General features: G+C 37.3%; 1 pseudogene across 1 annotated transcript; it reads left to right on the forward strand.

The window, feature by feature from the left end:
* Window positions 1-13,510: 13,510 nt before the first annotated feature.
* Window positions 13,511-19,463, forward strand: LOC114258057 (disease resistance protein RPV1-like; annotated as a pseudogene). Its single transcript, XR_014329390.1, has 3 exons — window positions 13,511-14,301; window positions 15,181-16,276; window positions 16,523-19,463. The product of XR_014329390.1 is annotated as a disease resistance protein RPV1-like (transcript).
* The last annotated feature ends 52,626 nt before the right edge of the window (window positions 19,464-72,089 follow it).

The following is a 72,089-nucleotide window of genomic DNA, read 5'->3' on the forward strand; positions in this document are numbered from 1 at the left end:
AAGTGTAATCATATTTCAATAGCTCAAAACTTCAATAATCAACTTAAAATCATAGGTGATCTCTTTTGAGTTAGAAACCCAAACATTTCTCTACATCTATTTCAAGAAATCTCTTTCAACTTAAGATTTATGCAATAACAACGTATTACTCATCTATTTATACGAAAATATTGAATAGAAGCAAAGAAATCCCTATCTCTAGCAAGGAAAGGAAGAAACCCGGAAGACCAACCTCAACGAAAACAAGATCCACTCAGATTAATAGAAAGCCTTCATTGTGCTCATCATTTTTCTACAAGGAACTAGGGTGAGATTCTCAAGCTAAGGAGATGAAATTTAAGGTTTAATGAGCTTGGAGCTCAACAATGGCTAAAAGAGAGGGAGAGGAGAGAGAAAATTCTGGAAAGAATAAAGAAAAGTGGTCCAAAAATGACTTTTTAAAGTGCTGATCCTGAACAGACCGCTCGTGCAAAAATTTTACCGCTCGAGCGGTGAATACAATCTCTCAGAAGTTTTGTAGGTTTATAGTGAAAATACTAGGAGCCTCGCATCTTGGCTCGAGCGACCACTTGACTGCTCTTGCGGTCGCCCTAGACACAACTAGTTACACAACACAGTTCCTAAGGCACTCCTAGCACATCAACCTTATTTCCATAAGTAAATACTTTCATTTAGCCTCTATATTTCATGTACTTAAGATTATAATGTAAATAAGAAAATACCCCCCATTTGGATTCAAAGAAAAATACAAAAAAAAAAAAAAAAAAAATCAAAATCCAATTAAATGAAAAAGTGACTCCCCCGGTTTTAGTATAAAAATAAATTTTCAACTAAAATTTATAAGTTTGATGTTGAAGTAAAGTGATTAATACCTCGTAAAAAATCTCATAAAATCAAATTAGACTATTTAATGTATAAGAAACAATTACCATCAAATATTATTTTCAAAATCGTAAGTTTTGAAAAATCTAACTTTTACACTTAGAAAATTTTCAGACTAAAGTCCAATTTTTGACAGAAATCTTGGATCTCAACTCGAACCGTTACACATCAAATGAAAAACTAAAATCTAACAGGCCGCAAAGAATTAGGTGAATTTTGTGATCAATTTACCTATGAAACCAAACTTGAATATCGAAGAAACCAAAACAGCAAAGAAAAATGAATTCTATAAAAAAAAAAAAAAAGTACAAAAGGAAAAAGTAGTATTATCCTGAAGAAAAATCCTCAATCTCTTATTGGAAAAACAAGAAAAAAAAAATCTATAACCACAAAAAAAATAAATCAACCGCAAAATGTTACAAGTGTGGCAGAATTGGCCATTATGCCAGTAAATGCAGGACCAAACAAAAGATTAAATAGCTAAACCTTGATGAAAGGTTAAAACAGCAATTATACAAAATCATGTTATATTCCTCTGAATCCGAACCTCGTTCAAATAATGATGAAGAATTAGCTGAATTATGTTATGACATCGAATCATCAGAAAATGATGAGCAGCCATATTGCCCCTACTAAAATATTAATCAATGTTCTATATTTGACAATAATTATTAGAAAGCCACTGTCGAAATGAATGGTCTCAATATGGAAAGACCAAGTATCAATGTTCTCTCTGATAATCAAAAATCACTTCTGAAAGTCATTAATAAAATTCAAGATCTTGAAATAAAGCTTAAAATGTTAGAAGTTTGTTATTCTGAGGCTCAAAAAGCTAAATCTGAAAATTTATTATTAGCTAATATTTACAACATGAAGGAGCTCATGAATCATTTTGAGTCCACATCCAAATATGAAACTAGACTCGTAGGCATTACAGATTTAAAGGCATAAATCAATTTGCAAAAAATATAATTGAAAGATTTAAAATCTTCTCATCAGAAATCCCTTATAGACATTATTCAAATAAACCAACAACTCTCGACTCTAAAAGAGGAAAAGAAAGATAAACAAGAAATTAATTCTGGAATCCAACAACAATTTGAAAAGGTGAACCGTATTGTTAAATCAAGTTACCTATCAAAAATGATATATCCAAATTACTTTTGTTATTGAAAAAGAATTCATTCTTGAAAAAGCCGCTAACATGAACAGTATTTAGGAAGAATTAATTCCTACACAGTATTTTGAAAAGACCACACAATCACTCATCAATGCAAGTGGAACTAGAATGATTATCAAATATAAGTTACCTGAAGTATTAATTTGTAACCAAGGAATCTATCTTCCTACATCTTTTGTTTTTGTAAGAAATATGTCCCAGACCATCATATTGGGAACACCATTTGTTAGGTTTTGTTCTTGGCAATCCCATTTGCCAAAACTCCTTTTAGTTGTACTTGTATTTTCACTTTTATTTCAGTAAGGTTATGAGTTTTTAGATGCGAATCCAACCCGAATTGTGCCTTGCAGAGATGTTTCAGAAGTATGTGAAGTTAATTCTTTCAGGTTTGCCACTTCGTTGACTATGACGGGAATCGAGTTGCCCGGTCAGCTCACGGGGGTCCAGGGGGCAGCGCCCCCGAAGCAAAATGCAAAATTGCAGTCGAAATTGTTTGGTCGCTTGAGCGAAGGAGTCCTGGCTTGAGCGAAGATGTCTTGCTCCCAGAAGTTGCTTTTTGTCGACGAAAAACCTGAGAAGGAAGATTGTACGCTTGAGCAAAGGAAGCTTGGCTTGAGCGATGCCACTTAAGGAAAACATGCGTATTTCGTTCCTCTTCGCTCAAGCGACCGTCGCAGTCCCTGTTTTCTATAAGTACTTGTTTAAGTAAAAACTAGGGTTAAGCTTTCAGATTTTCTTCTTGGATATTAGGATTTATATCTAGGGCTATTTTGCTTGGTTTCTTTGATGTTTAATTGAGTATCCAACTCATGGTTTGAGAAGTATACATCAAAGGATTGCTTGTTTATTCTACACAAAAGAGAGAGTTGTTCTTCGGTGGATTCCGGGGAATTCGAGCCTGAAGCTTTGGTGGATTCTAGAGTGGCTCATCGTCGTGATTCGACATTAGCATTGTGGATTCAACGCTGGGCAAGATAATTCCGAGGTGAAGACGGTGGTGGAAGAGTCACATTGGGGTCTGTTCAATTCGGGCGTGCATTCGTTAGGTAATTGAGAGAATACTTGTGTAATTCCTTTATGTCTTTTTAGTAGATTGTTTTATAGCTCTTGCCCGTGGTTTTTCATCACAATTGGAGGCACTCCAATTGTGATTTTTCTACGTTAAAATCGTTGTGTCGATTTTTCTTGATTGTTTGATTGTGAGTGATATTTAGTGCTTAAAATTGATACATAATCACAAATCAATATCTAGGGAATTTCTAGATTTTTTAGCATTCTTATGTCTATTAATGCCTATAGACAAAATTGATTCAGCAGGAATCCATACTACTATCAATAATCAATCAATTGTTCTTGAATTCATAACTGAACCATTTACAAAGAAATTAGACCAGATCAAGGATCTTGTCAATTCTAAAGAAAAACAACTAAACTTTCTTCAAAAGGAAGTTTTTTTATTTAATAATTGATCAGAAATTACAATAATCTATCATTCAACAACATATTAAGAAGATTGAAAAAGAATTCCAATATGAATCTGTAATGACATTCCTAATGCATTGTGGGACAAAAAGAAACATGTAGTTTTTCTTCCGTGAACCCGATTTTGATGAACGCCATATTTCGACTAAGGCTAGACCTAGTCAAATGAAATCTAAGTATTTGGGATTATGCAGAACTGAAATTGATAGTCTTCTTTAGAAAAAGCTCATTAGACCTAGCTACTCTCCTTGGAGTTGTATAGCATTTTATGTTAATAAAAATGTAGAAAAAGAAAGAGGTGGGTTAAGATTGGTTATTAATTATAAACTTCTTAATAATGCCCTCAAATAGATAAGATATCCAATTCTGAATAAGAAAGATATTTTAGATTGACTTTAGGATGCTGTCATCTTTTCTTGACTTTAAATCTTGATATTGGCAAATCAAAAAAATGAATGATTTAAATTATTGAGATGGGATCCATAATGGGTCGCACGAGCCTAAAAAACACAGTCTAGTCCAAGATAGCCTATCACACTTATTTATTAATAGTTAATGATGTCTTAATGTAATTTGACTTCATTTGGGATGTGGATTGGTTTTTTAGCTTTTTGACATTTTGGCTATTTTAGCTTGGGATTAAAAAGTATCGTTTGAGTTAGATTTTGACTTTTTTAACTTTTGTGAGAGAAAAAATAAAATGATTATTGTTTGGATGTAGCATTTTGTCTTGTTGACTTTTTAGATTATTTTATTATTTTATGGCTATTTTAGCCTTTAAGCCCCAAAAACTTTTATGCCAAACGAGGGCTTTATTTTAAAAATAATAATAAGGAAAATAATATATAAGTTTATTTGTTTAACTCACTTTTTATATTTAATAATGTGTAAGTGAGATGATTGATTGATGATTATAGAAGACATAAAAAATATTACTTTAAATATTCTAATTAATTGTTATATTTTTAAATTTAAGAAATACCTCTAATTTTTAAATTTAAATAATAATGTTGTAATAGAGTTAGTTGATTTGACTTCGACTTTGAAATTTTTTTTAATAGTTTTTTCTAGTTTTGTTTGTTTTGGTCAGTGACTCAGTGTGAATGCAGCTATTATGCTTGTGTATTCCCACTCTCTCTTCATTTGATAGGGGGAATGAAATTCATAAATTTATATTGAATAATTAGATAATATGAGAAATATAATAAATTATAATTTATAAAAGGAAAATTTATTGAAAAGTCCTATTTTGCGAACTGTTATACTATTTGGTCCTGTGTTTTAAATGGTTGATTGATAAATCCTTTTTAGGTGGAATGTGTGGCTACAAAGTCGTTTTTCAAATGTGGGTGTGGGTTGCTTATAGACGGATATAGCCTCAGTAGTTTAGTAGGAAAGTTTGTTTTTTTTGATAATAGGTGATCACACATTTTGGACAGTGAGGAGTGCATTTCTGTTTACATTCTCTTCGTTAACGACGTGGGCGAGTAGTCTTTTGCAGACGATGTAAAAAGAGACGGCCGTTTTGTTGGGAGTTTTTGTTGCTATTTGTGGATTATTATGTGAACATAAACCCCAGATTTATGCGTGGAAAAACATGGTTGCAATGGTGGGTTGTTTACAAGGTGGGCGTTGACGCCAATTTATGTTCACACACCAACACTTACTCTGTGTGCGTGTTTGTACCTTTTATCATTAGTGTTTTTTTTTAAAAAAAAAAAATGTATTTCTCTTATGCAGATGGATTCCTTTTTCATGCTATTGTATTGTTATCATTCAGTCAATGTCGCATATGAACTGCAACCGCCATATAACTTCTCCAACTTTGTCATTTTTTTTGTAATATGTGACATGTATGGTGTGATATTTCAATGTGACATGTATTAATGTGACACTTCAATGATGGGCACTCCAAAAAAAATTAAAAATTATGTAGTGTACTTTTTCAAATGTGACAACGTGGTAGGTATGATGTGACACTACAAAATTTGTACTCATTCTTAGTGTATTTTTTTTCCAAATGTAACAACGTGATAGATATAATGTGACACTTCAAAAAAAAATTGCTTAGTATATTTTTTTCAGATATGACAATGTGGCGAGTATGATGTAGCACTCTAAAAAAAATTAAAAACTCCTTAATGTACTTTTCCTAAACGTGACATGTGACACTCCAACGTGGCAGATCCAATTTGATTAAATTAATGCATGTCTTCACATCACGTGCGAAAAAACAATTAGTAAAGAATTCATGTTCCACACTGCGCGTGTTAAAAATAACCGAACTTTAAAAAGTTATTAGAGCACTTTTCGAACAACGTGGCACACAAACACCCCACCACCCAGTATGCTCTTGTGCGAATCAGGTTGGAACGACCTACTTTACAAATGGGTACAATTGCATGTGTTGAGTCCAAAGGAATAAGGGCAAACGGATCACACAATCACATCATGACCACACATATACCAACTTCGCATACGTTTCAAATTACTAAAAGACTATTAGTACACTTTTTCCAACAACGTGAAACACACACACACCGTTATTTTCATAATTAAGTTAACAACTATAGACAATGCTTTGCCTAATGACAAATTGGTAAACAACCAGCCAGAAGGATTATCTGATTTACAAGAAAACATTTGGGATCATATAATTTAAAAGACCAAAATATGAAATTTATTGGTCGATTCCCCTTTATAAAAAATATTGTCGCGTAACATCCGGGAGCAATTAATAATTTCTCCTTTAATTTCCTACCTGAACTTCTTTCATTATGATTCGACCACCGACCCTGCTTTTGCCTAATCTCACTTTTTGACTATTTTTGTCGCGTAACATCCGGGAGCAATTGATAATTTTTCCTTTAATTTCCTACCTGCACTTCTTTCATTATGATTCGACCACCAACGCTGCTTATGCCGAATCTCACTTTTTGACTATTTTTTAAGGTAAATTATAAATATATTTTTTAAGATTTAATTAAAATATAATTTTTTTATAATTTTAAAATTATATTTCACTTTTTGAAATTTTTAATTTTATAACAAATCATAAATTTTATTAATAAATCATTAAATCAATTAATTATTTTTAATAATATTAAAAATATATTTCAATTAATAATTTAAGTAATTTCATTATTATATAAGAAAGCAATTATAAATTTTATTTTTTAGTTAATTCTGTTAAGTAAAAAATTCTACAGTAATAAGAAGGTATTTATAATTTTTCAAATTATAGAGGGTAATCTGTACTTTAAGTGAATCTCAGGAAGTGTATTTGTAATTTACTCATTTTTTTTATTATCAAACTTATGCTTTTTCAAAATTTATATTTTATATTGAAATAATTTTAAACTTATTTCTGAAATATATTTTCAAAACATGATGACGGCTTTTTTAATAAAATAATTGAAGTCGAAAATACAATTTTAAATTTTAAATTATATATTTAAAATACGAATTTACAAAATAATAAATATATATAAAATAACTTCAAAATAACTTTAAGTAACAAAATTATATAATACACACCTTAAAAAAAGACATGTATCATCAGACGGTCACTTATAATTTTTGTGATTTTTAATTATAACAAATAATTTTTTTTTGTTGCTCAATATATATATATATATTGTGTGTGTGGTGTTTGTTATGACTTTATTTGGACTCAATACGGTGTTATTTATGATCTATTGTGATTGTTATGCCTCAAGTGATGTTTTTTTTTTTTTTTTTTTTTGTGGGAAAAATAGAGTTATTATTGATGAAAGAACATAAAGTACAATTTGATCAGTTTATTGGTTATGACTTATTTTGGTGTTGATTATGACTTAGTTATAACTCATTGTGATATTGGTTATCAGTTATTGTGGTTATTATTTTAATTATGACAAAAAATAATATTTAGTTATATCTTAAATTGTATTTAGTTATGACTCATTATATATATATATATATATATTGAGTTATAACTAAAAATAATTTAATTATAATATTTATCGTATCAATATTACAAATTGTCATAATGTATATACACACCAAAAAAAAGAGTGTATTATAAAAGGAAAATACTCTGGTGTACAATGCATATCGTATGTGACCCTATTATAAAATTACGTAAGTTAAATACAAATTCGAGTAAGTTCGTGAAAATTTAAGACTTATGCAAATTTATGTTCGATTTACACATTTTTGTGAAATCATAAGTTCTTGAAAACTTAGGTAATTTTTTGATAGGATTGCATACGGTGTGCACACTGGAGAATTTTCCATTACAAAATGACATTTTTAAGTTTAGAACTATGTAAAATATACTGAATTTGGTAAATAAAAATTAAAATCCCCACTTTCTTAGTATCAGTCTAACCTTGCCCAGAGTAATGCTAAAATGGGAAAACCTTTATGGGTTGTATCCAAAGACATGGAAAGAGATGTTTTTATGTTAGCAATAAAAGCCCAAGCTTATGGAATTGTTGATCTTGTAGCAGTTCAATGAAAATAGCATGGACATGGATTTCGCGCAATGCAAATCCGTGATTTGAGATTTTATCTTCTTGCTGAGTATAATATTCTATTAAGTAGAAGTAATTCATAATCATTCGGTTAGGATCGATCTAAACCAACCCATTATGTATACGATTCAACATGCCAACTATTAAACAACTTATTAGAAATATAAGGCAGCCAATCAGAAATGTCAGGAAATTCTCCACTTGGGGGATGCCCTTAGCGTCGAGGAACATGTACTAGGGTGTATGTGCGACTCGTATACATAGAACGAGCAAAGACCTCTCAGAAGGAGTGGGGTTGGGTAGCCCTACCTCTCATGAAAGGTTTGTCACATTCTATAAATAATTTCGGTATATATACACTTATTATTTTTATTTTTGATTACTCCCACCTTCCTAGCAGCTTCTTCAAAGCCCAAAATGTCAACAATCAATTATGGTAGCATTTACTCCTTAAAATGTTCATCCACTCACTTTGAAGCTTCCATGATAAATCATATATTAACAGGTTGTAGCACTTGTACCCCTTTTAAAACTTTTGGGAAGTGTATTTGAATCATTGGTGTTGTTTGGGAAGAGCTTTTTTGGGCTCTTTTGGCTCTTTGAGCCACAAAAGACAGAATAGGCTATTTGAGCCACAATAGACAAAACATCACATCCAACCCATAATCATTACACTCTTCTCTCACAAAAAAAATCAAAAAAGCCAAAAAGCCAAAAAGCCCTTCCCAAACCAAGCTTTTGAGCCCAGGCTCAAATAGCCAAAAAAGCCAAAAAGCCAAAAAGCCAACCCACTTCCCAAATGGAGGCTACTATGTTTCGGGAATCTTTGGTATTGTTGTATCTTGGTTTTGGATGAGTGAAAATTGATTTAAACTTATTAGGATTGCTCGTTCACTCTTGTTTACGTTGAAAAGTTGTTTGGAAGCTTGAAATTCTATTCTAGGGTCGACACCAGCCTTCCTAGGGTCGACCCTTACTTGTTGGTGAAGTTCTGGAAGTGTTGCTGGAAGATAGGGTAGACACTAGACTAGGAAAGGGTAGACCCTCTTATGTCTGTGTGTTAGTTACTAGAAGATAGGATAGACACCAGACTAGGAGAGGGTCGACCCTCTTATGTCTGTGTGTTAGTTGCTGGAAGATAGGGTAGACACTAGATTGAGAGAGGGTCGACCCTTTTATGTCTGTGTGTTGGTTGCTGGAAGATAGGGTTGACCCCTCCTGTCTAAGGGTCGACCCCTGCGTGTTTTTTTTTCCAGATTTTTGAGGTCCAAATGGGCCCAATAGAGGGGGTTTTGGGGCTTATTATTTTTTTTGACCTTAGGGCTTTTCCTCAATATTATAAATAGGCCCAAGCCATTCCTTCTCTAAGGATTTTCTGTCCTTTTTTCTCTCAACCCATGATTTCTCTCCTCTTTCTCTAAAACTTAACTTTTCGCACTTAGATCTTCAGATCCACTCACCTAGAGCCATCTTTTCACCTTGGTCCTTTGGGGAAAGGTTGTAGATCTTGTCAAGGGCTTTCTATTGATCCAAGTGGTTTGTGGTTTTGTCGCAGGTGATTTTTGGGTTGTTTTCTCTTCGCTTCAAGATGTAGGGATTTCTTTGCTCCTTTCCAATATTTCATCTATGGATAGATATGTGGTAGTTTTTATTGCATAAAAACCATATTCATTATGGATTTTCTTGAAAGCCATGAAAAGGGGATCTAGGGTTTGATATTTGTGAATGGTGTTGTTAAATTGTTTGTTGTTGAGTAATTTGAGAGATGATTTACCATGTTTATGAAGAAAGGGAGGAAGGCCCTAATTTGATATTATTGATATAATGGGTTTAAAAAGGAGGGAGTTGAATAATCTTTATATTTTGCTTATATGGGTTGGATAATTGTATTTATATCAAAAGAAAATAAAAAGAAGAGAAACCACGGTGTTGGTATTGTTTTAGACTAATCACGTGAAGTTGAGTTGAGTTATGGTTTTGATACCAATGGGATTGGTTTTGTAAAATAAAGAGAATATGGATTAGGTTTTGGTTTTGGTATTGTAAAATGACGAGAATGAATTCTTAGAGAATGGTTGGAGTTGTGTGGATTGGAAAAATAAAGAAAAGTGGTCTTCTTGAAAGAAAATGAAATCATAACCCTTTGTAAACGAATAATGAACTTGAGGTTGGATCTTGGAACCTTCAAATAATATCATTGTTATTGGACTGAAAGTCATGCGAGAATTGAATTTTTGTTTTCTTTTCGTATTAGATGCAGAAAAGGATAGATATGAATGTAAGTGATGGGATTGGATATTTGAAATCTCTCACCTATGAAAATATGGATAGTTTATCCATATGGAGATTGTATATATTTTTAGAACTATATGTTTTGAGCTATCGGTGGAGGATAGCTATGACCATTGTAGAAATTGCATATGGACTAGGTGAATTGAAATTAATCACTTGTGCTTGTCATTGAATATGACTATAACTATATACATTGGATATGCATGGCTATTTGGGAGTGGAAAGGGGATGTACTCCATATGTGATTATGTGTTCATATATGTTGTGTATGTATTACACTTGTGTTGTGTATGTATTACACTTATGTTGTTATGCATCCTAGTATGTTGAAATGGTTGGGAATGTGCTTGCGCTTCGAATGAGAAGTACCATTACCTTCCAGCTAGTGCCTGGAGAATTGGTTGCGCTTCGAATGAGAGGTACCAGTACCTTCTAGCTAGCGCTTGGAGAATTGGTCGCGCTTCGAATGAGAGATACTAGTACCTTCCAGCTAGCGCTTGGATAACTTGGCAGAGGTACTATTACCTTCTAGCCGGCGTCTGGTAAATTGGGGTTTTGTTATGGAAAGATGTATCCTTGAATTGACATTTTGCTATGAAAAGGTATATCATTGGCTTACCGTGCTTAAGGCAGGTGGAGTAGAATTTATTTATCATTATTGTCTTAGTGTATTTGGGTATATCATGGGTTATGATGGTTATTGTTTTGGAAGGCCGTATTGCCTCAATTATTGAAGCAGATAGCTATTGATTGCTGCTTGTTTTCCTTTTGTATTAAAGGCATATTTGTATAGTTATGAATGTGTTGAAAACGGATTTAAGTATTGTGTTAAGATTATGAAAAATGTGATAGACTTTGAACACTTGTGAACATGTTTTGAAAAGGCAAATCAGATGTAAGTATGGAAAGTGAGAGAAAACGTAATGGGCTTGGTGAAATTGTTTTCTTCTGAAATTTGTTATAATCATATGATTTTTGGAAAAAAGATAACAAGAAGAAAGAAAAGTGAATTGCTTATATTACTGAATGAAATGAACAATTTTGAGAAAAGTTCTTATATACGTGTATTTCTGTATAAACCGTCACATTATTTATACAGTATGAGACTAAGCATTCATGATAATAGCTATCTGTAAGTTGCTATTGTTTAGGATCATGTTGAGATCCCTACTGGACTTTATGTTTATCCCACGTTGCTAATCATTTTTCAGGTAAACGTCGAGATGGGTTTCAAGATCGAGGATCTTCCTTATATGTTGGCCACGGGGCCTTTTATTTGTGGGCAGAATGCCATTGATGTAAAAGGGTTAAATCCTTTCTTTTACTTTAAAGATGTAAGCCTGTGGACAATTTATTTAGTTATGTACATGTTGCATTTTCGGATGAGAGAATCTTTATTTATTTTTATAAATGATGTAAAGAGTTTCCGCATGTTAGCTCTGAAATTGAATAAACTCAATGAATTTGGTAAAGAATTTCGAGTAATAAAATATGGGGCGTGAGAGGTAAATTATGGTAGCATTTCTTCACCTTATTTTATTTTTTGTTATTTTTTTACTTAGTTCTTCCTTTTAGATATATGGTTAGACATAGGCCCATTTTAAGAACATGGGTTAAAAGTCAAAAATTAATTTTTAATTTATTTTAAATCACATTACTTGTCACATAAAACAGTAAAAAAAAATTTAAAAAAATAAAAAATTAACTTTTAACTATTTTCTCAAATCATTCCATAGATACATCTTTTATAAAATATCTATGATGCCTTGCAGATAGCTTTCATCCCATTTGTCCTTATTCCCTGCGGAGCTTGTTAGAGCCTAACAGGCCTCCTCTTCCAATTCCCCATGTAGTTGTCATGTGTTCTTGGGTTTCCAGAGGTGAAGGCACTCGCAGTCGAAATTTATTTTCAAAATTTAAGTAATTTTTTTACTTATTTCTCATTTCCATATTATATTAAAGTATATTTTCAAAACATGGTAAGCTTGCTTGTTTTCATTTTTCAAAAAAATTTACTTTTTTATTTTCCGTATTTTTTTTATTTTTACTGAATTTTTTTAATATTTTAAGCAATTTTTCTTTACTTTTTAGACACACCTAACATAAATACATCTAAAAAATAAAAAACTTGTAAAAAAAAATCTTTTAAAAATTTACTAAATACCAAAAATACAAAAAAAATAAAAATAAGAATTCAGTACATTTTTTATATTTTTATGTATTTATTAATTTTTTAAAATATTTTTTCACAAATTTTTTACTTTTAGATACATCTAATTAAGGTGCATCTAAAAAAGTAAAAAAAAATGTTTAAAATTTAAAAAATATTCACTAAAAATAAAAGAATACGAAAACAAAAAAACTCAATTTTCAAAAAACTTAATCTAGAAAACTCAAACCAAACACACTGATTACAATTAATCTTTTTTTTAAATAAAGTAATTGAAGTTGAAAACAGAATTTAAAATTTAGAATTATATTTTTAAAATATCATTTTACAAAATAACATATAAATATATATATATATAAATTCAAAATAACTTTAAGTTAAAAAATTCCGTATTACACATTTCAAAAAAGAGGTGTACTATATGTCCACTTACAATTATTCCAAGCTAAAATATATATATACATCCACTTACAAGTTTTGTAGTCTTTGGTTTTGATCAATTGTTTTCTATATATATATTGAATTTTTATGAAATAAATTTTTCTTTGCCACTAAAAATAAAATTGTGGTGTTTATTATGACTAGTTGCGGCGTTAGTTATAATTTAGTTACTATTGTTGTTATTTTAGTTATGATTGAAGATGTTTTGGTTATGGCTCAATTGGTGTTGTGACCCATTTTGGTGGTAGGGTGGTTATAACCTATTGGAATTGTTATTATGTTTCAAATTACGTTTGATTATGTTCCATTGTATTTTTTTAATTATAACTAAAAATATCATAAATTATCATAACTTATATGTGATATATACCCAAAAACAAGAAAAAGAAAAGTGTATTATAAAATGGACCCTTTCAAGTTTTAAAATTATGTTAAATATACTGAATTTGGTAAAAAAATAAAAATAAAAATAAAAATAAAAATCCCCACTTTCTCAGCATTTTTGTCCAACCTTGCTCATCCCACCACTTTTCTCACACATTTGTAACCCCAACTTCCAAGCAGCTTCTTCCATGCCGAAAATGTCCGCACACAGGTGTCCTTAAAATGCCCATTCACACTCGCTTTGAAGCTTCCAGGATAAATCATAAATCAACGGGTAAATTATGGTAGCATTTCCTTACCTTTTTAGATATATGGTTATATATGTATAGTCACATCTCTTATAAAACATATATGATGCCTTGACATATAGCATTAATCCCATCTCATAGCACTTCTGTCGTTAATTCTTTGTGGAGCTTTAATCCAATGGAGATTGTTGGAGCCTAAGATGCCTCTTCTTCGGATTCTCCATGTAGTTATCATGTGTTCTTGAGTTTCAGAGGTGTAGACACTCGCAAGACGTTCACTGACCACCTCTACACAGCTTTAAATCATAGTGGATTTCGCACCTTTAGAGATGATGACGAGATTGAAAGAGGAGAAAATATGAAGTTTGAATTGCAGAAAGCAATTCAAGAGTCGAGGATGTCAATAGTTGTCTTCTCAAAAAACTATGCTTCTTCGAGCTGGTGTCTTGATGAACTTGTGATGATCCTCAAACGTAGAAGGACTACTGGGCATGTAGTGCTACCTGTCTTCTATCATGTGGATCCATCCCATGTGAGGAAGCAAATGGAAAGTTTCGAAGAAGCATTCACGAGGCACGAAGAGAGATTCCATACAGAAGGAGCTGGAAAAAAAGATGAACGGAAGGGCAAGATACAAGAATGGAGAGCAGCACTCAGAGAAGCTGCAGATTTAGCAGGGATGGATTTACAAAATCAAGCTGACGGGTAATTTTCTCTTTTAGCTAAGCATTACTTGCATCGCCCTTTTTTGGGATTTTGTAGTTAAAAGTATTTTTCTTATGAGGGCCTTTTAGATTAAAAATTATTTGATCAAAATTTGGGATGAATTTTTATTTATTTATTTTAAATTCCAAGAGTTTGACATCTTTTAATTTTTAAAATATAACCTCAAATGTAGAAGTTAAATTGTCCTTGAAGGAACATCCAGTTGGTTTCTTTTCAAATCGGTGCAGGTTCACAGGAAGTTCTTCATAATACCCAAATAAAACTTGGATTTATTAACTATGATTTTTTGAGATGGTTCTCCCTTTCAAGCTATTTGAAAAGATCACATGAAGTTGTTCATTTTCAATCATAAAAATTTGGGTTAATCACACCAAGATAGACCCCATTAACTAATAGCTTGCATTACTTTACTTTATTTATGAACTTATATATATTGATTCCTTCAATTATAAAAACCGTACAAAGATGAAAGTGATATGCTTTTAGTAGTTGAGGTGATAAATCATATATATTTACCAATAATTGAGGGGTCTTGGTATTATTAGTCCTAAAATTTCACTGAAAAAAATTAGACTATTCTTAAAAAATTTAATAACTTATAAGCTTACTATATTCTCATAAAATGCAAAACAGGGAAAACAATTTATATTAGAAAAAATAGTATTGATCCAAAACGATGATTGTAAAAGTCCCCCCATCCCCCCTCCCTTTTTTTTTCATCTAGGATTCGTCTAATTGTTTCAAAAAAGACAATAAATAACATAGTCATCTTCTTCATTATTGCATGAGAATTTATAATTAATTTCAAGTCATTGCATTCTTACTGTGCTTTATTTTAAATCTTGATCTTGTCTTTAGACTCGAGTCAAAATTTATCCACAAAATTGTAGAAGTTGTTTCAGACATACTAAGACGCACAATCTTGGCGAATTCCCCCTACTTGATCGGAATACATTCTCGAGCAACAAATATTGGGCTTTGGTTACGAGATGGGTCTAGTGATGTTGGTATAGTCGCAATTTGTGGGATAGGTGGAATAGGAAAGACAACCATTGCCAAATTTCTATATAATTCGAACTTCTCAAAGTTCAAAGAAAGCAGCTTTCTTGCAAATGTAAGCGAAACTCTAAAACAGCCAAATGGTTTACTTCAATTACAAAGACAACTTCTTTCAGATATTTTACAGGGAAGAAAGAAAAAGTTGTATAATGTTGAAGAAGGAATTGTTAAAATTAAAGATGCATTACATTGCAAAAGAGTTCTTATAATTCTTGATGATGTGGATACAATAGACCAACTAGATGCAATACTTGGAATGCGAGATTGGCTTTTTCAAGGTAGTAAAATCATCATAACCACTAAACATGAGCGGTTGCTAAGGGCTCATGAAAGTTTGCCACATTCACAAGGTTGAAAATTTGGTGAGTCCTTAGAGCTCTTTAGTTGGCATGCCTTTGGACAAAACCGTCCCATTGATGGTTTCATAGAGGTCTCAGAAAGGGTGATACAATACTGTGGAGGGCTTCCATTAGCTATAAAAATTTTGGGTTCTTCGCTGTCAGGGAAAAGCTTAAATGTCTGGAAAAGTCAATTGGAGAAATTGAAAGCGATTCCTAATTATCAAGTCATTGAAAAACTCAAAATAAGCTATGACTCTTTACAAGATGACCACGACAAAAATTTATTCCTCCATGTTGCTTGTTTCTTTGTTGGGATGGATGAAGATTGGGTAGTTACAACTCTAGATGGATGTGATTTTTACACAACAGTTGGGATTCAAAATCTCATTGATAGATGTCTGTTAATGATTAATACATGCAAAAAGTTGGTGATGCATCAATTGATTCAAGAAATGGGAAAAGAAATTGTTCGTCAAGAATCACTTAAGGAGCCAGGAGAACGTAGCAGACTTTGGAATCATAAGGATTCCTTCAATGTCTTGAGAGAAAATATTGTAAGAATTAATCCTTCTCCTCATTTATATTTGTATGTATTTCTATAGTTATCAAAAAATGATCCAAACTTAGAAACTTCATACCCAAAAAAAAAAAAAAAAAATCATTTACATTGGTGGTTTTTTTTTTTTAAATGAAAGTTACATAATTTTGTATGAGAATTTTGTATATATATATATATATATATTTTGGGGTATAACATTACTCTTCTTGATCAATGTCATCTCCCTCTTATTCTTTATTAGGGGACAGGAAAAATTGAAGGCCTTATACTTGATATGAACTTTTTGGAAGATAAATATGACAAGACAGTCATTGGTGTCAATAAAAAACGTCATTTTAAAGAATTCCCCAGCACATCTTTGATGTCAAATGTAGGAAATTCATTTAAAAGACGTCGTTTTGGCATCTTCTCCTGGCAGACAGTAGGCATTGCTCTACGAAATTCATATAAGATAGCTTTGGAAGTTGATGCATTTGCAAGGATGCACAAACTAAAACTTTTGCAACTCAAAAATTTACAAGTCAATGGAAGCTTTGAAAATTTTCCGAAAGGATTACGATGGTTGTGTCGGCATGGATTCTCTTTCAACTCTATATGTGATGATTTCCCTTTGGATAACTTGGTTGTTCTGGAGATGCCGTATAGCAACTTGCAAAAGGTTTGGGAAGGAACCAAGGTATGTTACTCATTTGTTTGTTTTCATTTCAATTTTGTTTGAGAATTAAAAGAAACAATAGCCAGCATTTTTTTCTATTACAGTTTCTCGAGTCATTAAAAATCCTTGATCTTAGTTATTCCCATTGCCTTTCCGAAACTCCTGATTTCTTGGAAGTACCCAATCTTGAGCGACTAATACTTGAAAATTGTGCAAGGCTGGTAGAGGTTCATGAATCTATTGGACACCTTCAGAGACTTGTTTTATTAAATTTGAAAAATTGCAAAAATCTAAGGAAGTTTCCAAGAAGCATTGTTATGCTAAAATTTTTGGAAACTCTTGACATCTCAGGTTGCTCAAATATTAAGGAATTGCCAATAGAGATGGGGACTATGGATTCTTTAACAAAGTTTAATGCAAATGGAACTGTCGTAAGTCCATTACTCTCTACCACTAAGGAGGTCAAACCATGGTATTCATTCATCTGGCCTTCTCTATTGAAGCCAAGAAAGAGTGTAGAAATTTCATGGGCCCTTTTTCCACGATCTTTGGTACACTTAAGTCTTGAGGATTGCAATTTATCGGAGGATGCTTTTCCAAAGGATCTTAGCAACCTATCCTCATTGCAGATATTAAATCTAAGCAATAATCCAATTTGTTCCCTCCTGAATTGCATCGGAGGTCTTACTGGACTTCAGATCCTTGTATTGAAAGAGTGTAAAAGGCTTCAATCACTTATAGTGGAGCAGAATTTGAAAGTATTGTCGGTCATTGAATGTACATTGTTGGAGAAAGTTGCATTTCAATCATTTTCATCATCAACCATAGAATTCGAGAACCTTCGTGATGCATATATAAAGTTGCAGAATTTGCAAGAGTTTTACAACTCAAAATGTAGATCTTATTCAGCTCCATTAGCGATGCAATATAATGACTCATGGGAGAATCAATTTGTTATGATGGAGCATTGCAGACCATTACTATTCTTTGATATGTGCGACAATATAGTCGAGGTCGTGGGCGCATTTAAGTTAGAACCCATAGGGAATATTGATGTGGAGATAATGAATAATTTGGGCTTGCCCAATTTTGGATCCATGGGAAGCCCAACTGTTATGCTTTCAAAGATGTACTTAGAGAATCAAAAGAAGCTTCCCCTACAAGTCTCTCTCTCTCTCTCTCTCTCTCTCTCTCTCAAAATAAATAAAAATAAAAATAATAAAAAATTGTAAGGTTAAATTATGGTTTCTTTGGTACAGGGATGTCATGAAGAACACATGTTTTACGCTTATCTTCCGAAAAGCAAGATTCCAACTTGGTTTAATATTAAAAATACAGGATCTTCAATATCTTTTAAAGTGCCATCGCATTTCAGAATTCAAGCCTTGAGTGTGTGTTCTATTTATGCACTTTCCAATAATTCAGAATATCTTGACCATGATTGTGACGCACATACTATTATCAATAATACAACCAATAGTCTGATTTGGAGCCATTCCCCAAATGTCATTGGCATTCCAGAAGCTGATGAGGATATGATGTGGTTAAGTTATTGGAAGTTTGAAAATCAGTTGAAAGGTGGGGATGAACTGAATATTTCAGTGGTTGGAAATGAAGATTTTCAAGTGAAGGAGGTTGGAGTCCATCTTGTACAAGGAGGAAGAAGAGAAGAGTAGCCAATCAACTAGTGGAGTAGCATCCCAATTACAATTCTCTCTCTATGGAAATGTCGTTCCTGGAAATGCTTCTACAGTACATCCGGTGAGCAAAAAAGTCTTCTGCCTCGGATGTCATAAGCCACATTGTTGGATTTGTGACAATCTATAACCTCAACCTTTGTGCACTAACTCGGTAATTGGTTGCTTCGGGACTAGTGAGAGATTGGGTAGGCAATAATTCTTGCTCTTTCTCCTTATAATTATGTTATGTTGTGTGATGATAATATGTTATATGCTGGATATTCTTCATGATGCTAAGGATTTTGAATAACTACTATGAATTTTAGTTCTTTTCTCTGCTTTTGTTGAAGCCATTATTGATTTATTTTTTCTACTTTGGAATTTCTAATATGTTCTTGTAAAATCACCTAGGGGTACCTGTGCGCGTTAAACAGTTTGGACTCTCGAGATCTCTGCGATCTAGTCTCACAAATGAAATGTGAAACATAGATGAGAGTCAAAATTTGGAACCTTTTATTAAAAATCCATTTTATTACAATTTTGTCAAAAATGGATTACGTCATCAGATTTCAAAGTCGCCACCTAATATTTTGGAAAATTAGGAAACTCATGACTCGTGCCAAGGCCACTGTTCGTCATAACCAAAGATGCTTGGTTCAGAATCTTAGGTATGAGAGAAGAAGGTCAATAAGAGCACCCCCGCTCACCCAATCAAAGATCGGCCTTTACTAAACCATGATATGAGTTTTACTTGCTTCATATGTTCATATTTCGATTTATTTAATAGATCCTAAAAAGTTACTATGTGAAGCATACAAGTATAGACTATGTCATTCATCTTGGAACAATTTGAGTTCATGTGTTTTTTGAAAGAGTTTTGAAGATGCATAACTCAAAAAAATTGAATTTACAACATGAAAATCAATATCATTCCAAATTAAGCGACACAACCTTCGTCCATTAGCATTCATGGAGATATACCACATAAGCAAATAGCCACATGGTAGGATGCTAAACATAATAAGAAAATTATGTACAAGCGGGATGCTAAAGCATAACAATTTATATATTTATCGACGTCCCGTGAACAGTTACAAAACAAAGTTAGTAAAATATGCATAATCCTATATACAAAATCCTAATGCAATACAAACACAAGAATGCTTTTAAAGATCCAGTTTCTAAAACATGACATGTGAAACACTGCAAAACATGCGATAGCGCACAAAATCAGGTAATAATTAATTAAAGCTCAAATATGCAAATTTAGCCAGATCTAGGCATGAATCATGCATATAAAAGCATGGATATGCATGGCATGCAAGATATATACATATGTACAGTTAGGGAAATTGATTAAAGAATGCGATAGATAAGAAGTGGGGATGGATAATTATTACAACACTTTACATATTACAAATCCGAGGGAGATGAATAAATATTACAACACAATATAAAAATCCTCACAAACACTCAAAATAAAATAAACATAAAAAAATAACAGCCTCAAGCGCCCCAAAGACCATTAGAGGTTGTTCTTTTCAACGTCGGAAGGCTGTTGGTTTTGCCTAGAGGTCGCAGGCACGGTCATGAAGGTCGTGGGTGCGATGATGTACTTTTTGGTGGCTACCCGGCCAACTAACGGGCCGGGTAGCCCGGTGGGCTTGGCCAAACTCTGTTTTTTTTTGGATTTTCCACAACAATAACAGAACTAAAGCAATATATATGGGAGTCTCAACTCACCACTTTCAATTAGATTACAAAAATGTATAACATAACAAGAAATCAAAGCAAAAGAGCAAAATAAGTAAGAAATGTAAGAAAATGAGAAGTTTCTGAAATTCACCTTCCAAGGAAAGGATGAACTCTTTAGTTCACAAACTCCCTTTTGATCACCCTCACGTGTAGGAAGTGTGTTCTCAAATCCCCAATTCGAAATTATGGAGTTTATGGTATGGAAAGTGGCTAACTCTCTAGTTTTTCTCACTTTCAATCAGTAAACACCCTTCCTTATGATCAAGGCAATTGATCTTTGGCTATATCAAAATTTTTGGAGTGGTTTTGGTGTATAGAAATGAGGAATTTCAATAGCTATGGAAGCTTGGAAGTGTTTCGGCTCAAGATTGCAATTTAGACAATTTTTTCTCTTTTGCTCTCTTTTCTCTCTTACTCTCTTGAATGATGTTCTTCTTCTCTCATTCCATCCTCTCCCTGTTTAATATACAATCTGAATGTATAAGCCATGAAGGAATAAAAAAGTCAAGGAATGGGGGACAAGGTGGAAGACAAAGGTGTTGGGGATGACAAGGATGATAATGATGATCAAGACTTTGTTACTTTTGATTCATCCGTTATGACAAGGCCAAAACCTCTTTTGATAATAGAGGGTAAGTGGACATAATGGAGGATGAGTGGGTGCACTTGAATGGATCATACAATGAGTCAATGAGGTGTCCCAACCGAACCAAAACTAAAAAAAAAAGGGTCTGCTACTGTCGCGGGCCGGGTCAATAAAATATGCTCTTAAGCCCAATTTCAAACGACCATATCTCTCTTATCCGGACTCGGTTTAGGTGATTCTTGAGTCTAAATTGAAGCATCAGAAGTCTACTTTCCAATGGTGGTGGCCTAACATCTAAATTCCAAGTTTACAAATATATATGCCTAATTTAGTAAAGGTTGTTCATTTATTTCTTAACGATTTGATGCTCATCCTTTTCCTAAACTAGTTTTCTTCCATCTCCTCCTATTTCCTTCAACTCCAAACCTATAAAGAAGATGTTTTTAAATATTTTTCAAAGAGTTCACCTCCCTTCCATTTATCTCCACTTTGTACTTACTCGATTTACTGAAAAGTGCAATAGTTTAATCGAAATGGGAGCCTCGGAACATCATAGAAACATTTGGAAAAATATTTTGAAAAGAGGGTTTTAAGGTCTAAAATAGTTTGGCCAAAATGGGTGTAAGATTTTTGAGAAAAAACCAAATTCCATTTTTCTTATTGAGAATTTTGTGAGAAACACCTTTTTGTTATTCATCATAAGGCGGTCAAAAGAAAGCGCCCAAGTCTTAGAGCTGGTTAAAATGGGGTGTCTACAGTTTCCCTCTTTGATAGAGCTCGGAGTCATTTCATGACGTGAGTGAATGTCAAAGCTCGAAGACAGCCCTTTTGACAAGGCCGTAAGATTCGAGCAAACAAACAAGATGCAACGCAAGTGGTTGAACCTGAAGGTTGCCTACACATCCCATTGGAAAGAATCAAACCAGCGTAGTTCAGGGACAGAATGCAAATGACATGCTTGGCTTACAATTTGAAAGTTGGACTCACACACTTTGCGTAGCCGGTTGTTTTGAAAATTCATGATTATGTAATAGGATTCAATGTTGTGGCGTGATGACAAAGATATGAAGCTAGTAATATATGAGACAAGCCTTGTGCAAATGATATAAAGCATAACAGAGGGTATAATGCATATAAATGTGCCACAACACAAATAATAAAGAGAGTGCATTGCATACAAGTGTGCCATATCATTGCATTAAATGTGCCACAACTCAGTTGATCGAAGAAAGGTGAACTCAAAATCCAAACACATCTCACGTGAGAGGAGAAATAGTGAACCTAAGATCCAAATGCATTTCACGCGAGAGAAGAAAATAATGAACTTGAGGAGGTATAGTTGTGTAACCAATAGCTGTTCCTAGTGGTATTTCATACGAAAAGGGAGAATGTTTTAACTGGATAAATATCAAATCCTAACATGTTTCACGTGAAATGTGAAAATGTGGTGTAACCAACAAGCATATCTAATCGTATCTCATACGGAAAGGGGAAGGTTTTAACTAGGTAAACATCTAATTCTAACACGTTTCACATGAAAAGTGAAAATGTGGTGTAACCAACAAACATACCTAATTGTATCTCATACGGAAAGAGAGAAGGTTTTAAGCAGGTAAACATCAAATCCTAAAATGTTTCACGTGAAAGGTGAAAATTTAGTGTAACCAACAAGCATACATAACTGTATCTCATATGGAAAAGGGGAAGGTTTTAACGAGGTAAACATCAAATCCTAACACATTTCACGTGAAAGGTGAAAATATGGTGTAACCAACAAACATACCTAACCGTATTTCATACAGAAATGGGGAAGGTTTTAACCAGGTAGACATCAAACCCTAACACGTTTCTCATGAAATGTGAAAATGTGGTGTAACCAACAAGCGTACCTAACTATATCTCATAAGGAAAGGGGAAAGGTTTTAACAAGGTAAAATCAAATCCTAACACGTTTTATGTGAAAGGTGAAATGTGGTGTAACCAACAAGCAAAGGTGAAAATCCTAACACGTTTCATGTGAAATGAGCAAAGGTGATGTAACCAACAAGCATACCTAATCGTATCTCATACGGAGAGGGGGAAGGTTTTAACCAAGTAAACATCAAATCCTAACACGTTTCATGTGAAAGGTGAAAATGTGGTGTAACCATTAAGCAAAGGTGTAAATCCTAACAGGTTTCTGTAACACGGCCGCGAGGGACCCCGCTACAGTTCGGACTCGATTTGTGTCACGGTTCTTTAATCTGAACCAAAGAGTCCAAATCCGGCAAATCGTTTTGAGAAAACAGATTTTTAGAAAAGAAGTGCCAAACATGGACTGCTTTGCCAGATACAGAGTCGCCACCTAAATATTTTTTATGGGGGAATTTAGGAAACCCTGACTCGGTGCCAAAGGCCACGTGTCCGTCATCACCAAAGTTGCCTCGGCTCGGGAACTTGGGTACGATTGGGGAAGGTCACTTCGTGAGCACCCCCGCTCGCCCGATCAAAGATCGGCCTCTACTAACCATGATATCAAGTTTTGAAAACATTGTGTGTTCTTATTCCGGTTATTAGCCTAGATTACTATGTGATGCGCACAGCATACAAGTATAGACTGGATCGCCTAAATTGGAACAAAACATTTCATGTTGTTTGTTTGAAAATGGTTTGATGGTGCTACTCGCAAGTAGGCTAAGACGTGAATTTGCCACCCTCGGGTGGGCTTAGAAAAGATGGTTTTGCCACTATCTAGTGGGCTTAAAACAAACATTTGATGAATTGTTCCAATTCAGATAACCCAACCTTCACCCACAGGCATTTAGGCAGTTATATCATATAAGCAATTAGCCTCATAGTAAGCATGCTATCATGGCAGTCACTCACACACATGCAAGGATGCTAAAGCATAAAAGCTCACCTAGTACTCCAAGCCAAAACAGAAACTAGTTAGTAATCATACTAGTACTCCAAGCCAAAACAGAAACTAGTTAGTAATCATATGCATGATCCTAGTTCATGTTAAAAATGGCTAATGCAACACATGCAAAGATGCAATCTAAACGGGCTCGGCTATCCTAAAGATGGCATGTGAGATGCTGTAACTAACAGGTACTCGACTTGGAATTGAAATACAAGTGCAGTTAGCATGATGTGCCGAGCCCGGTGCATGTAAGACAAATGTATGGATGCACGCATGCTATCATACTGTTATGCTAATTTAAATATGCCCTAGTCTACCATCATAAGCAGGTAAGTAAAAGGGAGAAAGAAGTGGAGATTGGAAGACATGCACACACGCACCGACACTTATTACAAATGCGCCCTCACTCGGAGGGACTGAATAAATATTACAGTCCGAATAAATAACTAATTACTTAATTAATTATTACAGAATTCCTATTTAATTAACAAATTAAATGCAAAGGGAAGGCGGCCACGGCCCCCGCCTCGGGATGCGCGAATGATGCATGCTTGACCCATATCGCCCGGAAACTCGCTGCCATAGCACTGTTGCCTCTATTTACACTGCCTAGCTCCTCTGAAAACTGCACAAGTCTCATGATATGTTCTTTGCACACTGTGGAACACCACCGGCTGGGAGGGATGGCCATCGGCCTCGGAGGATGACCACCGGCCACAGATGAAGTTATCGGTCATTGATAAATTGCCGGTCGACACTGTATTTAGCCGACCGGCCAAAGCTTCCTGCAGAACCTGCAATTGGCAGCAGCAGAGGGCAAGCAGTGTATGGCATGAAATTTTTAGGCAAATATATGCATGGACACACTTCCTATCATGTAATGGACTGAAGGGAGCATGGCCCTTGACCCTTGGGCCACCTATCACGCATTTCGATGCATGATGGCCAAAGAGTCAAGTATGCATTTCAATGTCAAATGCAATGCACACAAAACATACAAGGGACCCAACCTCAATCATGGTTGATCAAGAGGCGAGGCAATGCACAACAATGCACATGCGACCTAAGCATGCAAGCAAACATACAAGCATGCAATGCAACTATATGGCACACACAATGCTAACAACATAACATGCACAACGCATTGAAACATGGCATACACAATGCAAGATGGACTTATACCAATGTGAGTGGACCTCAGCCGCACTCACATCAGTGGCCATGAGATGAAAATGAGACACTCGAAATGCGTGCACATATGCACGCAAACCGAGGACCGAACCTAAGGCACGAATGCCACTCTACCAAAGCATGGCAAGGCATGGAATGTGATATGCAAACATGCAAATTCCAGTGGAAAAAAGTGATGCAAAACAGCCCCGAATCATGGCAAAATGATACCCGATGCATGGAACGAGTCCCGAAACATGAATTTTGGCGCATGAAATGGCCTATAGCTATGCAATGCATGCATAATTTGAACATGAAGTATGAAGACAGAAGCTAGGAAGCCCAAAAACAAGCATGTTTACAGTTTAAAGAATGGCCAAACATGGAACACAAATGAGGCTAGATTAGCATACAAAAATGGGGCCAAGAGAGGGGTAATGAAGCAACTCACAAATGCTGGCCCCAAACAGAGAAGGGGCCTTCTACAATATTGAAGAGGGACCAAAAATATAATGTTTTACAGTTGATGGCCAAGCCCAAAACAGTATACAAGTATGCTCAAAATACTATGCAAGATAATGGCATCAAGAGAGCTATAACATGAAGTATAAAAAGGATGTCCCAAACAGCCATAGACCCTCAATGAAACATGAAGAGGGGGTCAAAATAGGTCCATTTTCAGTTCGGACCAAAGTCCAAAAACAGAGACACAATAGGCTAATAAATCATGCAAAAATGGGGACCAAAGAGGGGTATAATGACAAGTGGCACATGGAGGTCCCAAACAATGATGAGCCCTTCTTCAATGTTGAAGAAAGGCTCAAAATAAGCCTATCTACAGTTTACATCATGCTCCAAAACAGATCATACATAGGCCAAAAATACTATGCAAGATTATGGCATACAAAGGGGTAATGAAGCAAGTGCAAGATGGGAGTCCCAAACGACAAAAGTCCCTTAATGAAACATGAAATAGAGCTAAAAAAAACACTACTTTCAGTTATGGCCGGAGCTCAGATATACAAGAAAGAGAGGCTAAGAAATGTTGCAAAAAATGAGCTAGAAAGAGGGAAATGGTAACTCACCCTTGTAGACCAATGTTTAGCAACTTCTTGGACCAAATTTGCTTCCTCCTAGCCTCTGAGAAGACCTCCAAGCTGCTGGAAATGGAAGTGGTGGTGTGGTGCTAGGTGATGGTGTGTAAAAATGGTTAAGAACTTAAGGGGTTTTGAGGTTTAGAGTAGAGAGAGAGAGAGAGATTTAATGTGAGAGGCTTATACCAAAATCTATCACCCTTAAACCAGAGCTGGAGCTGCTGGTTTTATAAGCAAAGAGGTGGAAAAAAAAGAGGGGGAAAAATTGGGGGGGGGGGGGAAACAATTCAAGTTTCCCCCAAAAAAGGCCAAAAAGTGGGATAGAAAGGCAAGTGGTAGCTTCTGGACTTAAATGGTCGAGAGCCCTTCAACAAAGTTGAAGAAGGGCTCAAAACAAGACACTTTGTAGTTTATTACCAAGTCCGAAACAGCTCACAAGTAAGCCTAAAATACCGTGCAAAAATAGACCTAAAAGAGCGTTAAAGAAGTAAGTGATAGGAGGAGATCTCAAACAGCAAAAGGTCCTTAATCAAACATGAAAAGGACCTCAAAATATGACTATCTCAAGTTCGGGTCAGAGCCCAAAAATGCAGAATGAAGGTTCGGGAGCCAAAACACGCAGTTCAGGGCCCCGAAAGTGGGCTGTTAGGCACCGGGAGTGGTGTACGACCACGAAGTTGGTTTCTGGAGCCTCAGTGTCCCTCAAAAGGGAGAAAATAAGATGCATGCCAAAAACCGAGGCAAACGGAGGTGGTTGAGCGGTCCCGAACCGAGGCACACGGCCAACGGCTCCGAAAATCGAGAAACCGGACTCCAAACAGGCGAAATGGCTTACGACCACAAAACGTAGCCTACGGCCACTGAGAGATGGTCTATGAGACCTCTCCCTCCCTTCGGGAAGAGAAACAGAGAAAATCGAGCCTAGTTCGTAAACCGAGGCAAGACACGAAAGAGCCCGGAAGTTTGGAGGTAAGGCTCGCAGTCGAGACTCTGAAACTTCTGAGTGAGCACAATATGCAACATCACCAAGTGCTCAATCGGTGACGTCTGAGTCTTAAGGTCGGTCAAAAATGGGGTGTCTACAGTTTCACGTAAAAAGAGCAAACGTGGTGTAACCAACAGGCGTACCTACCCATATCTTATACGGAGATAGGGAAGGTTTTAATCAATAAAACATCAAATCCTAATACGTTTTACGTGAAAGGTGAAATGTGGTGTAACCAACAGACAAAGATGAAAATCCTAATATGTTTCACGTGAAAGGAGCAAAGGTGGTGTAACCAACGGGCGTACCTAACTGTATCTCAGACGGAGAGGGAAAAGTTTTAACAGAGTAAACATCAAATCCTAACACATTTCACGTGAAAGGTGAAAATGTGGTGTAACCAACAAGAAAATGTGAAAGTCCTAACATGTTTCACGTGAAAGGAGTGAAGGCGGTGTAACAAACTGGCGCACCTACTCATATCTGATATGGAGAAGGGAAAGGTTTTAACCAAGTAAATATCAAATCCTAACACGTTTCACGTGAAAGGTGAAAATGTGGTGTAACCAATAAGTATACCTAACCATATCTCATATGGAAAGATGGAAGGTTTTAACCAGATAAAAGTCAAATCCTAACACGTTTCATGTGAAAGGAGCAAAGGTGGTATAACCAACAAGCGTACCTAACCGTGTCTCGTACGGAGAGGGGGAAGGTTTTAACTAGGTAAACGTCAAATCCTAATACGTTTCACTTGAAAGGAGCAAATGTGGCATAACCAACAGGCATACCTAACCGTATCTCATACGGAAAGGGAGAAGGTTTTAACCTGGTAAACGTTAAATCTTAACACGTTTCACATGAAAGGAGCAAAGATGGTGCAACCAATAGGCGTACCTTATCGTATCTCATACGGAAAGGGGGGAGGTTTTATCCGAAAAACGTCAAATCCAAACACGTTCCACGTGAAAGGAGAAAAGGTGGTGTAACCAACAAGCGTACGTAACCGTATCTCATACGGAGAGGTGAAAGGTTTTATCCGAAAAAAAGTCAAATCCAAACACGTTTCACATGAAAAGACCAAAGGTGGTGTAACCAAGTGGTGTACCTAACTGTATCTCATACGGAGAGGGGGGAAGGTTTTATCTGGGAAAACGTCAAATCCAAACACGTTTCACGTGAAAGGAGCAAAGGTGGTGTAACCAACAGGTGTACCTAACTGTATCTCATACAGAGAGAGATGGGGGGAGAGGGAAAGTTTTAACCATGCAAACGCCAAATCCTAACACGTTTCACATGAAAGGAGCAAAGGTGGTGTAACCAACAGGCGTACCTAACTGTATCTCATACGGAGAGGGCGAAGGTTTTAATCGGGTAAACGATGTACAAAGGCATTAGTATACACAACAAAAGTATACATATACATCAATATACATACACATATAAAGTATATACAAGTAGATACATATACATACAAAATATAAACATCTATATACATGTCTCTATTCCCTCTCCTATTTTTGTCTCTCTCTCTTCTTTCATCTACTTTGAGCACCATGTTTGGCGTGCTATTTCAACAAATACGTCACCTGACCGACTGAGCTAGACCCTCGATTTTTTCAACGATTGCCTCGGCACCTCACCCCCTTGTCTTCATCTCCTTCCTCATTTTCTGCTTAAACCAAAGCCTGTAAGAGAGGCAGAGCAAAAAGCTGCAAATTCTCTCTGCCACCACTCTACAATGCCTTTCTTTTGCATTACTTTCCTCTAACATAGCCTCTTCTCGCGATTCTCTCACTTTCTTTCCAGACCTCAACGAGTCCACGATAGAGATAGCTGGTTCTGACTCCCTTGAACCTCAACTGCACATCCCTCCTCCTTCCCCTGTTTTTAGTTTTCTAGTGATATCAGTTGAGCAAATAATGACAACACAGTCTGAGATCGAGGCTAACTTGTATACGCTGAGGTCATGTGTGGAGACTGTGACTGCGATCTCTAACTTGTCCAGTTGATTGCAGAACAGAACGTTTGAAGTGTATCAACTGTCAGCGCAACTCTTCCTGCTTCAGCGTATGTATAAAGATGCTTGACAAGAGATTAGCACACTGAAGAAGGAGAATAAAGAGATGAAACAACATGCCACCTCTATGGCCCGATTAGGAGTACCTTCGCACTCTGCATTTGATGGCCAGCGGGGAATAATCTCCTTCGGAGGCTTTGTGAATACAGAGATAGAGTCCTCTAGGGCTTCGAAAAAATGAAGATGAAGTGAGATTATAGGTGAAGTCGATTGACGAAGTTGTGTGTAAATGATACCGGTTGTAATCTTCGCCGTTGAGCTGTTGCCGGAAAATTGAGAAAATGCCATTCTTTCCGTTTTTTAAAAATTTTTGTTTTTGTTTTTGTTTTTGCTTAGGAAGGAGCACCAATCCTTCAAAATTTTCTTTTTTTTTGTTTCAAAATTTCTTCCTCTTTTTGTAATGCTGTAATCGAGGGAGGTTCACCCTGGAATATAAATAAAAAAAATTCATTTTTGCACATCAAGGCGTGAATGGCTTTGCACTTGAGTTTGAAAATAGTTTATTGAATTTGAATTTGAGAATGATTGAATTTGAATGAATTTCTGAATTGGACATTGACTAACCAAAAATCAAAGAAAGACTCAATCGAAGAAGAACAGAGCACAAAAAAAAAAAAAAAAAAAAAAAATTCCAAACAGACCTATTTACACTCACTGGAATAAAAGGGACTCAAAACAAAACTCTAAAAGATAAGCCATTGAGCTTTACGCAAATTCTGTAGTTTTCCCATTTTGGGTTCATAAATTGGCCTATCGGCAGATTGAGTGACCGGCCGGTTGACATAAACATGAAACACACCTTGAGTCAACTGAAATCTAGATGGTCGACTGAATGGTTAGCCGGCCAGCTGAAATACGAACATAGGACTTGAGAGTGCGGGGAGAAGATGAAATTCCTGGCTCGACTATGCCCCTAGTTCATTGCTTTGACATTTTTTTTTAACTAAAAAGATTTTGACCAACATGAGAGTTAGATTAACATGTTTGTTCAACTTTGTGTTTTGAAATCATGTAAGCTAAGCTGTGAGCACTGAAAATGTTCCTTTTTTGAGTCCAAGAATGGTCCAATTTTGCGAAAATGGAATAATTTTTTAGAAAATAAGTCGACTTTATTAAAAAAAAAAACTAAAAATTGTTTTCGAACATGGGATTAACCCTTGAGATGCACAAACTCAAATTAGATAACCCGGGCAAGATCTGTCTTACAACTAAATCGGAATAGGACAACCGAATTAAACGGAGATGAGCTAATTGAATATGGATAGGATAGCCAAGTTGAATAAGGATACACCAATCAAACATGGATGAGACAAGCAAGTTGAAAATGGTTAGGGCCGAACTTCGCGATGAAGCTGCGTACGTATCCCAAAGATAGGAATCAGGCCTTACGTAGTTCACGGGTAAGGCTCACTCCAGTATTTTGACTTTCCTTTTGTGATAACCTTGTCCTATGCTATGTTAATTAATCATGATTATGTTTGTAATTATGTTCTTGATTTGAATTTGGGTGTTAATTGCATGATTATATGTGATTTTGGCTTTGTATCTGTTCACCGTAGAAAGATTTGTTCAACTTACTGTTATAAACTGAAAATTGAAGGCCTTATTGGCCACAGAAACCAAAATTGACTACACCATTGTGATTAACGTAATTTTCAGAGTCTACAGTGAAATTTAATTGAAAACTGATTCGGAGCAAATTAATTAGTTTAAATGGAATTAATTAAGCACCATTGATTAGTTCTAATTAAGTGTGATTAGTAAAAGCCTATATAAATGAGCTAAGTATGCTTAAGCTCATATTTTTGTGCTCAAATTAGATTCTACATTCTAGAGAGAGAGAGAGAGAGTGAACCGAATTTAGAGAGAGAAAGGAGCCATTTTTGAAGATTTTGCAAGAGAACTCAAATTTTGGAAGGCTAGGCTGTAGGACTAGCTAAAATTGTGAAGATTGAAGCTCCTAGGTGAGTAATTGAGCATAAATTCATGAGTTTGAGTTTGTATTTTTGTGAATTCAAAGTTAAAAGGTAATCAAGAACAAGAATTAAGTTGAATTTGATGAATTTGAAGTTTGTATGTACATGCATGCAAAGAATTGTCATGAGTTTGCATATTTGAGTACAAACATGCATTTTATGATGAATTAAAGACTATTTGGCACATGCAAGCATGAATTATCATGATATGAATCTCAATTTTAAGGAGTTATGTCATCAAGGAAAGAATTGAAAGATGATCTCTGAAGTGATGAAGGATTTGGCACCAATTGCATATCCAAGCATGATAATGTTGAGTTTCATGAAGTTGGTCATCATTTGTATTATTTAAGTTGAAAATGAAGCTTATATTTCGCATGCATGTATAATTCAAAATGATATGGAAATTAATTTGCATGAGTTTTGAAATTACAAAAGAGTTTGTGATGATTTGAAATGTGGATAATGATTTTTGGACAATTGGTCTTAATTTATCCAAGTTCTTATGATACACAATGTTTTTCTATGATTTGGCATTGATTTGCAAACTTTGGAACCTTTGAAATATGTTTTTGAGTTTCAAATTGAATTTTGGAAAACCCAGAATTCGTCGTGTCCGCTCGATAGGGAAAATTGCCGTTCGAGCGTAAAATGTTAGCTTCCAGAAGTTTTGCAGACGTTGATATCCGCTCGAGCGCCTAGTCACATGTTTTGACTCTCAGCTCGAGTGTCCAAAGTTACGCTCGAGCGCAAAAATGAGGCAACCAATACTTTTGCAGACCAAAGGGTTCCGCTCGAGCTGCCAAAGCTGTGCTCGAGCGGAGAGCCCTGTTTCAGAAATTTTGAAAGGTTGTTTTAAGATTGGTTTTCCCTTCTCTTTCATTTCTAAGCACTCTTAGACATACATTGAGCATTGTAAATGACCAAAAAGGATAAGAAAGAGGCCTAAGAGGAATATATATATATATATATATTAAGAACGGATTGAATCGCTTGTGACCCATTATGTTTATGACATATGTAGGGTCAAGCGCAAGGGAAAATCATCCAACAAATCACTATGAGTAATATCTTAGTAAAGATATGTTCTAGTACGTTATTTTACAAACGTTACTTCTGTATGAGCCTTATGGATTTGTATGTTGAATTATGGATGAATATTCCCAATGACAGTCTTTTGCATAAGAGCAATTGAATACAGATATGATCATGATCAAGGGTACGAGACACACATGGATACGAATATGGAAATGAATTGGGCCTAAGGCCGTTTGATTGCAATGATGGGCCAAAGGCCGTTTGACATAAATGATTAGGCCAAAGGCTATTTGATATGAATGATGGGCCAAAGGCCGTTTGAATATTATGATTGGGTCAAAGGCCGTTTGATATGAATGATGGCCCAAAGGCCGTTTGACATAAATGATTAGGCTAAAGGCCGTTTGTATATTATAATTGGGCCAAAGGCCGTTTGATGTGAATGATTGGGGCGAAGGCCATTTTACACGAATGAATTGGACCCAAGGCCGCTCGATGTATTAGATGGAAACATAATTGGGCTTATGGCCGTTTGATATGTTTGCTACAAGTTTCATTCATGCAACTCCTTTATTTTGATATTATTCACTGGGCTATCGCTCACTCACATTTACGTGTATGTAGGTGAGCAAAGAGATGTCCAAACCCAGCCTCAGTGAAAGATATGAGAGGAAGTTAAGTTGTGGAGTAAGTCCGAATGTCTCACGCATGAGACGTTATTTTCTTTTGTTCACTATTTTGTTACCCTGGTGAATATATGGATCATCATGTACATAAGCTTTTTGTTTGGTTGACTACATGTTTGAAAGTTCCTGGACATATAAGATGTTATTTTTGTCTACATGTGTGTGTTATTATAGATTGTTAATGGAGTGTTTTGCTTTACCATGTAAGCATAGCTCATTGGACAAAATTTTTAAGTCTGTTTCCATTTTGGCCCCTCATTCTATTGAAAATATGTTTGATCAGGTTTGAGGCCATAGGTAATCCCTTGATTACTGGCCGGTTATGACTTTAATCCATAGGGACGGGTTCAGGTTATGACACCTTTTGTGCTCTAACTTTTGCCAAAGCCCCCCTTTTGGGTTTTCAACCTTGCGAGCTTTTTTTTTTCTTCTTTTTTTTTGCTCTAACTTTTGCTTGGATCACCCTTCCAGATTTTTGACCAACCGAGCCTCTCAAGGATTGTACCTTGTAGTTTGTCCATGTTGATTGGTTGTGAGATCTGTAAACCATCTAAATCCATTAGAATAGATGTTCTTCCTAACCAGATAGTCTTGATGATGTAGGGTAGGGACCCATCCAATTGAGTTTGAATCTGTCCCTAGTGTGGTGGATAGGAACTTGAATGTCCTTTAGCAATAAATCTCCTTCTCTCACATTCCGGGATTTGACTTTCTGGGCAGTCTTCATTAGAAAACAATCCAGTTTTAAATCTTCGATCACATCCGACCTTATTACCCCTAGTTCAAGGGTTACTTCCAATCTGGCTATGCAAGCCTCACACATTTGTTGATCATTGAATATTCTGAATCACGGTTTGAAAGCTAAGGGGTCGAGCCTCAGGTTGAGAGGGATCTTATACTATACAATCTCAGGATCAATTCCAAATATGTCTTTGTTGGACTACAAAAGAATATTTTTTGAAATCTTTTAATAAAGCAACTAATCGTTCGTGCTCCTCTAAAGACAACATGGAACCAATTTGGACCAAGCTAGGGTCCTTCTTAATACCCACATTAACAGAAATGATCTCATCCATTAAGGGCTTAACACACCTCTCTTCCTCTCAGTTGATCAAATTTTGTAAATCCTGATAAATTCCTTCCTTTTTTGTTATCACAGTTTTTGAAATAGTTTTGAAAATTTTTGATCAATGCAATGAACTAAAGGCAAAGAGAAGTAGGCATAATCCGTGACACTTTTATTCACGAAAAACTCCGACTTAATGATGACAACAAATTCAAAAGAAAACAACAAAGAAGACCTAGACATGATAGAGATGTCTAGGTTAGCACTACTGCAATCAACAGATTTAGACTTGCTAGAATGACTCGAGATCCCAAATCTACAGACTGGGTGGAGTCAAACTCAAACTCAAACTCAACACTCAATTCTGAAAATAAAATGAAATCATTCTCAAATTGCTAAAATAGTGCGTGTTATCCACCATGTCTAGAACGAAATACGTGCAATCAGCAAGTGGTTCATCCCCTGATCACAGAGCTTGTCGCATTAGCCCCCAAGTTTAATGACCCATCATCGGTAATTTTGTGGGTTTTTTTTTGGGGGGGTGATGACCTTGGGTCCTTGGGGTGAGGCGGAGTTTATGGCTTTACTGTTGATGAGATCTTGAATCATATGGTGTAAGTGAAAACAACGATCAGTCTCATGACTATGTTGTTGGTAAAAGGCACAGTATTTATTGGGGTCAGGTCTGGCTAGTAGAATATTAGGGAGAGGTCAGGGATAAAGGAGCTTGAGGTGCCCTTTTTCTACGAGGATTTCCATGGCACGAGTTGAGGACATGTGGAGTGGAAAAAGCGTTTATTTGGGGGTCGGGTTGACTCGACTATTTGTGGGCCAGTATTGCCAAAGGGATCGACAATGGTGACAGTGGTGGCAATGACTGTGTTGATTTTTTAGGAGTTGGCATTAGCAAGTGGATGTGGATCGGGATGAATCACCAAAGGTGGTTGATAGTGGACATCGTAGATTGATGTTGCAATTTAGCGAGAGCATCACTGTGAGTGACAACCCTATTGGCAATAGCATGTATGCTTCTTTGGAGGGATAAAAACATGTTTGCTATATTCTCTCAAATTTGAGTCATCACTAATTCTAAGGAGTTGATTGGGGATGATCTAGCTGGCGAAGGAAGGGTACTTTGAACAATCTATAGGTGTGAGTCTTATAGAACTTGGGGGATAATAGACCACTCTGAAGCTATAGTGCTACAACCACCTTGAAAAAACAAAAATAGGACCTCCAATTAGAATTCTGGCAGCACTTCGATCCAATTTGCACAACTGACCATTGTATACGTCATCGAAAAACTAAACTCAATCTCACAAACTAAAATGCCTGAACCACCCGGTCGAATTTGAGAACCCCATATCCCATACATTGCACATAGTAAGAAAAAGAACAAACACCCCTATGGGGGCTAGGGTTGCCCTGTCTTAGCTTTGAAATGAACTAGGGTTTCACTATTCAAACAAGCGGTATCATGCAACTTAGAAATGAGAGAGTATCCTGTCCTATTTTTGGAAGGCACTATAGCTCACTATATGTATAAGGTCAGCTCTACTCTAGAGATTGAAGTCAATGTGACGTCACTAAAGAGTCCTTTGAGCAATAACCAATGAAGACCACAGGAAGTCAGAAGAGTCAATATAGCCTCTCTTCGAAGTCTGAGAACCTTAGATAGTGGAGCTATCTTTTTGACAGATCTCAAGAGGTTATAACACAAGGCCTCTAAAGTAACATAGAGATAGGTATAGTGTCACAAAAAGCTTGCCTGTGCTCTCAACAGTATCTGGCCAACAAAGGGACTTTAAGTGCACAAATGTGTAAACACCCCGTTTTTTACCGTCTTTAAGACTAGGGCGCCTCAAGTTGAACTCTTGATGATGAAATAATAAGCTGTGCAATCGTTCAATTTCTTTAGCAAGAGGCTTCGGTTTTGAGCTTCTAATCCCAACCTTACATCCCATTTTTACCAAAACTATTTTAAACCTTAAAACCCTCTTTTCAAAATATTTTTTCAAATGCTTCTACGATGTTACGAGGCTCGCATTTTGATTAAAATATTACACTTTTTGGTAAATTGAGTAAGGACAAAGTGGAAATAAATGGAAGAGAGGTGAACTCTTTGAAAAATATTTTAAAACATCTTATTTATAGGTTTGGAGTTGAACGAAATAGGATGGGTTAGAAGAAAACTAATTAGGGAAAAGGTTGAGCATCAAATCGTTAAGAAAGAAATGAGCAGCCTTCACTAAATTAGGTATATCTCTTTGTAAACTTAGAATTTATATGTGAGGCCACCACCATTGGAAAGTAGACTTTTGGGGCTTTAATTTAGATTCAAGAATCACCTGAACCTGAGTTCGGATGAGGGAGATAAGCCCGTTTGAAGTCGGGTTTGAAAATAAATTTTTTTCGCAAGTAGCTAGCCAGCCAATTAAATGATCAGCCAGCTAGTTAATGAGAAATCCGGCCATTTAGAGTGGTCGGTTGGCCCTGTGTCCTGGCATTCCAATTTTAGTGGTCGGTCGTCCCTCTATATGACCGGCCGAGTAGGTTTCTCGGTTGGCAGATATTTTGCTGCCAGCTGTTCCCCCATGTGCATGCACTACACCAGCTGGCTCAATACAAATATTTCTGAGATAGCAACCTATTTTTCTATATAAACTTGACCATCCCTTATGGTTTTAGGTTGGAAAATTTTGTGAAGAGCCCAAATCTTGCTAAGAACTCTCTCTCTATCTTGTAATATACATACACTATACATACACTTCCTAAACCAAAAATGTAAGGCTCTTTGCTCAGGTTCTTGAGCCAAAATTTCAGCTCTTGAGAGTGAACATCTTGTGGTTTGTGAACAAAAGAGTGTCTTCTCTTCAAAGATATAACTCTTGCCACCTTTTTCCTACTCTTCTCTCATCTTTTTCTTGTTGTTTTTACTCAGCTTTGGACTATTTTTGTGGGCTGAAGCTTGTGGGTTAAAAGCTACCAAAGGTGGAGGGGTTAGCCACCCCTCCTTAGGCTTGCTTACTAGCTTCAATTCTCTTCCATTTTGATTACTCTTTTTAGCCTTTTCAAACCATTTTCAGCACTATTTTTGGTGTTTTTGGGACTGTTTTAACTGTTTAGATAGCTTATGCTTTGAATATCATGCTCATATTGTTGTAAGTCCTCGTAGGTTTGGTGGTTTAGGCCTTAGACACCAACCTATTTGAGTTGATAGTTTTTATTTCATAGTTTTCATACATGTACTCACACTTGCAATAATTATCTTTGCAACCTCCCTCCTTTCTTGGTTTTTTTTTTTTTATTTTATTATTATTATTTTTTTTTAAGAGTTGTTTTAAACAATTGATTGTTGTTCAAGGCATGAAAAAGAGACTTTCCATGCTTAATGGTTTAATCTCTTCGGAGGTTCATTACCAAGGCATTACATCTCTCTCATGCTAAGAACAACTTCTTGTTTGACACTTCTCTTAATTAGTGGACATAACTATCACTTTGGACAAAATGACTAAAGAATGGAAAGGTAATAAAATGAGGCTAATAAAATTGGAGTAAAAGAAGTCAACAAGATAATAAAATCAAGTCGGGTTTAATCAGACGTTAATTGAACCTATTGCGTCTTGACTCATTGCATACTCTCTAGTGATGTTAAATGGTTCAAGAAACAATGTCCACCACTTTCTTTAAGGTAACTTCATGATAAGAAAAGGGTGTCGTTAGTCTTTTATTTCTGGTTATTGATCCTTTGTCCTATTGATTCATAGACCATCACGCAACAACTTTGTGACGATTGATGGTTTGTGAATCGATTCTACCCTTCCTTTGATCAGTTTCATGATAGAGAGAGACAGAGAGGACAAACATCCCTTGGAAAACTCTATTTTTGCTCTATTTCCATTTTGTTGCAGCAAGGCAGCCCTCAAAAAAAAGTGGACGGGCCACCCTTGTATCCGGCCGACCACTTTCCATGGCCGGCCGGCAACCTCTTATTGCATAGGCAGTGGTATTTTTCTTGCAGAATAGAGTAGAGGTTGGGGTGAAAGCAGATTAATTGTTTGACTGCAAAACAGAACAGTTCTGGCAACAAAACGAAGGAGTTTCTGAGAGGATGTTCTCGGTTGTACGCGTGGTTCTTCGGCTCCCGTTGTAATTAATTAGCGTAAATAGCTCTTAGATTAATTAGTGTGTTGTAATTAATTAGTTAAATTACTTTGAATTTGTAATAGCTAGTTAATTTAGTTAATTAATTTGGTGTTGTATTAATTAGTTAATTAGGGCATTCATTCGGACCCTCTTGTGCGAGGGCCAATTTGTAACACTTGTAAATATTGTGTATGTTTTCCAACCCCCATTCTTTCTTCCTTTTACTTACTTGCTTATAATGGTAGCATTATGTTTTACATTTTCCATGTCATTACCATGCTTAATTATCCATTTTTCATGGCATTTGGTTCGGTGCATCATTCTAACTTTATGGTTGTTCCTTAGTTATTTGAATACGCCCCTCACTACATGTTATCAAATTGATTCATATGCCAGGTTAACAACCGAACCTTATAGTCGCATTTTGTATGTGTTCCATTAGGCACTTGCATATTAGAGCACACATGTTTCTAACTATTTTACTTCTTTTGGCTTGCCTCTGTTGAGTACTAGGTGAGCATTCATTACTTTAGCACATTGCATGTGTGTTAGTGTTACCATATCAAGCATGTTTACCATGAGGCTAAGTGCTTAGTTGATATACCTGTTTGAATGCTGGTGGATGAAGGCTATTTCGCTTAAGTTGGATGTTTTGATTAAATGCATATACGAGCTCGCTTTTTCAAGAGGCACGTATTCAAAACTCTTTTCAAAACAAACATAAAATCAAAAAGTTTCAAATTTTGAGAATTAGTCTATATTTTTGTGCATCACATAGTAAAGATAGAATAATAAATCAGAACAAGAGCATCTACTGTACATAAGAATCACATCATGATTAGTAGAGGACGATCTTTGATCAGGTGAGTGGGGTGCTCAATTCATGACCTTCCCCTCTTATACCTAAGTTCTCAAGCCGAGACACTTTGATTATGACGAACAAGTGGCATTTGGCACGAGTCATGGGTTTCTGTAGACGTGCCCTGAGAACTCCCCGGGCTCCACGCCTGTGAGGGCGCAAAATCTGTTTTGTTCTCTAGCTACTACAAGTTCGGACTCAATGTCACGGTTCTTAATCTGATCTCACAAAGTGCAATGTAAGATTGATAAATCACCAAAGAGTCCAAATCTGGCAAATCGTTTTGAAAAATTAATTTTTATAAAGAAGTGCCAAACATGGACTGCTTTGCCAGATACAGAGTTGCCACCAAAATATTTTATTTTGGGAGAATTTAGGAAATCCTGACTCGTGCCTAAGGCCACGTGTCCGTCATCACCAAAGTTGCCTTGGCTCGGGAACTTGGGTACGAGAAGGGAAGGTCATGCAATGAGCACCCCCGCTCGCCCGATCAAAGATCGGCCTTTACTAAGCATGATATGCTGTTTTTGAAAACACATGTGTTCTTATTCCGGTTATTAACCTAGAATTACTATGTGATGCGCACAACATACAAGTATAGACTAGATCGCCTAAGTTGGAACAAAACATTGCATGTTCGTTTGTTTGAAAACGGTTTGAAGTTTGCTACTCGCAAGTAGGCTAAATTGCGGATTTCAATGAATTGTTCCAATTCAAGCAATTCAACCTTCACCCACAGGCATTCAAGCAGTTAGCCTCATGGCAAGCATGCTTTCATGGCAACATTAACACACATGCAGTATGTTAAAGCGTAAACACTCACAGTGTACTCCGAGCCAAAACAGAGAACTAGTTAGAAATCATGCATGATCCTAGCTCATGTTAAGATGGCCAATGCAACACATGCGAGAATGCAATTAAAATAGGATCGGCTATTCTAATAATCTCATGTGAAATGCAACTTGATAACATGCTATTGAACACGTGTTCAAGTAAATGTATTGAAATACAATGCAGTTAGTATGATACGCCGAGCCCGGTGCATGCAATACAGATGAATGATGAACGCATGCGAAGCATAAATATGTTAATTGAAATATGCCCTAAGACTAACCATCGTAATCGGTTACATAAAACGGAGAAAGAAATGGGGGTTGGAAGACATGCATCACGCACACGCACGCTTATTACAACAGTTGGCCCTCTCGATGGAGGGTCCGAATAAGAAGCTAACTAGCTAATCTAAGCTAATTAAACTAATTATTACAAAATAGAATTAATTAACTAACCCTAGTTAACTAACTATGCTATTACAACACAAATTGAATAGTTAAGTGTATTAACTAATTAGGTACAAAACCAAAGCATAAACTAGCTAAGCAAATTAGCTAAGTAAAGCAGTAAATCAAGGTCCTCAGAGGGAGAAGAGTATGCATGCCCGGTTGTTTCGCTCGGAAATCCATCGTGATGCCCCAACTTGCCTCTGTTTGCAATTGTTCTCAGAACTTTGCACCAAGCTCCAGAAAGCTTCTAACACACCTTCAGGATCTGTGGGAGGGTGGCTGGCCACCTAGGCGTGTTGCCAGCCACTGGCCGACCACTTTCCATTGTTGCAGACCAGAAAAGTGGTCGGTCAGCTAGTTTTTCTGGTTGGCCGACCAGTTGTTGCTGCACTTCTCCAGTTTGCTGCAACAGAGAGCAAGAAAGGGCATGTCAATGTATTTGCAAGATATGTGTGCACAACCACCCTCCATATCATTTCATGAACTCAAGGGAGTGTGGTTCTCGACCCTCGGGCCACCAATCACGCATCTCAATGCATGATGGCCGAGAAGCCAAATTGCACAATTCAATGTAAAATGAATGCACACATAAACACATAAAGCTTAGAACTCTATCATGTATGATCAAGAGCGTCGACGACTGAGAATTGAGGTATGTTTTATCACTTTAAGTATGAAACGTCGCTCGTTCCTTGTGTTTGGACTAATTCCAAACAAAATGCAACAAGGAACATGGCATACACAATGCAATGCAACATCAAGCATGCAAACATGCAATGCGACTCAAGCATGCAAACATGCAATACAATAAAACAAGCATGCAAACAGCATGCGAGGGACAAGCATGCAAACATGCAATGCAATATAACATAGCATACTCAATGCTAATGGCATGCATACTCAATGCAATGAATAACATGGCATAAACAATGCAAACAATAACATGGCATACTCAATGCAATGTAACAACATGGCATAACATGCTCGATGGACTTAAACCGAATGTGAACAAACCTCAGCCATGCCCAAAACAGTGGCCATTATGATGAAACTAATGCATGAAGATCAAGACAAGCATGCTCAATGCAAAGGCCCATCAACTAGGCCTAAGGACACAACTCTCAAGCATGATGAAGAAGCGATAAACATGGAAGTGTGACAACACCAAAGGCTCTGAAATCAAGTGTGAAATGATGCCAAATCATTCAAACAACACAAGTAAAGCATGCAAGAGGGTCTAAGGCACAAAGCCATTAAAGGGACTACACAAGGGACATGCAATACATGGTACAAAGGCATGAACCAACCGTGGACATAGCTCAAGTAGGTCAAAACAAAGACCAAAATGTGTTGAGATGAGGGCTCAAGTGTCTTGGCATGCAAGCATACAAGCTAGGCCCAAACAAGGCAACAATGCACAACTCCTAAACCACAATTAAAGAGTGATAGGCATGAGAATATGACAATGTTACATGCTCTGAAATCAAGTATTAAATGATGCCAAATCATCCAAATAGCTCAAAGATAACATGCATGAGGCCTCAAAACACAAGGCTAGCAAGGCCAATTGCACTACAACTGTGCAAAACATGAAGCATATGGCAAGGGCAACCCAAAATAGTCCTAGAACATGTCAAAATGAATCTAAAACATGTATGGAAGGAAGCCAAAACAAGCTAGCATGAGGGGCATAAGGCATGAAATATGCGAGGCCAAAAGGGAGGGTTACACTACACCTACCAAGACCAAGCATGAGATGACTTAACCAACAAAAATTAGAGTTATATCATGGCAAAATAACTGCCAAAACACACTGAAATGATAGCTCGCAAGCTTAGGCATGAAGGCATACGCAATGGTTAATGTTTAAGGCATAAATGACCAACCCTCCAACGCATTGAATAAGTGACAAATGTGAATGCATGAACATGAAACATGAACTGAAATCACATAACAAATGATGCCAAATCATTCAAATAGGTCAAACAATGCATGCTAGTGGACTTGATACACAAAGCTAACGAGTTAGAATGCACTATAGCTATACAAAGCATGGCATGCATGACCAAAACTACACAAACCAGAGCTTAAGCATGCTAAAACATGGACAAAAGCTTCTTGAAGTTAAGCCAAAAGCATGCTAGAATGACATGTTAAAGCATGACACACATTAGGCTAGTGAAGGGAATTGCACTACAAGTGCATGGAGCATGCATGGGGCCATCAAACCAAACCAAAACAGAGGTATGACATGGCAAAATATCACCAAAAATATGCTGAAATGGAGTCAACATAAGCTAGAAAGACATGCTACTTCATGAAGCATACAAGACTAGTTTATGAAATTTACACTACAAGTGTATAAGGCATGCAAGGGCCAACCAAACCAACCCAAAACAGATCTAAGGCATGTTAAAACAACACCCAAATCCTACTGAGATGGCCCTAAAACAAGCTAGAAAGACATGCTCAAACATGAGGCACACAAAGCTAGTTTGTAAGATTTACACTACAAGTGTATTATGCATGCAAGGGATGATCAAGACAACCAAAAATAGTGGTATGCCATCTCAAAATAACCCCAAATACATGCTAAGAAAAAGCCAACACAAGCTTAATAAACATGTTTAAACATGAGGCATATATGGCAATTATATGTGACACAAGGAGAGGGGATGACCCTCTCCTATTTGGGACCCCAAAACCACCTTTCCACCACTAAAAATCCTTTGGATTTCAGTGGTAGAAAGGTCATGCAAGGGCTAGAACAAGAGCCAAAAGGGATGGCTCAAAATAAGGCCTAACAAGGCCTAAGAGGGGGTAGACCACCCCCAACAAAAAAGTGACCTTAACTAAACAATTTAAGCATGCAAAAACAGAACTTTTTGTAGTTAAGAGTTAAGCTTAAATCAGCATGCAAATAGGTCCAAAATCTTAAGCAAAATCAAGGGATTTAAGGGTTAGAAGCTCACCCTTGATGAACACCTTCAAAACCACAACTCCAGCAAGTTTTCCAAGCTCAAACCAATCCAACAAAACCAAAACCAGCTCCTAAGCACCTCAGAAACAATAGGATGGTGTTTGAGAGTGTGTTTGTGTGTTAAAGTATGATAAAACTACACTTTAAGGCACAAAAATGAAGAGCAAGAGCAAGAATGATACAAAGGTGTGTATATATAGCTCAAGGCACAAAATCTGAGCCTAGAGGAGGGAGGAGGAGGTTCTCTCTTATAGAGAACCAATGCTCAAGCTTGTTGGACAAGCTTAGGGTTCAAGGCCATCCCTTCATACCTGTGACAGCTAGATGAAAATATCTCCAAAAAGGTGACAAAAAGTAGCCGACCACTTGAAGTGGTCGGCCGACCACCACAAGTGGTCTCCCAAGATGAAAACTGGTCGGCCATGGTGCGAGAGGGTCTAGAGCATGAAAACAATCTAGTGGTGTGGTGGCCGACCAGAAAAGGTGGCCCAAAGACCAAGAAAATCAGTTGGCCAACCAGAAAACGGGCTGGTGGGGAGGAAAGTGGTCTCCAAGGGGAAAAACTGTTCTCCCACCCTTGTACCACTTCCAAACAAGGAAAACAAGGTTTGTACCAAAAACAAACCAGAACGGATGCAAGACGAAAGTTCGGGAGGCAAAACGCGCAGCCGAAAGCCTCGAAAACTAGTCTACGGGCATCAAAAGTGGTCTACGACCCCAAAAGTGGTCTCCCGGACCACAGTGTCCCTCTAGGCAGAGGCAACAAGGTGTGGTTCAAAAACCACGCCAAACGGAGAACGTTAAGCAGTCCCGAGTCAAGGCGCGCGGCCGAAGGCTCAAAAAATCGAAAACTAGTCTCCAAGCGAGAAAAGTGGTCTACGACCAGAAAGAGGTGGTCTACAAGACCTCTCCCTCCCTTCAGGGAAGAGAAACAAGGTTTGGTCCACAAACCGAGCCAAAACACAAAGAGTTCAGAGGCCCGGAGGCAAGGCTTTCAACCAAAACTCCAAAACCTCAAAACGAGCACGACATGCACAATTACCGAGCGCTCAATCGATGACGTCTGAGTCTTAAGGTCGGTCAAAAATGGGGTGCCTACAGTTTCCTAAATTCCTCAAAAATATTTAGGTGGCGACTCTAAAATTTGGTAATGTAGTCCACTTTTGGCATTTTTTTTATTACAAATCGATTTTTCAAAAGATTCGCCGAATTTGGACTCTTTTGTGTTTTCACTGTTTCACATTGCACTTATAAAATCAAATTCAGAACCACGAGAGTCCAAACTGTAGGGTTATCGTATTCGAGGAGATTAAACCCCTTCGAGGAGCACAAAAAGCAAGCTACACAATGTAATGCAATGAACATATAATTGAAAATAAAAGTCATATCATCGAGTTCAAGTCAAGGTTTCATAAAATCCCCAGCAAAGTCTCTATAAACTATAACATCACCTAAGGGGTACCTGTGTGCGTTAAACAGTTCAGACTCCCGAGATTTCTGCGATCTAGTCTCACGAATGAAATACATAGATGAGAGTCCAAATTTGGAAACTTTTATTGAAAATCCATTCTATTGCAATTTTTTTCAAAAATAGACTGCGTTATCAAATTTCAGAGTCGCCACCTAATATTTTGGAAAATTAGGAAACCCATGACTCGTGCCAAGGCCACTGTTCATCGTAACTAAAGATGCTTGGCTCGGAACCTTAGGTATGAGAGATGAAGCTCAATAATGAGCACCCCTGCTCACCTCGATCAAAGATTAGCCTCTACTAAACCATGATATGAGTTTTATTTTCTTTATATGTTCATATTCTGATTTATTTAATAAATCCTAAAAATTTACTATGTGAATCATACAAGTGTAGACTATATCATTCATTTTAGAACAATTTGAGTTCATGTATTTTTTGAAAGAGTTTTGAAGATGCATAACTCAAATAAATTGAGTTTACAAACATGAAAATCAATATCATTCCAAATTAAGCGACACAACCTCCATCCACGACCATTCATAGAGATAAATCACATAAGCAAATAGCCACATGGTAGGATGCTAAACATAATAGAAAAAATTATGTACAAGTGTGATGCTAAAGCATAACAACTTACATATTTATCGACGTCCCGCGAATAGTTACAAAACAAAGTTAGTAAAATATGGATGATCTTATATACAAAATCCTAATGCAATACATACACAGGAATGCTTCTGAAGATCCAATTTCTAAAACACGACATGTGAAACATTGCAAAACATGCGATAGCGCACAAAATCATGTAATAATCAATTAAAGCATAAAGATGCAAATTTAGTCGGATCTTGGCATGAATCATGTATGTAAAAGCATGGATATGCATGGCATGCAAGATATATACATATATACAGTTAGGGAAAGCGATTAAAGAGTGGGATAGATAAGAAGTGGGGATGGGGAATTATTACAACACTTTAAATATTACAAATTCGAGGGAGATGAATAAATATTACTACACAATATAAAAATCCTCACAAACACTCAAAATAAAATAAACATAAAAAAATAACAGCTTCAAGCGCCTCAAAGACCATCGGAGGTTGATCTTCTCAACGTCGAAAGGCTGTTCGGTTTTGCCTAGAGGTCGCGGGCACGGTCATGAAGGTTGCGGGGTGCGATGGTGTTCTTTTAGGTGGCTACCTGGCTAATTAACGAGCCAGGCTGCCCGATAGGCTCAGCCAAACTCTATTTTCTTAGATTTCCACAACAAAAATAGAACTAAAAACAATATATATGGGAGTCTTAATGCACCACTTTCAATTAGATTACAACAATATATAACATAACAAGAAATCAAAGCAAAAGAGCAAATAAGTAAGAAATGCAAGAAAATGAGAAGTTTGTGAAATTCACTTTCCAAGGAAAGGATGAACTCCTTTATTCACAAACTCCCTCTTGATCTCCCTCACGTGTAGCAAGTGTGTTCTCAAATCCTCAATTCAAAATTATGGAGTTTATGGTATGGAAAGTGGCTAACTCTCTAGTTTTTCTCACTTTCAATCAGTAAACACTCTTCCTTACGATCAAGGAAATTGATCTTTGGCTATATCAGAATTTTTGAAGTGGTTTTGGTGTATGGAAATGAAGGATTTCAGTATCTATGGAAGCTTGGAAGTGTTTTGGCTCAAGGTTGCAATTTAGACAATTTTTCCTCTTTTGCTCTCTTCTCTCTAGCTCTCTAGAATGATGTTCTTCTTCTCTCATTCCATCCTCTCCCTCTTTAATATATAATCTGAACGTGTAAGCCATGAAGGAATAAACAAGTTGAGGAATGGGGGACAAGGTGGAAGACAAAGGTGATGGGGATGACAAGGATGATAATGATGATTAAGACTTTGTTGCTTTTGATTCATCTTTTATGACAAGGCCATAGCCACTTTTGATAATAGAGGGTGAGTGGAGATAATGAAGGATGAGTGGATGAACTTGAATGGATCATAAAATGAGTCAATGGGGTGTCCCAACCGAACCAAAACCAAAAAAAAAAAAAAAGGTCTACTGTTGTCTTAGGCCGGGTTAACAAAATCTGCTCTTAAGCCCGACTTTATGTAACACCCTCAAAATATGATATCAATAAACCATTCATAAGATCTATGAACAAAATGAAAAGGTTATACTTTCATTCATTAGAGTTTATATTACACAAGATATTACATGCATTACACTTTCATAAATGTTCATTCTGAAACTACAACATGTAACACTAATTGATAACAACAAAATAAATGCCCTACGGGCTTACATCTTTTCAAGATATCTCTTGGCTACAGCTAAAGAGTCTTGAGCTCTATACATATAAAGCTCTCGGCTTGAATAAACATTTAACACAAAAAGAAATAACAAATGGAGCTTTCAGCCCCTAATCCCCCCAAGCTATGTCCTTGGAGGTGGCATGTCACCTGTACCTGAAAATGGTTTCCCAAGTAGGGTGAACCAAAGCCTAGTAGAGATATACTAACACAATATATGAGATTTAACTAAGATATAAGCATCAGATAAATGTTCAATACTTAAAACCAACTGACATCTTTTTCATGACCAACCAATAACGACATCAATATCTAAAACCATTTCCATTCATTCATTCAAATCAACCCATAGATATAATCCCTTGTTATCTAAACAATCCCAAATTAGACTATAACTCATTCGTCAATACTTTAATAGTAACCATTATTCAAACACTTCAATTTTCTAGCCATTTTACGAAATTCACATCCGATTGAATCGGCACCCATATATATATAAGATTTCGAGACATTCACCAGGGACACTCCGACCAACTTAATTTTTAATAAAGTCCATCCCCTATCTCATCCCAAACAATGGAGTACATCTCCTATCTCTTCCTAAACAATGATACATATATAATGTATTTAAAAGCGTTGTCATATACAATAACTAACCAAATCACATATTCAATGGTTTAATCAAACCTTCATATTCAATGACATAATTTAAATGATTAGTTTCAATTCACCTAATCCTCACGTAGTTTCTATAACAATCATAACTATCCTCCACCGATAGCCTAAAACAGATATTTCTAAACAGATATACAATCTATCAAACAGATAATTTGTCAAATTTCTATAGGTGAGTGATTTAACAAATCCAACTATACCACTCATTTATACACCCTTCCAATTTCATATTTCCCATATCAATTTCATTATTTATACAAAATAATTATTTAACACAAATTAGGGCAATTTTCCCTTTATTCCAAATATCAAACCCAAGGCCAAATTTCATCATTTCAACCCATGCAACCTCCTATTCAATACTCCAAATATGTATTCATGGAACCCAATATGGAAATCCCTTTTTTATATTTTGGACCCAAACCCTAACTTCACCCAAATTTTCCCAAATTCCGCAATTTATATAAAATGACAAATACCTAGGTTAAAACCCATATTAAAGAGTAGAATATCTCTACCTCAAGTGTAGAAGCTTAAAGAGGAAGAAGGAGAATCTCGAAAATGCACAAAATCAAGCTTTACTCGGATAGAATGGAACCCACAAGATGCTCCACCTTTTTCTCAAAGGAAGTAGAGTAGAAACTCTTAGATTCTAAGGGATTAGTAGAGAGAAGTTGGATTTTTAGAGAAAGAGGGAGCCGGATTAGGGTTTTTAGTAAAAAAGAAATCAAAAAGTGAAGTAAAATGAACTAGCTGCGAACTGATATAGGCGACCTTCGCTCGAGCACAAGAAGCCTCGCACGAGCGTAGAATGCATAGCTTCAGAAGTTTTATAGAAGCACACGGTCGCTTGAGCACAAGAAGCCTCACTCGAGTGAAGAACTTCATCTTCCTAGAAATTCTGTGTCTAGGAAAGAAACCTGAGAACCGTCAAAACTCGCTCGAGTGCAAGAAACCTCGCTCTAGCAAAAAAGCCAATGACACAAGGCTCGCTCGAGCACAAGAAACCTCGCTCGAGCGAAGAAGCCAAAATCTGGGTAACAGTCTAGACCAACAAACAACCAACCTGTGCCAAACATGCCCAACATATTCCAAAGCTCAAATTCAAAGAGTTAAAGGAGGAAAACAAGACATTGTAGCTCACCTTTTTCGCGCCCCCTTTCGGAAGGTTCGAAAGAAAGCCCTACAGTTTGAACTCCAGCGGTTCTAAATTTAATCTCATATGTGCAATGTGAAATTGATAATTACTAAAGAGTCTAAATTCGGCAAATCTTTTTGAAAAATCGATTTTAAATCAAATAATGCCAAAATTGGACTGCTTTGCTAGATATAGAGTCGCCACCTAAATATTTTATTTTTGGAGAAATTTAGGAAACCCTGACTCGTGCTAAAGGCCACGTGTCCGCCATCACCAAAGTTACTTCGGCTTGGGAACTTGGGTGCGAAAGGGGGAGGTCCTGAAATGAGCATCCCCGCTCGCCCGATCAAAGATTAGCCTCTACTAATCATGATATATTTTTTTATAAACATTATGTGTTCTTATTCAGATTATTAGCTAACATTACTATGTGACACACACAAGTGGATGTTATACCTGACAGGGTTCTTCACCGCATCCTCCAACTTGGCGTACCAAGTGGATGTTATACCCGACAGGGTTCTTCCATACATAGAGAGTTTCTGAGACCCATTAGTTTCAAGATGTCCAAGAAAAGCCGGATGTGTACAATAGGATCTCCAGACCCGTCGAAACGGTCAATGTGTGGCATTTTGAATATGTCTGGGAGCCGTACGGTAGCCTCGGTTTACCCATCCTCAATGTTAGGAATGGAATGTGCCTCTTTGAATTGCTTCTCAAGGTTAGTAATTTTTACTAAGGTCGGCTCGAAATCATTTGTGTTAAGAGGACAAAGCTCCTCATTAGGCTGCACTAAGGGTCTGAAAACTTGAGCTTGAGCCAACCCTTCTCGGGGATCCGGACCTTGCAAATCTTTAGTTGGCGGAGGTCGATCAAAGTTCGGCTGGGGCCCCGAGACTGGATGTGTGGTAGGTGCCCCAGATGGGCATTGCATTTCAGCATTACTCTCATTCTGCATAGCGATTCCCTAGTTTAATGCTGCTATCATGGCCACAACTTCTTCCGGACTTTGTGCCATCACGGGTCTGCTGAGTTGAACAAAGGTGATCTAACTGGTGGTTGTCGGATCAGTTGAACCAGTGAGCCCTGTTTGGCCCTCTTTTGCCTCGTCACTGGCGAATGAAGCACTAGTTGTTCTTGATCTGAATTTCTGACCTGACAAAGTCTATCCACACAAGTCCAGTGTACCCGGGGGATATTAGAACCTTCTGAAGCTATGGTTCTAGGACTGCCTTGCAAAAGAAAAAACAGATAGCATCTCAGCCCAATTTCACTAGAACAGATATGAGCATAGCTAAATAGCTGCTCTCTACTAAATTTTGCCCCCAAAACAGATACCAACTTGGCAACTGATATGCACATCCCTGTAAAGTTGCACTGTAAAGCACATGCCAGTTAAGTGATACCCAAAACACCCTTATGATGGGGGCAGGATTACCCTATCCTAATTTCATCAGGAACTAAGGATAACTATTCAAACAATGTGGTTTCACCACAATCCTACATTCGGGTAAGCATCCTGTCCTAGTTTGGAACAGTCTCTATGGCTCTCGATATGAAACTAGGCCGATTGGTCAAAAAGGGTACCTCAACAAGACTACCTAATATACCTCTCACACCTAACACTGAGAAGTGAAAAGAGGATCAAACGGTACAGCGGTAGTCCAGATCCAAGGATTGTGTTCCCATCGTGGCAGAGCCCGCAACCGGTCAGCCTTTTGGCAAGCTTTTCCAAGCAAGCCTCCGGTAAACCGCTCAGGAATAGCAGAGGGTAAACACTGTGACTTAGGCACACTAATGCAAATGCAATGCAAAGAAACACATAAGTATAAATAAAACAATATATCATGAGTTTGAGTCAAGTTCTCTAAATCCCCAATCGAGTCGCCAGAAACTGTAGCTTGCCTTTTTCGCGCCCCCCTTTCAAAAGGTTCGAAAGAAAGCCATACAGTTCAGACTCCCGCGGTTCTGAATCTAATCTCACAAGTGCAATGTGAAATTGATAATCACCAAAGAGTCCAAATCTAGCAAATCTTTTTGAAAAATCGATTTTAAATCAAATAATGCCAAAATTGGATTGCTTTGACAGATACAGAGTCGCCACCTAAATATTTTATTTTTAGGGAAATTTAGGAAACCCTAGCTCATGCCAAAGGCCACGTGTCTATCATCACTAAAGTTGCCTCGGCTCGGGAACTTGGGTACGAAAGGGGCAGGTCTTGAAATGAGCACTCCCGCTCGCCCGATCAAAGATCGGCCTCTACTAATCATGATATGTTTTTTTATAAACATTATGTGTTCTTATTCAAATTATTAGCTAACATTACTATGTGACGCACACAAGCAAGTATAGACTAAAAGTGCAAGAATTGGAACAATTCAACTCATATTTGTTTGCGAAAATGGTTTGAATTTGCCACCCTCAAGTGGGCTTAAAGATGCGGATTTGCCACCAACACAGTGGGCTTAAAACATGATTTGTCACAACAAAGTGGGCTTAAAATGCACATTTGTTAAATCGTTCCAATTCAAACAACAAGCCTTCATCCATAGGCATTCATGCAGTTTAACAGTTAAGCACATAGCCTCATGGCAAGCATGCGATCATGGCAACATGGCAATCACACTCATGCAAGCATGCTAAAGCGTAAAAGCTTACCGAGTACTCCAAGCCAAAACAAAAACTAGTTAGAAAAATGCATGGTCCTAACTATACAAAATGCCTAATGCAACACATGCAATAATGCAATTAATAGGATTGGTTACTAATAGGGCATATGCAACACTTTGATAGTATGCTTTGAAATGCATTTTCAAAGAAGTATTGAAATTGACAATGCAGTTTGGATGATGCGCCGAGCCTCGGTGCATGCAAGACAAATGAATGGATGCAAACATGCAAGCATAAGGTATGCTAATTGAAAATGATCCCTAATCTAACTATCGAAAGCGATTAAATAAAGGGGGAAAAAACGTGTGTAGACACCCCATTTTGACCGCCCTTAAGACTTGGGCGTTACTGATGGTTTACTTAGTGTTGAAAGTTGTGCAGTGCAAAGGTTCGGTTTCTTTAGCAAGGAGAGAGTCAAATCCAAACCTTATACCCCATCTTTGGACCAAAACTATTTTGACCAAAGATTTTAGACCTTAAAATCCTCTCTTTCAAAATATTTTTGAAACAATGATTCTACGATATTCCGACACTCGCATTTTGTTAAATGTTGTGCTTTTCGATAAACCGAGCGAGGACAAAGTGGAAATGAATGAAAGAGAGATGAAATCTTTGAAAAATCTTTCAAAACACCTTGTTTAGGGATTTGGAGTTGAAGAAAAGAGGAAAGAAGAGAAGAAAACTAGTTGAGGAGAAGTTCGGCATAAATCCCGGTGGAATCGAAACTGAGCGGCTTCACCAAAATAGGAAAAAGTTTTCGTACAGTTGTAATTTTGATGCAAGGCTGCCACCATTGGAAAGCTTACTTCTGGGGATTCAATTTAGACACAAGAATGACCTGAAAAGGAGTCCAGATGAAGGAGTTATGACCATTTGAAGTTGGACCTGGAAAGTAGAATTTTGCCTGCCAACCAGAAAAACTGGCTAGCCGACCAGAAAAGTGGTCTGCAGGTACCAAACTTAGATTTTTTGAAGGTCTTTTCCCTCTAGCTGTTGTGCATTGCTCCAGATATTTCCAAACTTGGATATTTCGAACCGAAGCTCTATTCTTGCTATATATGAGCCATATCACTCATTTTGCAAGGGGAAGAACATTTTGAGCAATTGTGGGAGCTTCTCACACTAAAACCTCTCTCTCTCTCTCTACAAATTTCAGAGCTAAAGTTTAGCTTTTCTCTCTAGTTTGCTCTCCCTGTTGCCATTGTATGCATGCAAGAGATATACTTGGAGATATACATCTCTTTTGCCTAAGCATCCTTGATCAAACTTGTTTACCATTGGGCTGAGATTCCTTGGAGCCTCCTTTGAGTTCTAGAAGTTGGTTTTAGCTCAGTATTTTGGCTATTTTGCAGCTGTGCTTCAAGGGTAAGCATCTTCCTCTTTTAAACTCATTTTTGTACACTATCTTGGCCAACTTTGCATGCTTGTTTTGCTACCCTTTTAAACTATTTTTGGCTTGGTTTTGAACTAAAAAAAACTCTTTTTTTCAGTCCTCAAAGTGGTGGTTTAAGCCTTGTTTGGCTAGGGTGTGTTCCTTCCCTTTTGCTCCTTGGCTTGTAAAGCCTCTTGAGCCATCTTTCACCACCTTTCAGACCAACTTTTTTTGGCCTTTAAACCACTAAATTCTAGAGGAATTTCAGTGGTGAAAAGGGGGTTTTGAGGTCCCAAATGGGTGGGGGTTGCCCCCCCTCCTCTTCTCATGTTTATTTGTGTTGATGGCCCATCAAAAGAGCATGTATTTCTATCTTCTTGAGGCTTTGTTTGAGCACTTTTTTGTGACTTTTTAGACCTTCCATGACTCTATTTTGGGCTTTCTTGGTCACCTCTTGTATGCTTCTTATACTTGTAGTGTAAACCTACTTGTAGCCTTGCAAAGTAGCATGTCTTTCTAGCATGTATTGGCTCTATTTCAGCAGGTTTTTGGCCATCATTTGACATGTCATAACTCTAATTTGGGTTGGTTTGGTTGCCTCTTGCATGCTCCTTGCACTTGTAGTGCAATTTTGGTTCAATAGCCTAGCATATCTGTTGTTTTAGCCTATTGATCTAGCATGTGTATGCTCTACTCTAGCACATTTTTGGCTTTGATTTAACATGCTTGAGGTCTGATTTAATTGGTTTTGGTCATGCATGTTTGGTTTTGCATAGCTATAGTGCATTTGGCTTTGCTAGCCTTGCACTATGGGACCCTAGCATGTCATATTTGAGCCTTTTGCATGGCATGGCATCATTTGGTAGGTAATTTCAGACCAAAAACTTCCAGCATGCTCTGATGTTTATCACTCTTTCATTGTGTTTAAGAGTTATGCCCTTATGTCTTGTTTGTGAGCTAATTCGGGAGCCTATCTTTCTTGCTATCTTTGTTGTGAGTATAGCGTGCTACCATTTTGACCTGCCTTAGGTTTTTTTTGAGTGCTTTAGGTCATTTGAGCATTGCTTGGTATGGTTGTAGTGTAAAGCCCTTGACTAGCTTTGTATTTCAAGTCTTTTGGCATGCTTTATTTGAGCTATTTGCATGATATGGCTTCACTTTGCATTTAATTTTAGAGCATGTTTCATTGTCATACACTCACATCTTTCACTCTTTCAATGCTTTGGAGGGTTGGTGCTTTATGCCTCAAGTATGAGCCAATGTGTATGCCATCATGCCATAGCTTTTTGGGCTACCATATCAGTGTGTTTTTGGTCTTGTCTTGCCATGATACAACTTTGATTTTTGTTGGTGAAGTCATCTCATGCTTGGTTTTGGTAGGTGTAGTATAACCCTCCTTATTGGCCTTGCATGCGTCATGCTTTAGCCCTTCATGCTAGCTTGTTTTGGCTATACTCCATGCACGTTTTAGCATTGTTTTGACATGCCTTAGGACTGTTTTGGGTGTTCTTGGCCTTTTAGGGCTTGTATTGCATAGCTATAGTGCAAGTGCCTATGCTAGTTTCAAGCTTTGAGCCTCCTAGCATGCTTCATTTGTGACATGTGCATGATTTGGCATCATCTACCAATGTTATTTCAGAGCATATAACATTGCCATGTTTCCACTTTTTCACTCTTTGAATGCTTTCAAGGGTTGTGCACTATTGCCTTGTTTGGGGACCAATGCGTATGCATGCTTGTCTAGACTTGTGAACTCCCATCTCAGCATGTTTTGGTCTTTGTTTTGACCTAATTGAGCTCTGTCCATGGTTGGTTCAATCATTTGTACCATGCATTGCATGCCTCTTGTGTAGTCCCCTTTAGTAGCCTTGTGCCTTTGACGTCCTAGCATACCATACTTGTGTTGTTTGAATGGTTTGGCATCATTTCATACATGGTTCAGAGCTTGTAGTGTTGTCACACTTCTATATTTGTCACTCCTTGCTCATGTTTGAGAGTCATGCTCTTATGCTTAATTGGCTCACCAATGCATGTGCATGCATCATCTTGCCTTTCATACCATCCTTTCATAGCATTATGGCCACTATTTTGGCATGATTGAGGTCTATCCATATTCGGTTTAAGTCCATTGAGCATGTTGTTTGAATGTCGTTGTTTGCATTGTGTTTGCATGTGCATGCATTGCATTGAGTTTGCATGCCATTAGCTTTGTTAAGTTGATCATGTTTCAGTGCATTGTGTTTGGGTAGGGTGTTAGTCCAAACATGAGAAAGGAGGGATGTTTCATACTTGAAGTGATGAAACGTGCCTCATTTCTCGGCCGCCGACGCTCTTGATTACGCATGATAAAGTTTAAGGCCCTTATGTGTTATTTGTGTATTCATTTACATTGAATTGTGCAATCTTGGCTTCTCGGCCATCGTGCATTGTGATCCTCGGTTGGTGGCCCGAGAGACGAGAACCGCACTCCCTTGAGCTTAAGAAATGATAGGGAGGGTCGATGTGCACACATACCTTGCAAATACATTGCCGTGCCCCTTCTTGTTCTCTGTTGCAGCAAACCAGAGTTGTGCAAAATTTTCTGGTCGGCAGACCAGAAAAAGTAGCTGGCCAACCACTTTTTCTGGTCTGCAGCAAATGTAAGTGGTCGGCAGGTGGTTGGCAACATCAATAAGTGGTCAGCCATGCTCCTGGAGGTTCCCATGATGGAGTAGAAGCTACCTGGAAGGTTGTGCGGTGATCTGAAAACAAATGCAAACAGAGACAAGTTGGGGCATCGTAATGGATTTCCGAACGAGGCGACCAAGCATGCATGCACTTGTTGCCCTGAGGACCTCTTCTTACTGCTTTACTTAGCTGCTTTGCTTAGTTAGCTATTTGGTTCTGTACTTAAGTAGTTAATGCGCTTAGCTAATTAGCTTGTTTTGTAATAATTAGTTTAATTAGCTTAGATTAGCTAGTTAGCTTATTATTCGGACCCTCCGTCGAGAGGGCATAACTGTTGTAATAAGCGTGCGTATGTGTGATGCATGTCTTCCAACCCCCATTTCTTTCTCCCTTTTACTTATCAGCTTTTGATGGTTAGTTTTAGGGCATATTTCAATTAGCATACTTATGCTTCGCATGCGTGCATCATTCATCTGTCTTGCATGCACTGGGCCCGGCGCATCATACTAACTACATTGTATTTCAATTCTAATTTGAATACATGTTATCAAGTGCTGCATTCATATGCCATTCTAGATAGTCGAGCCTATTTTAGTTGTATTTTACATGTGTTGCATTAGGCATTTTAAACATAGCTAGGATAATGCATCGATTACTAACTAGCTTCTTTTTTGGCTCGGAGTACACTGTAAGTGTTTACGCTTTAGCATCCTTGCATGTGTGTAAATAATTGCCATGATTAGCATGCTTGCCATGAGGCTATTTGCTTAATTGCTATAACTGCATGAATGCCTGTGGATGAAGGCTTCATTGCTTGAATTGGAACAATTCATCAAAATGCGAGTTTTAAGCCCACTTGAGGGTGGCAAATCCGCGACTTAGCCTACTTGCGAGTAGCACTTTCAAACCATTTTCAAACAAACAAACATGAGATGTTTTGTTCCAATTTGAGTGATTTAGTCTATACTTGTATGCTATGCGCATCACATAGTAAGCTAGCTAATAAACCGGAATTAGAACACATGTGTTTTCAAAAACAACATATCATGTTAGTAAAGGCCGATCTTTGATCGGGCGAGCGGGGGTGCTCATTTCAGGACCTTCCCCTCTCGTACCCAAGTTCTCGAGCTGAGGCAATTTTGGTGATGATGGACATGTGGCCTTAGGCACGAGTCATGGTTTCCTAAATTTTCCAAAACAAAATATTTAGGTGGCGACTCTGAAATCTGGCAAAGCAGCCCATGTTTGGCGCTTTTTGATTAAAATCGATTTTCCAAAACGATTTGCTGGATTTAGACTCTTTGGTGGTTTATCAGTCTTACATTGAACTTTGTGAGATTAGATTTAGAACCATGATAGGAGTCCGAACTGTAGTAGCTAAGAACACAATTCGCGCCCTCTCCGAAAGGGGGGCGCGCGGAGCGAGTTTGGGCGGTCTACAACGTGGGGTTGGAAAACATGCACACACACACGCACACTTATTACAATATTATGCCCTCACGAAGGAGGGTCCAAATGAACTAGCTAGCTAAACTGATTAAGCTAACTATTACAACACAATATTTAACTAACTATTCTAAGCTAATTAAATATTACAAACCGAATTAATTAATTAAACACTTAACTTATTAAATACAAAGCAATTAAACTAATTAATTAGCTACTACTAACTAATTAAGCAAAGCAAGTAAATGGCCTCGAGGGGTGAGGGATGCATGCATGCTCGGCTTCTCCGCCCGAAAATGCCACCGCCTTTCCATTGCAGCCTCTATTTGCACATGTTTGATCATTGAAAATTGTGCCAACTCCCAGAACACTTCTGATCCCTTTCAGGAGCATATAGAGAAACTTTTTTCATTGATGGTCGGTCGGCTACCATTGGTGGCCGGTCAGCTACTGCTGGTAGCCGGTCGGCCACCCCTGTCCCAAACTTTTTTTTTTTTTTTTTTTTCTGCAACAGAGGCAAAAAAGTGTATTCTCAAGAAGTGTGTGTACTGTTACCCTCCTTATAATTACACAAGTTCAAAGGAGTGTAATTCTTGGCCCTCAAACCATCAACCAAGCATTTTCCATGCATGATGGCTAAGGAACCAAGTTTGTACAAGCTTAATGAGTGCAAAACAAGACTCAACAAAACCATTGCCCTGTCATGCATGATCAAGGGTAATGGTGACCAAGGAAAGTGGCACGTTTCATCGCTTTAAGTATGAAACGTCCCATTTTCCTCGTGTTCGAATTAACGTCCAATCCGAACACATGCAATGCAACACTAAAGATGATTTATCTTGCCTTTTTTACTTGTTCATTTTTGTTTACACATTTTAGCTTACCAATCTATTCTTTAATCAATTAAGTCCAAAAGTGAGTGTCCTCTAACGGAAGAGGTGTCAACCAAGTGATGATTTAAGGCAAGAGTGAGGTCATGCGTTTGATTAGTAGAAACCCTCAAAAGAGGATTGAAACCATTAAGCACGAACCTCGATCTTAAGTTAAACCACCCTCAAAGCAAATGAAAAAGTGAAGAAGTGAGGGAGGTTGTAGATATTTAGGTGCTGGAATTAGGCATGAAAAAGCATTAAAACATGCAACCAAGACACACAAATGATGCTCAAAGCCTAAAAACACTAAGCTAGTGCAGGAATTAACACTATAACTATGAAAAATGAGACTCAACTAACCCAAACAGCCCAAAACAGAGCTAAAACAATCCAAAATATAGCTCAAAACATTCTGAAATTAAGCTAACACAAGCTAGAATAATAGGCTAAAACATAAAGCATGCTAGACTAGTAAGCAAGACACAAGGAGGGAAGGCTAACCCCTCCAATTTTGGACTTCAAAACATGTTTTTACCACTGAAAAACCTCTGAAATTCAGTGGTTAAAAGGCCAAAAAAGTTGATTTGAAAGTGTTGAAAGATGGCACAAAAGCTTAACAAACCAAGGAACAAAAGGGTGAACCACCCCTAACTCAAAAGGAGCCTCAATCCACCACACTAGAAAAAACAGAGTTTTTGGAGTTCAAAATCAACTTAAAAACAGTATGTAAAGATGGCAAAACAAGTATTTAAATAAAGCTCAAAACACAAGTGTTCTTTCTCTTGAAGACAAGATGTAATTTAGGCACCAAAATTAAGCCAAATCAAGCCAAAATCCTCTTCTAGAGCTCAAAGAGGGCCTTAAGGTTTGATAGGTAAACTAGAAGTGTATCTCTACTTGCATGCACAAAAGGACAAGAGAGAGAGAAATCTAGAGAGAGAGAGGATTGTAGAGAGAGGATTTGTAGAGAGAGAGGCTCCCCAAACTTTCCAACCTTGAAAACAATAGACAATGGCCTCTATATATAGAAAAATATGGCTTCAGGTCGAAAATATCAATACAGGACAACTGGCACATTGTGAAAATAGCTAGAAGAAAATATCTGCAAAATCTGAGCTTTCCTTGCACCAGTGGCTGACCGGCCACACCCGTGGCTGACAGGCCACTGCCAGTGGCCAACAACAAAAATCTGCTCTCCAGGTTCAACTTCAAATGGGCATATCTCCTTCATCTGGACTCCTATGCAAGTCATTCTTGAGCCTAAATTGAAGCCCCGTAAGTCGTCTTTCCAATGGTGGCTGCCTCACATCAAAATTCGAAGTGTGCTAAGAGATATGCTTATTTTAGTGAAGACTGCTTAGTTTTGGTCCTAACGAATGGATGCCTAACTGCTCCTCAATTAGTTTTCTTCCCTCCTCTCCTCTTTTCTTCAACTGCAAACCTCTAAACAAGATGTTTTGAAGATTTTTTCAAAGAGTTCACATTTCTTTCATTTATTTCCACTTTGTCCTTGCTCGGTTTACCAAAAAACGCAACATTTAACGAAATGCGAGCTTCGAAACATTGTAGAAACTTTTTTTCAAAAATATTTTGAAAGAGAGAGTTTTTAAGGTGTAAAAATCATCTTGGTCAAAATTGTTTTGGTCCAAAATGGGGTGTAAAGTTGGGATTTGAGGCTCTCCTTACCGAAGAAATTGAACTTTTGCACAATACAGCTTTCACCACCAAGCAAGCAATCAGTGGCGCCCAAGTCTTAAGGGCGGTCAAAAATGAAGTGTCTACAGACGTGGACACAATATACAACCACGGAACCCGAGTCCGAAACATGATAAAGGTCGGGTCAAATACCGGGATCGCTATAACTTCCCCCCTTAAAGAATTTCATCCCCGAAATTTTTGTACAAGTTTCAAAATAATGATTATCTAATTTTCAAAATGATTACAACTCAATTCTCATCATCATGACCCATCCACCAGTCATTCAATCTCTTCACAAGAGAATAAAACCACAACATATGCCTTAACATATATTATTAATATGCATCTTTTGAAATTTAACCACTTTCAAGACGTACATCGCATATTTCTAAAACATATTTAATGTTTATGATAAATTTGCATTTTCAAAACTGAAACAACATATACAATGTCTAAATCAACTTGCGTTTCCAAAACATATTCAACATATACGATGCTCTCATAATTCAAAACATATACAACGTTCTCATTGTTCATAAGCAAAACTATAATCTCAACATACACTCAAACATCAACAAATAAGTCTAGATATTTCTCTCAGACTTCCAATTCGCGCTCCCAAGTTGCTTCCTCAACCCCGTGATGTTTCCACAATATTTTGACCATGGAAATTGTCTTGTCTCTCAAGACTTGGTCCGTCTATCCAAGAGTCTCTCTGGTCTCTCCTCATATGAGGCATCCTCGTCTACCTCTAAGTCAGTCCAATCCAATACATGCGATGGATCTGGCTCACACTTCCGAAACATACTAATGTGAAACACATCATGCACTCCAGAAAATCGTGGCGGTAATGCCAAACGATAGGTGACCTCCCCAATCCATTTGAGGATCTCAAAACGGCCAATAAGCTGAGGGGATAACATTTCACTCTTTCCAAATCTCATCAAACCTCATCTAGGTGATATTTCAAAAAGACATGATCACCCACCTCAAAAGACAAGGGTCTCCTCCTACGGTCGGCATAACTCTTATGGCAACTTTAGGCTGTAATCAATCTCTTACGGATAAGTGCAACTTTCTCCATCGTTTCCCGCACCAACTCTAGGCCCAACAAAGGTGCATCACCTACCTTGGCCCAACACATAGGCGATCTACACGGCCGGCTATACAAGGCCTCAAATGGTGTCATACCGATACTCGATTGAAAAATGTTATTATAGGCAAACTCCACTAAGGGCAGGTGCCTCTCCCACGACCCTTTAAAGTCAAGGACACAACCTCAAAGCATATCCTCAAGGATCTAAATAGTGTGCTTGGACTGCCCGTCAGTCTGAGAATGGTAAGCAATGCTAAAGGTCAGTCTAGTGCCCAAGGCACTCTGCAAGCTCTGCCACAACCGAGCTGTGAAATACGGATCTCTATCCGAAACAATTGACACAGGGACCCCATGTAATCTCACTATGTCCCTAATATACAAGTCGGCAAGATAGTCTACCAAATAACTTACATGCATAGAAATAAAATGTGCTGACTTGGTCAACCGGTCAATTACCACCCAAATGGCATCACTACCCCGTTGAGTCCTTAGAAGGCCCACAACAAAATCCATCGTGACAAGCTCCCACTTCCACTCCGCTATTGGCAAGGGTTGTAACAAAGCCGCTAGCCTCTGATGTTTGGCCTTTACTTGCTAACAAGTAAGGCACTTCGATACAAACGTGACCACATCTTTCTTCATACCCTTCCACCAAAGCTAGTGACTCAGATCATGATACATCTTTATGCCTCCTGGATGCATCGCAAGGCGTGAATGGTGAAACTCTCAGAGTACTTCCTCTCGGCAAGACTCTAACACAAACAAACGGTCACAGTATCTCACACTCAGGTTGGGATACATAGTCAAGCCCTTCTCTACCTTCCCACTGGAGATCTTTTCCTGAAGGGATTCTACCTCGAGGTCACCCTTCTGTGATTCTAACACTCGGTTCATAAGTGTAGGTTGTGCAACCATTGAAAATAAAGCTGTAGACACAACAGACTCGCCCAGATTTAAGTCAAACTACCTAAGAGTACCCAACATCTCCCATTCCCGGATGGCAAAACAAGCCACACTGTTGATAGATTTCTTGCTCAAGGCATCGGCCACTACATTGGCCTTCCCCAGATGGTAATGCAACTCGAAATCATAATCCTCTATGAATTCCATCCACCTTCTCTGCCTCAAATTCAAGTCCTTCTGTGTACATAGATATTTCATACTTTTATGATCAGAAAACACCTCAAATTTCTTGCCATGTAGGTAATGTCTCCAAATCTTCAAGGCAAAAATCACAATTGCTAACTCTAAGTCGTGAGTGGGGTAGTTCCTTTGTGAGTTTTCAACTGCCGCGAGCCATAGGCTACTACCTTCCGTTCTTGGATAAATACATAACCTAAACCTTCTCGTGAGGCATCACAATACATAGAATAGCCCAAACCCCTCTCCGGAATAATTAAGACTGGAGCGGTGGTAAGTCTAACCTTAAATTCTTGGAACGACTTTTCACAAGTCTCACTCCACATGAACTTGACCCCTTTCTTTGTTAATCTAGTCAAAGGCGAAACTAATTTGGAGAAATCTTTCACAAGCTGACGGTAAACCCAAGAAACTACGGATCTCAAAAGCATTCTTAGGCTGCGCCCAATCTTGCACTGCCTCAATTTTGGATGAATCTACAGTCACCCCTTCCCTGGATACCACATGGCCTAGGAACTTAACTTCTCTTATCCAGAACTCGCACTTCCTAAACTTAGCATAGAGCTTATGGGCTCTAAGCAACTCAAGCACCACTCGCAAGTGTTCCTCGTGCTCCTCCTCAGAGGGTGAATAAATCAGAATGTTGTCCACAAAGACAACCACAAAACAGTCTAAGAACTCTCGGAAGATTTGGTTCATCAAGTCCATAAACACAGCCGGTGCATTGGTTAGCCCAAAAGGCATCACTAGAAACTCATAATGGCCATATCGTGTACGGAATGCCGTCTTCGGGATATCCTCCTTCCTTACCCTTAACTGATGGTAACCTGATCTCAGGTCTATCTTAGAGAAACAACGAGACCCTTTCAACTGATCAAACAGGTCATCTAACGTGGCATAGGATACTTGTTCTTAACTGTAACCCATTTCAACTTTTGGTAATCAATACAAAGTCTTAAGGCCCATCTTTCTTTTTAGCAAAATGGCCCGGTGCTCCCCAAGGCGAAGTTCTAGGGTGAATAAAACCCTTATCTAGTAATTCCTGGAGTTAAATCTTCAACTCGCTCAACTCAGCAGGTGAAATCGATACGGTGCCACAAAAATCAGTGCCGTGCCGGGCACTAGGTCAATAGAGAACTCGATCTCTCGGTCAGGTGGTAAACTATAAGGTCCTTGGGAAAGACATCTGAATACTCACAAACCACCCTTGGTAACTCAACCTGGGCCTCATCACACTCACTACTCATAAAGCTAGCGAGAAGACAACTAAGCTCGCTCCGCCCACACGGATCATATATCGGTGATAAGACTCTATTCACCCGGTCCCCCAAGAAATAAAAGCAATCACCGCTCGAGGTACATACAGTAACCCTCTGACGGTAGCAATCTATAGTAGCCTGGTATGACGATAACCAGTCCATACCCAAAATAGCATCGAAACTAGTCATTTTAAGCAAAACAAATGCAAAAGGTAATCAACGACCTGCAACCTCGATGTCACAACCCCGACACCCCTGCTTCAGAATAACCTCACTACCAATAGGTGACTCTACACAAATAGGAGATGCTAACTGCGCCAACTCCAAACCCAAAATCGATGCAAATGTAGAAGAAATAAAAGAATGGGATGCACCCGTATCTATCAACATATTAGCAACCAAATTACAAAACAAGAAGGTACCTCTCACTACAGATGGAGTAGGTACAAGATCTGGCGCTGTAACAGCATACACGTGCCCCGTAGGCCTTTGATCCACCTACTCGCTCCTTAGACCATAAGACTGCTGCACAGACTGAGCTGAAGACGCTCCCTGATTGGCCCTCGAGGCCTGTACTGACTGGGCTGGCTGGTGACTCTGTGTCTGCCTCGAACCAGACGCACCAGGTGTGCCACCCTACTGTGGAGAAAACGTCTTTAGGTGCCCCACCTGTCCACACTGATAACAAGTGAGTGGCTGGCCTCTCTCTTGACTCTGGCCCTAAGAACGGGCCGAAGATGATGCTGCTCGTTGCCTTCCTCCCTTTTGTGGGGAAGCCGGAGACTTGTGGCCCAATTGGCCACACTTGAAACAAGTGATGTCTCTCTGACCACCTCTCCCAAAACCCAAACTCGGCACTGGAAAAGTAGACCTCGAATGCGCTCCCTGGGACTGCTGGGGATTTGAACCCCTCTGCCTCTTATTGTCCCCCTGGTTATCCTGACTCCTCCTTGAGCCCCTCATCCTCTCTTCCTCCGCATGTATGATAGTCTCAAGATGGGCAGCAGCCTCTACAAGGCACCCATAGTCCCTAATCATGGACCCAGTTACTCGAAACATGAGTCCGGTCCTCAACCTCTTCTCAAACTCCAAACACCGGCGCTTTTCGATCGCCACTAACTTTGGTGCAAGCCTCGATAAAATGGTGAAAATGGCCTCAAACTTAGCCACTGGTGTGTTGAGCTGCACCAACTTGGAGAATTGATCCTTCAAATTCTCCCTTACTGTAGCAGGTAGGTACTTGTCCTGGAAGGTATCAACAAAGGCTTCCTAAGTCCCACCAATGTGCCCCCGTGCATACTTCCACCATTGACCCGCGTGTCCCTTTAGCTGGAAAGACGCCAAGGTCACCCTCAAACCTCCGTTTTCAATGCCGAGCATCTCAAATGTCTTCACCATCTACTCCAACCACTCGTCAGCCTTTAGTGGCTCCTTGGGATCACCCAAAAACTCGTCCGAATTTGGCAGGAAGAACTCCCTCTTCAGAAAAGACGGCCCTGTTTTAGCTATATGGGCCTGGACTTGATTCTAGCTCTGAGAATGTCCATTGATTCCCTCAATGCTCTGGCCATTTTGTGGGCTAAGGTTCCCATGGCCTGTTGACCCACTGGCTCGACCACGTTGGCCTGGCCAATTCCTTCTTCTTGCGCTGGAACTTCATCTGGTATAGGCATCTCATGCCTCCTAGGCCTACCACACCTACCACCATGACCACATCCTGACATCCTAATAAAGGTAACAATAGACATTGGCACATTTACAAATGTGCCAAAGTTAATTCACTCATGTCCTAATACGATGGACAATTGTAATTCACTCCACGTAAGCACATAATTACATAAACACATACGAATCTCATCCCTAGATAATGGTTGTCCCACGACGTTTCTAGAGTTTCAATTAGAAACAGCAGTGATTAAGTGCTTTTCTAATAGGACTTCCAGAAACCCATAGACCCAACCAACATCTTAGGAACTAAATCCCATACCCATATAATCTCATAAGCATGTTATTATATAAGTACATAACATTCATACCTAAGTCTTTAACAGGCGAGACAACCCCATTGTGGTACTAACCACTTCCCACGTGCCCAAAGTATTCAAACCCGGTATGCTCTGATACCAAGTTGTAACACCCTCAAAATATGATATGAATAAACCATTCATAAGATCTATGAACAAAATGAAAAGGTTATACTTTCAGTCATCAGAGTTTATATTACAGAAGATATTACATGCATTACACTTTCATAAATGTTCATTTTGAAACTACAGCATGTAACACTAATTGATAACAGCAAAATAAATGCCCTACGGGCTTACATCTTTCCAAGATGTCTCATGGTTACAACAAAAGAGTCTAAAGCTCTATACATATAAAGCCCTCGGCTTGAATAAACATTTAACACAAAAAGAAATAACAAATGCAGCCTTCAGCCCCTAATCCTCCCAAGCTATGTCCTTGGAGGTGGCATGTCACCTGTACCTGAAAATGATTTCCCAAGTAGGGTGAGCCAAAGCCCAGTAGAGATATACTAACACAATATATGAGATTTAACTAAGATATAAGCATCAGATAAATGTTCAATACTTAAAACCAACTGACATCTTTTTCATGACCAACCAATAACGACATCAATATCTCAAACCATTTCCATTAATTCATTCAAATCAACCCATAGATATAATCCCTTGTTATCTAAACAATCCTAAACGAGACTACAACTCATTCGTCAATACTTCAATAGTAACCATTATTCAAACACTTCAATTTTCTTGCCATTTTACGGAATTCACATCCGATGGAATCGACACCCATATATATATATAAGATTTCGAGAATTTCACCCTGGACACTTCGGCCAACTTAATTTTCAATAGAGTCCATCCCCTATCTCCTCCCAAACAATGATACATATACAATATATTTAAAAGCATTGTTATATGCAATGACTAACCAAATCACATATTCAATGGTTTAGTCAAACCGTCATATTCAATAACATAATTCAAATGATTATTTTCAATTCACCTAATCTTCATGCAGTTTCTATAACAATCATAACTATCCTCCACCGATAGCCCAAAACAGATATTTCTAAACAGATATACAATCTATCAAACAGATAATTTGTCAAATTTCCGTAGGTGGGTGATTTAACAAATCTAACTACACCACTCATTTATACACCCTTCCAATTTCATATTTCCCATATCAATTTCATTATTTATATAAAATAATTATTTAACACAAATTAGGGCAATTTTTCCTTTTTGCAAATATCAAACCCAAGGCCAAATTTCATCCTTTCAACCCAAGCAACCTCTTATTCAATACTCCAAATATGTATTCATGGAACCCAATATGGAAACCCCTCTTTTAAATTTTGGACCCAAATCCTAACTTCACCCAATCTTCTCAAATTCCACCATTTTATATAAAATGACAAATGCCTAGGTTAAAACCCATATTAAAGAGTTGAATATCCTTACCTCAAGTGTAGAAGCTAAAAGAGGAAGAAGGAGAATCTAAAAAATGCACAAAATCAAGCTTTACTTGGATGGAATGGAAGCCCACAAGATGCTCCACCTTTTTTCACAAAGAAAGTAGAGTAGAAACTCTTAGATTCTAAGGGATTTGTAGAGAGAAATTGGATTTTTAGAGAGAGACGGAGCCAGATTAGGGTTTTTAGTAAAAAGGAAATCAAAAAGTGAAGTAAAATGACCCAGCTACGAACTGATATACGCAACCTTCGCTCGAGCGAAGGAGTTGTCGCTCGAGCGACCAGACACAACAAGCTATCTCGCTCGAGTGCAAGAAGCCTCGCTCGAGTGCGAACTGCACAGCTTTAGACGTTGTACAGACGCACACGGTCGCTCGAGCACAAGAAGCCTCGCTCGAGTGAAGAACTTCAGCTTTCCAAAAATTTTGCATCTGGGAAAGAAATCTGAGAACCCTCAAAATTCACTCAAGCGCAAGAAACCTCGCTCGAGCGAAGAAGAAAATTACACAAGGCTCGCTCGAGCGCAAGAAACCTTGCTCGAGCGAAGAATCCAAAATCTGGGCAACAACAATTTAGACCAACTAACAACCAACTTGTTCCAAACACGCCCAACATATTTCAAAGCTCAAATTCAAAGAGTTAAAGGAGGAAAACAAGATATGGACACAATATACAACCACGAAACCCGAGTTCGGAACATAATAAACGTTGGGTTAGAAATCAGGATTGCTATACTTTAGATGGGTATATCTCCCTTATCCGGACTCAGTTTATGTGATTCGTGAGTCTAAATTGAAGCCCCAGAAGTCTACTTTCCAATGGTGGTGGCCTTACATCTAAATTCCAAGTGTACAAAGAGATATGCCTAATTTGGTGAAGGCTATTCATTTCTTTTTTAACGATTTGATGCTCATCCTTTTCCTAAACCAGTTTTCGTCCATCTCCTCCTATTTCCTTTAACTCCAAACCTATAAAAGAAGATGCTTTTAAATATTTTTCAAAGGGTTCACCTCCTTTCCATTTATCTCCACTTTGTCCTTACTCGGTTTACTAAAAAGTGCAATATTTTAATCGAAATGGTAGACTAGGAACATTGTAGAAACATTTGGAAAAATATTTTGAAAAAAGGGTTTTAAGGTCTAAAATAGTTTGGCTAAAATGGGGTGTAAGGTTTTTGAGAGAAAACCAAATTCCATTTTTCTTGTTGAGGATTTTATGAGAAACACATTCTTGTTATTCATCATAGGGTGATCAAAAGAAAGCGCCCAAGTCTTAGGGCCGGTCAAAATGTGGTGTCTACAGTGCTTTGCTAACCAGTGGAAAATTGAAGCATGGTAGAGGAGGTATTTTGTTGTATTTAAGGTTTGAAGATGGATGTGCTCTTTGGGGAGTCAATTCATTCATTGGAGAAGACAATTTGCTAATGACTTGCTATTCATCTTGGTTTTGTTGTTATTCTGGTTGGATTTTTTTGCTTAATTAGTCTCTTGACAGAAGACTTTGTTGTTAATTAGTTAGTTTGAGAGGGTATTCTGTAATTTGTTTTGATATAGGTGCTTATGCTTTGTTTGCCTCCTTTTTCCAATTATGTTCATTTTCAGTTGTCTTTGTGGTTAAGATGTTTGCTTACAATTGGTTTATGATATGTAACAATCTAATTGAGGTGTGCCTTTTTTTCATAAAATTTTCTTGGTGTTTCATAATACTGAGTGTTAAATTTGCTAAACTCAAAAATTATTTGATAAAAATTTGAAAGAAAATGATATATAAATCCACTTTGTAGATTAATTTTTTAGACCCAATGATGTGTAAATGAGATGATTAGATAATATATAATAGAGAAGATATGAGATGTCTTAGATATTCTATTTTATTGGCACATCATTAGGTTTGAAAAGTGGATCAGATTTAAATGATAAACTCAGATAAGTTGTTTAATATGAACAAAATAAAAATTTTCAAAATTTATTTTTTAATTTTTATATTGTAGTGGTGATGATGGAGGTGTTGGCGACGACAATAGTTATGAGGATAGTGTTGTAGTAATAGTAGGGTGGTAGTGGTGGTAGTGGTGGTAGTAAATTCAATCAAAATTAAATAAATATTATATTACTTCGAAATTTTCAAATTTTAGCTTACACTAAGTGTCATTTAAAATTTTAAATCATATAAATTATAATTATTGAGCATATTTAAATAATTTTTACTTAATATATTTATTAATTATAAATATTGATTTGCATGATCAAACATTCATTATTATTAACTTTTTGTTATCGATGTGGGCCATGTCAATATGAAATTACATGTTCAAAATACAAGTTCACTATGAAATCGCATTTTGAACATATGATTGTAAAAAATAGATTAGTTTGATAAATAATTTGAAAAGTTAGTTATTTACATAAGTAGTTTAATTTTTTAGAATATTCACAAAAAACTTCCCAAAATAGAGTGTGTGTTATAAAATTTCCCATTAAATTATATAAAAAGATTAAATTATTTTCCAAATGCATGTATTATTTAAATTGACAAAATAGCATTTGTAGAAAAAATCATGGTATACAAATATTAAAAAAAAATCTCATTTAAAAATTTCAACATAGGCCCAAAACCTTCAATTTTGATGTTGTCAACAGCCTCTAATTTACTAATGAAAATTGTTTCAAATCATGTTATTGGGTCACTTTCCAAACAAGAGCCAAGGAAGATTCTGAAACATCCACAAACTAAATCTTAACTTTTGAAAATACCCCAATGGATCATTGACTAAAAACTGATAAGACTGTAACTTAATTGTTTAAATAACAAGAAACAAAAACAACGGACATAGAACAATTGTCAAAAAAGCATATCACTTCTTTCCCTCTTATATTATTTTTATTGTGAGGCTTGTCTCAAGTCTACTTTGTGAATTAGATGGTACTGTTAGACTTGTGAGGTTTACTACGAATTTTGTTTTAATAATCTGAATCGTTGAATGTGTAGAGCTTGTTGAGTACTTTATCTTTGTAAGAAATCACATTGATTGGATATCAATAGCTACTTGATCGGATCATTTTTTGTCAATAATTTATTTTGAAAATTATATTTACCATTGATAGAAATGTGATCCAATCAAGTAGCTATCAATATTCAATTAATGTGATTATTTTATAGCGATAGAGTGCTTGACGAGCTCTACACATTGAACGATTCGAATTATTGAAATATGACCTGTAGTAGGCGTCCACAATTCCAACATAATCCGATATTAGACTAGAGAAAAGCATAGCCTTTATTTTATTTCATTGAGTTTATTTTCTTCCGGGGAAGCCATAACATGCTTTGTTCCAATCCTAGTAGACTTTGAGCATCAAGATCAACTTCTCACTGGGGCCAATAGTTCTTTGAAGTTACTGGCTTGAAGTTACTGGCTTACATGTGCATACACTCGCTTATACTATAGTGTAAAAACCAAAGATTTTAAAAATTGGACTGGTGAACAAATCAGATAAGTGATTGAATGGATATGGATTATTAATTGGGTAAATTATGTAAATGGTCCTCGTAGTTTACGTGATGTGTCAATTTGGTTCATGTTGTTTCAATTTGTTCGATTTTGCTCCTTAATTTAACAGATTGTGTCATTTAGTCTAATAAATAACAGTTGTTAAGTTTGGTGGGCAGAAAGTCTACACAATGTGTCAATTGGGTCCCTATAGTTTACACAATATGTCAATTTGGTCCCTGTTGTTTTAACTTTCTCAATTTTGACAGGGATCAAATTGACACATTGTGTAAACTACAGGGACCAAATTGACACATAGTTTGACTTTCCGTCCACCAAACTTAACCACCCTTATTTATTGGACTAAAATGACACAATCCGTTAAATTAAGGGGCAAAATCAAGCAAATTGAAACAACATGGATCAAATTGACACATCGTATAAACTACAGGGACTATTTATATAATTTACCCTTATTAATTTAACTCTTTATATTGAATTGTGACTTCAAAATTATTTAATAAGTATATTAAAAATTGTGCTTAAACTTTAAAAAAAAAAGTATTAAATAGGAAACTCAAACCATAAATATAGTTTTTAAACTTTTGTGGTAATTACTTCACGCACTAAAGTTTTAAAGTCATAAAGAATTGCATTTTCTGTTGGACAAATGTACCATTGTGCGTGTTTATACTTAAAAACATTGAAATTTCATAACTTGAATTTTTGAAAAATTTAAAAATTCCTGAGATATTAATTTGTGATTATGTTTTAATTTTTAAACAATAAATAATAATACAAACCAAACAATCAAAGACAAATCAATACAACGATTTAATATCGAAAAATCACAATTGGAGTAATAAAAAAATCATGGGTCAAAACCACAAAATAATCCAGTAAGAAGACAAAAATGAATTACACAAGTGTACCCTTAATGACCTAGTGAATCTACACCCAAATTGAACTGACCACTATGTGCCTTTTCTACCACCGTCTTCATCTCGGAATTGTCTTGCTCAATGTCGAATCCACAATGCTGATGTCGAACTCATGATGATAAGCCACTTCGGAATCCACAAAAACTTCAAGCCTAAGTTCCCTGGAATCTATCGAAGAACCACTCACTCTTTTGTGAATGAAACAGTAATAATAACCCTTGATGTTCAACAATCTGAAGTTCGTTGATCAATCGATCACCTTCTATACACCAAGGAAACTCATATAAATAGTCTTCAATATAAAACACTTTCTTTTTTCTTCTTTTTTCAAAATGTGGATGACTCGAACCCTAAAAATAACGAACAATGAACATCGCACTTTACAGAAAATAGGATCGCGCAAACCGCTCGAGTGCACGTTTCACCACGCGAGTGGTGTGAGTAAAGGCGGTGCAAAACATATAGGGTAACCGCTCGAGCGCAACTTTCACCACTCGAGCTGTAAAACTTTATTCCCTGACGTTCAGACACTCTGCAAAAATATTGGATGATCCTTTTATCTGCTTGATCGGTCAAATAGCTCGATCCTCGTACATAGTCAGCAAAGTGGCAAACTTGCAAGTCTCAAGATCACAAATTCCTCTGCATAGGCACAATTCGGGTTGGATTGGCACCTAAACACTCATAGTCTCACCGAAATAAAGAACAAATAAATTTACAACTGAAAGGAATTTTGTCAAACGGGATTGACAATTTTTAATAAAATTGACATTTAAAGCTTCATTTTCAAGATCTTTTAAACAAGATCAGTATGGATTCTTCTTTTTGAGGTTTTTTTTAAGTAAGATCGATATTCAATATGAAATTTTAAGAAAAAACACAAAAAAAAAAAAAACAAAAAAAAAACAAAAAAAAAAAAAAAAGAGAGAAAGAAAGAAAGAGAAAAAAGAAGAAGAAGATATAATATGCTTCTATGTGGACTTTAAAACAAAATTAATTAAAAAATAGAATAAATTTATAAAGGGAAATTTAGCCAAAACCCCTCTATTGGACCCTTGTTTGGTGAAAATAACAGCTTAATTTATTTTGCTTCATAAATCCCCTAAGGAGAA

Source organism: Camellia sinensis, chromosome 5 (genome assembly GCF_055761805.1).
Source record: "Camellia sinensis isolate YWXY chromosome 5, ASM5576180v1, whole genome shotgun sequence".
Classification (NCBI taxonomy): domain Eukaryota; kingdom Viridiplantae; phylum Streptophyta; class Magnoliopsida; order Ericales; family Theaceae; genus Camellia; species Camellia sinensis.